The sequence below is a fragment of the Cygnus atratus genome, chromosome 1 (assembly GCF_013377495.2).
Source record: "Cygnus atratus isolate AKBS03 ecotype Queensland, Australia chromosome 1, CAtr_DNAZoo_HiC_assembly, whole genome shotgun sequence".
NCBI classification, from domain to species: Eukaryota; Metazoa; Chordata; class Aves; order Anseriformes; family Anatidae; genus Cygnus; species Cygnus atratus.
This window is the reverse complement of record NC_066362.1, coordinates 79,714,619-79,786,707: the sequence shown is the minus strand read 5'-3', so window position 1 is coordinate 79,786,707 and position 72,089 is coordinate 79,714,619. Positions and strand designations below refer to the sequence as shown.

General features: G+C 39.0%; 1 protein-coding gene across 1 annotated transcript; it reads right to left on the bottom strand.

Moving 5' to 3' along the window:
* Window positions 1-23,807: 23,807 nt before the first annotated feature.
* SAMSN1 (SAM domain, SH3 domain and nuclear localization signals 1) lies at window positions 23,808-58,562 on the bottom strand. The gene is made up of 9 exons (XM_035540636.1): window positions 58,506-58,562; window positions 40,625-40,696; window positions 39,878-40,033; window positions 37,698-37,818; window positions 36,063-36,214; window positions 33,536-33,742; window positions 32,363-32,517; window positions 28,530-28,536; window positions 23,808-24,092 (listed from the first exon to the last, which is right to left on the bottom strand). Exons 1-9 carry the CDS (start codon window positions 58,560-58,562, stop codon window positions 23,898-23,900), a joined length of 1,122 nt encoding a protein of 373 aa, XP_035396529.1. The 3' UTR covers window positions 23,808-23,897.
* Between the last annotated feature and the right edge of the window lie 13,527 nt (window positions 58,563-72,089).

The window sequence follows — 72,089 nt, the reverse complement described above, 5'->3', positions numbered from 1 at the left end:
ATTTTTATTTTTGCTCTTTTAGCACAGCACAAAAGGGACTGTGGCTGTCAGTATGCCTAGGTGCTCCCACAGTACCAACAATAAGAATTAAACAGTAGAGTGAGGGAAGGGAGGCATTTTGCAGTCTCAGAAGTATATAATAGAAGTATATTAATTTCCACTGAACTGTTGGGCCAGAGAATGTATCTCTTCATATGTTTTGGACAAGCCCCAGATATATCTGGTCTCGGTATAACAGCTCTTTTCTTGCTGTCAGTCAGTCCCAAAGTGAACAGAGCTGACAGATGTCGATTCTTTCAGATTTTCCCTTTCCTAAGGACCTTGACAGTTTCGGATGCAGGAACAACAAACTTAGTTCATTTTTTACCTTACCTGTTTACTTCCACTACAGCTCTCTCCTCTCTCTCACAAGGAGATGTAGATTCAGTTTGTATCAAGCAACACCAATGCTTTATCCTCACTTCACTGAGAAAGATCCAAGAAACAATACAACGTGCTACCTGTCCTTATGTCTCTGCTGTTTGCTACAGCAACCAACATCATGCTTTCATTTCAGAAATACATTGGTATGACAGGAAAACTGTAGGGTAGATATAGATATAAAACAATACACTGCTCAAAAAGAATGTAGTTAGGTGGCAGATATGTATCTATAATACCTGCAACATGTATATCAGCAAAATAAAACAAAAGCAAATGGTGAAGAAAGGTTTTGCAATTTCAGTGGTAATAAATAATCTGAACTGAAAGATCTCTGCCTGAATCCTTATTGCTATTAAATTCATTGAAAGCAAAACGGGAGTTTTATATCATGCAGGGTATGCACACAGAACTTTTTGAAGCTGTATTACAAATTCTTGCTGAATCTAGGGGAAATATGGCATGTCCAGATAGTTCCAAAGGGAATGTGACTGGGAGCCAAATGGTAAAACCTCTTTGGTAATTTGATTTCCTACAGTAGATCTTCCATAAAATAACATTGAAGTGACTGTTACCTGCAGTCACTGAAGGCTGGTAATTCACTGCCATTCCATTTCTTCCTTCTGACTTCTGTTTGTGAGTAGGGATATTATGGATTAGCCTGCTTCTGTGTGACTGGTGTATATATTTTAGTTTTGAATTGTGGAGCCCTAAAACCTAATCAAGACAAGCAAAGCACAATTATTATTATTTATTTTATTTTATTTATTTATTTATTTTCTTCTGGAAAGTTAATTAGGCAAAAGCTTCACTAGCTTAAACTTTTCCCGGTTCTCAGAACTCTTTTTTATTTATTTATTTTTTGTGTGTGTGTGTGTTTGTGTGTGTAGATTGATAGATTTTAGCTCAAATGTATGATAAACTGTTAGGAGCAGAGCTCTTCCTGTAGAAGGCTGTCCTGAGAAAAATGCAGTTTAGTTTACGGCCTATGATAATCTTAATGAGATAATTCATGGAGGGTGTGTCAGGAAAATCAGCTTACCATCTCTAATGCCATTTTTAAACAACATATATTATATATCATATACTATATATCTTCTTTTTATTCTCTTTTGACAGAATTATGATGCTTTCTTTGTCCTATACTGAAGGATAGCAGACGCAACAGAGAAAAAAAAAAGTTTTATTTTTATGCACAAACATTTTAAACAACTTTGGGGAAGTGATTGCTGCTGGGAAACTGATCCACATCTCTGCTTCTCCAGTCCACCTTCTCCATCCACCTTGGCCCTCTACAGTCCCCCTTGCACCCAAGCTCTGTGCCGCAGACAGCTTTGCAGATGAAATGCACTGACTCACCCGCCTGCCCCTCTGAAGGAGCACACAGTCCAGTAACAGCGTCTTCCCGTCCCATTTGGGAGTCCATTATTACTCAGCAGTTAACCAGTCCTTTGCAAACCCATCTATGCAATGATATTTAGAGCTAGATGAAATTCAAAAAAACAGTTTTAGGAAAAAAGCTGTTCACGGTGAAGGAAAAAGACTGTATTTGTTGGATAGTGCTTTAACCACTGGCTGTTCAGCCTGCTCTAACCACCGCCGTGCCTTTCCACATCTATTTTCCAACTCTTATTTTTTTAAATATAGAATAAATGGTCCCAGTCTGCCATTACATTTAAGTTACTCTACATGACTAAAATATTCTGCTTTTCTATCTGAGCAGGCACTCTTCCATACGAAGAGCAAAATGGATAGAGGATCACGGTCATTAGAGAAGGAGAAGCCATATTTGACTGGAGTCCATCATCCTGTAAGGGTATGCTATAATACCATGACAGAGGCTGTATCAGGTATTAAATCGATATCAATACAGAATTACCTGAAACTGTAACAAGAGACAGCAGCCCAGGTGTGGATTTCCCACTGGCGTGATAGCTGGGGACTGCCAGGAGCAAGAGGCCCTGCACAGGCACCGGCGCCACTCAGGCCTCGCTGGTGTCAGCCCCTGAGCCTAGCCCCACCGGACCCAGTGCCATGCCCTGCTCCGACTAGGAATGGGCAGATTCCATCCTTAGGGCTTGATCCAAAGTCCATCGGAGGCGAGGGGAGTGTTACCTTTGATTTCTGAGGAAATGGCAGCCTGTCACCCTGCCCCTCGGCAGCTCAGCCGCTGGCCCTGCAGCCTTGTGGAAGGCACTGGGTGCCTGGAGGTGGCAGATCCTGCGCAGGCTCTAAAGGTGACTCTGATGTCTTGCTGGGAGAATGAAAAATCCCATGGCATGTTTGCAGAGAAAGGGATATAAACCTTTTGGCACCCTGACTGGATCCAAAATGACATGGATGTTTACTACTTAATTCAAATTTCTCCTGCATTTTAATCGATGCAGCTTTAACTGATGTCATGCTTCCCCCAGACTGAAGAAGGCTTTGACACAGCACTTAAACTGTCTGTTCCCTTACTTCCTCCTCCCCCCAAGTGTCAGGTAAAACATAGCATTTAACAGTGTGTGTTAAATTTGTACTGCACATTATACATTAGTGGAAACTGGCACTGTAGAAATATCCTCTTTCATAACTATTTTCTGTAGATGTTTTTCATCAGAATATGAAACCATGGAAAAAAAATGCTTTTACACTCTACTGATGGAGATATAATTATGAGACAAGGAATATCTTTAGTGAAGTGCTTCAAACTCTCACAACATTTTTTTCTGTCAAAACGCTTGCAACAAAAATACATTATGCCAGGTGCCCTGGTTTCATTTCTGCATGCACTCTTCTCAGAGGTTTCACGTAGCTCAGAAATGGAAAGTCAAGCTACAAAGCATACATTTGCTGCTGATGGGCACAAATTCAGGGGTAGACTAATAAAAATACCACATTTCTTCTCAATACAGTATACATTTCCAGTGCTGAGTAAATACTAAACACAATGGCTGAGATACCCTGTTACTAAGGCAACCAGCTCCCATGTTATCTTTAAATATATATATATATATGCTCCCTATGCTATTCAATAAAAATAAATGAATAAATAAATAAATAAAAGTTCCTGTCAAGATCTAGTGAACTGAATTCTTGATGAGATCTGTCTTATAAAAGACTAAATGTTGTGGATGCCTCAGACTGGACTTTCAGGTTTACAATAAGAGTAAGCACAGAAGCAAATACAAGGACTAAGGTCTTCTGATTTGCAGAGTATTGCCCCAGTTGTACAGAATAGGTGTCAGGACTAAACTTTTCTAGGGTTTATGCATGCCGTTACTGCTTTCACAGAATTTGTGTTATAATGTTCCATAGCATCTCCTTCTGAGACAGCTCTTTTTGCTCACTATATTTGAGAGACCAACGTATGTCTCAACTATGGTAATTCTTGTTACTAATAAGCCAAAGCAAGGAAATTTCCAGCTGCATGGAGTATAATATGTAGTCTCTTAAATCTTGCTGTTATTTTCTGTTTCCATATACATATTTTCAATAGTAGAATACAACATATAATAAGCAAGTGTGTACTCTGAGAGTAATTAAGGCACTACTTATATAGTAGTTCTTGTGCTCACTCTTGCTCCCTCTCTTTAACCCCAAGAGAAAAGTCTGTCTCTTCTCTCACATCATGCAGTAATGCCAGAAGGTCCTTATCAGTGTCCCTCAGTAGCTTGGTCTCTCTCCATGGCTTGAGTCCAAGTAGTTTCATCTTTTTTCTAACATCTTAGAGGTGACACCATTCTGTCCCCATTTTTAAAAAACACCAGTGATACATCAAGACTGAGAAGAATCCTTGCTCCTAAAGAAGCTGTTCCAGAAGAATCTCTTCTTGAAACCTCATTTCTTTCCCAGCCTTTTGAGATGTTTCCTGTGTGGTTGTAATGTCAGTGCTTTGAATTAGGGAAACCCTAAATTCCAAGCACAATTGATGGATTTCTTTGGCCAGTTACCCCCCAACAGGGATAATAGTATTTTATCACCCTTAAATCCAAAAGTTAAATGTGATGCCATCCTGCACAACATGCTCTAGGTGATCCTGCTTGGCAGGGGGGTTGGACTAGATGATCTTCAGAGGTCCCTTCCAACCTCAGCCATTCTGTGATTTAACCAAAGTGCTCAAACCCAATACATAACAGCAATGTAAATGAGGTCTGTCCCATACAGTCCTTTCCTTGCTCACCAGCAGATGCTGGAGGAGTGTGCCCTCCCCTTTGAGGCCTCTGTCCATCCAGAGTTTCTAAACAGCCCTTAGGCTGCACTTCTTCCTTTTCAACAACAATAATCTTCTTGCTCTCAAAACCTTCAGGGAATGTGGATTACACTTGCATGGAAATGGGATTTTTAGTAACAAGTGGCCAAATCCTGAGACGTCTCCTCTAAAGACATTTGTGCTTCTCGTGAGGAGGAAAAAAAAAAAAAAAAAAAGCCTGATCCCAGTAAGGAATCTATTTCTAAATTAATAATAATTTTAAAAGCCCCTCAAGTCTGACATACTTTAAAATACAAGGTGACATTTGAATGCATACTTTGGGTCAGACTCTGGTGCTCTAAGGCACGTTGAGTACTGTTTTACTTGCAAGCAGTTCCATTAATTTCAGTGACCCAGTTATGGAGTAAGACACCACTCAGCAAGAGAAAAGAAGTTAAAAATCGGCCTGCAGTATTTGATGGTAATTTGATTTCTGTACTGTCTCCCAGACCCTGTCACCCCATTCCGCTTTCACCACAGCGCAGCGTCTCTTTCATAGATGCTGACATCTCTAGACGGCTGTCAGCCGGTGTGATGAAGAATATTAGAGTAACACTGTATCTATGTCAATAAAGCCCATATGCATCCATTCATGAGGAGGGTATTCTTCCAGCTATTCTCCTAAAATTCCTTGGCTTTTTTAAGTTTGATATTCGGGTTTCTGTGACTATGGTAACTTCTGTACATTTGCATATTGTAGGCTGTGCAGCCACAAAACTGCATTGGAGATAATTGATTTTCTCCACAAAGTAATTCGGTGCTCTTCACTTCAGAGATCATCCTTTGGATTATCGACTCCTTATTATCAGTCATTTGCAAAATTATTGCCATGGCTGTGAGGTTCATAGCCCTATCAGACTTTTGGCTTCTATTCCTCAGGGTTTGCTTCTTGACCTGGAAGGTTTTAATCCTCTTATACTTGTTAAAAAAAAAAAAAAAAAAAAAAAAAACACTAGTTCTGCTGGCACCATCTCCTGTAAGGCTGATATTTCAAATCAGTTCTTTACCAACACATGCTTCTTGCTTGCCGTTATGATAGCTTCAAAAAATGTTACAAAGAGCTTGGTCAGTGATGACAGTGTTGATAACCTCTGTACTCTGCGGAGTACTGACCCACTGCAAGGAGAGGAGTGTTTCCAAATGAGAACAGCATATTAGTGAATAAGTTTGTGCTTGCACTTGACTACACTATCACTATTTTTGGTGTTTCACAGTTGGACTAACACTTTGTTTATAATAGCTCCACCCATTTTTTGTTGTTTCAAATTAATTTATAACATCAGCATAAAACCTCACTCTAGGCTAAATAGTACATACACTGCCTGCCTGCAATTAATTGAATTATTTAGTCCAAAATTTTCAAATGATCAGATTAACCTTCAAAGATCCAGTGGGATTTTTTTATTTTTTATTTTTTGGTGGGGGGAGGATTGGATGATCTTTTAATGACAAAAGGTGAAATTCTTTTTTTTTTTTTTTTTAATATTTTACCCATCGTCTTGATAGCTGTTTACCTCTTAAAGCACATTGTTTCTTTACGTTGATTTTCAAAGCATTTAGGACTTCACAGAAGTGGTAGTGGTAATGCAAACGTAAGAGAACATTTGAGTTTAAGGTACTGCTATTCCTCTGTGTTTTCATGCTATTTTCATAGCAAGAAAGTACTGTTTATCAGTGCAGACGCTACAGTGTTCAAACACTGCAGGTAGCAGTAGTAGTGACTCAGTGCTTCCATTAGCATCTGTGGTTTCCCCTTTGGGGCCTTTGATGGTTTCTGGCTTACAGTTAAGGTAATCATTGAGTGGGAAGGATCTGGTTTAGTTGTACTGTGGTATCTGACCTAGGCAGAGGGGTGAAAATGATGAAGCTACTGCGATAGCTCCCATGGCAGTAGTCTGTTAGCTTCCATGTTGCATGTTATTTTGTTTCCAAATCCAGCTCCAGCAGCTCCCTGCTGAGCTCATCATCCTGTGGGAAAATGACAGCAGAACTGGGACCTAAAAATGTATGTACAATTTTAATAATGTCCCTGTCATGGTTTCCATAGCACTGGGGAAAAAAAGACTGATATGGAAGCACGGTGTTTTGGGACAAAACAATAAGGGATGTGACTACCAAGAACTTTTCTTTCCCCATATAGTGTTAATTGCAGCAATATTCATGCACATACTCACACATATGTTTATACACAAGTCTCTCATTTTTCTCTGAATGGTTTTCTGTTTATGGTGCCTCTGCCCCATCTGTATATGAGGGACTCCAGAAGATCCCTATGTGCTGGAGAAGGATTCTGAACTTCATTGGTTTAAGCTAGCCCTGACAGATGAGTGTCTATTCTCAGCCACATATTTCTCAGGTAGTGGCAATTCTGCAGTCTTCTCAGTAAACTTGTTCCGTTGCCTAACTTTTCAAATAGTTATAATGTTTTTCTAATATTAAATCTAAATTCCCCCTTGCTGCATCTTAAACCTATTACTTCTTGTTCTGTCCTTGTTCTCTAATGAGAATAATTGGTCTACGTCCTTTCTATAACAACCCTTTACATATTTGTAGACAGTAATACTTCCCCTCAGTCCTCTTTCCTCTAGACTGAACAGGCCCTGTTCTCTCAACCTTTTCTCAGAGGTCTTATTTACTAACTCTTTAATCATTTTTGTTGCTCTCACATGAACTCTCTCCAATTTCTCTGTCTGTTTTAAAATGTGGTGCCCCAAAATGAATGCCGTTTTCCAAATGAGGCCTAGCAAATGCTAAGTAGAGCAGAATAATTATCTTGCTTGTTAAACATGAAGTATTCCTGAACATGGCTCTCACCTCTTCCCTGAGACCTTGGTGATCTTGACTCGCATCCCATCTATTATCCTTTATAATCCCACAGAAAACAGGAGCTCTTTAATACAACATTTAGAGCAAAGAAAAACAAATTAACTTCCAGCTTCTGAATTATCCCCCTTTCCAAAGGAGAGGCTTTACCCTGCCCACCAGCTTACGCTGCCGACAAGCATGAAGAGGTCTCAGAGGCTTTGAGGTCCCTCACCCCGCGGCGCAGGTGCTCCTCACCACAAGACATCATGTTGCTGTCTTGCGCCCCTCCTTCCCACACTTGAGCGGGGCTATGGCCTCCCACTCCTTCCCCTCATGGTCCCCCGAGGCCTCTCTTTGCCACCACTGTGTGCTGCTGGCGGCAAGCCCCGTGGTGGGGACATGTTCCCCACGTGCTGCTGATGGAGACCAACGTTCCCCTGAAGTGCCGCAGCAGCCTGGGACAGTAACAGCTGCCAGCCCTCGGCAAGTTTTGCTTAGCATGGAGGTTTCAGCTTGGATTTCATTCTAATGCAGGTGCGCAGCTGGCGATTTCACCACTGTTTCCCCATATCACAGCACTGCTCACCATTACTGTTCAAGTGCAACCACATGTTGAGGCCAGGATGGCTGCTAAAAGCCCAGGTCACAGGGTGGTGCCTAGGCAGTGCTGCCAAGGGCTCACCTGCAGCTTCAGCCACCCACCCAACAATTTTAGTGAGGATTCACCATTGCTGTTGGGCTGCTTTGTACCCCACTGGGCATGCACAGCTATCATAAATCCAGGAAATACCAATGAATCGGGACCATTGTGTTTGAAAGAAAAAACAAACAAACAAACAACAGCAACAAAAATCCCCAAACAGAACAAAAACAAAACCCAACACATTCATTAAAAAGTGAAAGAATGTAGCCACAATAATGCACAGTTGCTTGCCTCTTTTTCAGATTGAAAAATGAGTTTGCACATTGGTGTATATTAAAATACACCTCCTCATGCTCCTAATTCTGTCGTGTTGTGATTACTACCGTGCTGCATATAGAGTGCAGGCTTTTAGCTGGGAAGCACAAGGCTTGTGTCTCATGCCACTGCTGGTTTTATTTTTGTTTGTTTGTTTATTTGTTTGTTTGCTTTCTTCTGGATCATCTTGAGGTTTGATTTTTAAGAGTTCCCATTTAGCTGCTTGGGGCTGTGCAAGCCCTCCCTTTTGGCCTGCCAGAAGTCAAGCCTTGTGTCTTGCCCATCTGTCTTCCTAAGTCCACTGCAGCTCTGGAAACCTGCAATAAGCAGATGAGAAGAAGAGGCCTGGGGAGGGCTGGAGAGCTGCAACCAGCACGCTAGTGACAGAAATAGTAATTGGAGGATTGGAGGAGGAAGAAAATGCTAGTTTTTTGAGTCACACCCAGGGAGTGGAGGATGCATTTATCTTAATTCAGAAACGGTTACCAAGGGCAAGATTTCTATTTTTTTTTTTTCTATTTTTTTTTTTTGTCTGTGCCCTGTGTGCTTGAGCATCACTCCTGAAGCTTGTTTGGGCACTTAGTAGAAAAGGTTTTTCAGGAACTGCTCTGGACATTGTGGCACCGCAGTGGGTGGATGCCTTGCAATGGTAGGCACCTTTTCCAGGCTCTCTTGCAGGCAGGAGCTAAAAAATCCAGATCCTGCCCCAGCTTTTCCCTGGTGAGGGCTGGCATGCTGATGCCATCAGAAGGAAGCCTGGAGTCTCACTTTAATGCCAGCTGCCACCATTTAGCTTTGGAGCCTTTACCAAAACATTATCTCTTTCTGTTACAACGTACACATGATGCAGGGACAGCAATGCTTTCCAGGAGAGCTGTGTTACATGCATACTGAAATGTCTAACAGATTTGGGGCTGGACCCAGCCCCCACACCCCACCCTTCAGACATCCCCTTTGCTTTTGCTGAGCTTGGACTCAGCCCTTGAGATCCCCCGACTGAAGGCACTGCTGAAGATCACTTCTTTCAGAGACCAAGACCCTATCTGCTGACACACCAATTTGCCCGCAAAGAATTAAAAATGAGTGAATTCTGCAGAAATGTTCCACTTTCAGGCTTCGAAGGAGAGTGCAAGCAGCACAAATCCACCCACCTCCCCGGCCCAGCAGTCAGCAGGGGCACTGGGCCAGAGCCTCTGCTTTGCTGAGTCTGTGTTTGCCAAAGCAGGATGAGGCACTGGCTATGGCTTCCCCTCTCTTTGCCTGGCTCCCAGCCCAAATTGCAGACTCCAGGGACCTGCTCCAGCATGTAGCATTTAGCAACAACTCCCAGGCCATGGCCGCAACGAACACAGGCCGACAGTGGTGTGAGCCACGTGTTTACGCATGCCCTTCTTTCTCCTCCTTATCTCTGCCTCCCCTGCCCTTTAGAGCAAAAGGGGCAAAGGAGCAGTGGAGCACCTGGAGGCACGCATCGGTGCTGGCGATCAATCATGCGTGCATGCAGGTAACACAGCTCTCTGTTACCTCAGCACCTCTTAAGTGATGCAGAGAATGTGCCCATGATTTATGAGGCTCATGCTGAGTGTAGCCGGCATCATAGACTGCTACATTTTTCCAGATCGGTGCACCAGTATGCTGTTTAATAGACCTCTAGCGTAATGTGCAGCAGTAGAGCTCCGTACCTTGGAGCTAAAGCTGAGGAGACAGGAAGAGATGAACAACACAGTTGTTTTTCATCCTGCACAGTGAAATTACACAGGAAGTAAGTCACCTCCTGAAGAGACCAGATACCAGAGTTATCTTTCTCAGTTAAGTTCAAACGAGTGATTAAATGCCAGATAGTTAGATCACGTACAGTAGATACTCCGCAAGTGCTTTTCTTGCTAGGGAACTGACCACATAAGTTATCTTTTGATTTGAAATATCTGAGAAAGTGGAGTTATAAAAATCGCTACTGCCAATTTATTTTCTGACAGGAGTAGAAGAAACCAGCTTTGGTTACTACATAATGTATTAAAATACCGTGGCTTGTAAATAGCGCCTGAACATATGAGGACATGGTGTCTGCATTGCTCCACGCTTGACTGATGAACTTGCATGGCCCTAACAAAAACCTCATGCACTGAGCAAGGAACTGCGACACACAAACCCAGCCGACCACAGTCTGCTCTCTCTTTTGGCTTTGCAATGAACTGCCATGGTGTGGGACGCTGGATGCACATAACCCAACTGAAGGCAGGAGCAAGGCGTCCTCAAAATTCTGCTCAAATCCAGCATTTCTGTGGCATTTTTTGTTAGTGAGGGTCAATATAGCTGTCAGAGGAAATCCTTCTCCTGGGGCATTCTCTTGCCATCCAGACACTGACCCTGTTCTGTATCAATTTCAACAGCTAAGCTAGACAAGAGTGGTCCCTTATTGCTACATAACAAATATCTCTAAATCAGATCTTGTACACAATGATTTATTTATTTTTTTTGCCTTTCTGATTTTGTCCCCCTCATTTGTCACCAGATAGGAAATAGCATATTACTCATATTTAAAGGATAAATTCAATTAATTTTAAAGGCCATCCCACTCTGTATCAAAACCTTTCCATTAATCTGAGCAGCTGTTGGCAACTTGCAATCCTAACTACTAAGGGCAGCCATATGGAGAGAAGGACTTATGCTATACATATTTGTCCCATTTCTAAACTCCGATTATGGAGTTCAGCAATTTCCTCTTTGCAAAGATTTGCCTCCTCCAAAAAGTACATGCCTGAATATTGTAATGGTATGGGGCTTAACTGGAACTGATCACCTGCACAAAGCCTTTCTCCACAACTCTAGTTTCTTCATAAACAGGAAAAAATGAGTGTATCATAGCAGAGTAAAGTTGTCTGCACGGAGACCTGGTGCAGTATTACTGCCCCACATGGACTACTTCATGAAGTCAAGCCTTACATAAGGCCCTGACACCTACAGGCTCCCCACTCAGTGGGAAGTTTGGGGGAATTTCTTCATGGGCTCCTGCTCTTTCAGACTCCCAGTATTAGCACAGTTCAAATTCTCTGACTCAGTGGAATAGAAGTTAAAAATAGAGGGGGCTGTGATTGCCTCTGCCTAGTGTTCTGGGCCAGGGAGAGAAGCAGAAAAGCTGTGTTCAAATCAGCAGCATACTAATGTGGTTCTTCACTTTTCGTCCTTGGTTGCTTCTCTGGTTGCTGTCTGAATGCAATAAAGGAACGAGAAACACCACTGCCTACTGTTTTGAGTTCACATCAAAAGTAAACCAAGCCAACTTGGCCTGTTTCTCTCCAACCTTATAAATGATAGAGATAACTTTTGTAGGATAGGAAGGGATCAAATAATTGTTTTGATACCATGCTCCTTTGAAATTCAGTTGGCCATGTCTACTTTGATACTCAGTTCTTAACAACTTGATAGGCTATCCATAACCTTTTCTAAAAAATCTTTGAAGTATGAGTGGGACAGGAAGCCCCTTAATCATTTAGAGACCAACCCCAAAAGCAAATTCCATCTAAATCCACCTACTCCTGTTAGCAGGACTTGGCACAGCCACTGTGTCTACTCTCCCAGACCTTAAAAGATAATTTATAACAGAACTTTGAATGTTTCCTGGCTCAATGCATTTTTTAATATACTGGATCATTTGCATCAGTGTCTCTGTTCACCTTATATTTCATGAGCAAGTAAATTGTGGAAGGTTAACCTTTTCTGTTAAAAAAAATAGGACTTTATGTGGAAGTCAATATTGGCACAGTCTGTGAAAGAACTGTGTCTCAGCTGTCTGGGTGAATGTTTTGTCTGGCCTTCCTTGCAATTCATTGGGTTGTATTCAGTATCTTTTTTCCTTTCTTTTTATTCTTCAAAAAAAAAAAGAAAAAAAAAGAAGTTTCACAAACTAAGATTAGTATCAAATTTTCTAAATTGTCAAGTCATGCTCTGGCTAGTTTTTTCCCCTCAATAGTGCTTCGTGCCATGGTGAACATTTATGCTTACAGCACCTCCCTCCTGGGTAATTTATAGTATTTAAAAGCTCAGATGATCTTGTGGACTTCTTGGTTCCTCAGTGCTTAAGTGGACTCTTGGCTCCATAACAGTGATTCCTGATCTAGCAGGCATTTGTGTGCTGCTGCTGTGCTTGATTGCTCCCATACTCATCCAAGAACATAACTAGCAGTATGAAAGATTTCTCCAAAGACTGATGCTCGCAATTAACTGAATTACCTCAACAGGGTGTAGATAGGATAGATTTAAAGTGGAACCTGTTACTGTGCCAGTGGCTGGATGACGATCCTGCTGTGCCAGTCGAAGGAGAAAGAAATCCTTCTCTGCCAGTTCTCAATGAAGGAATTCTTGCTGTGACAGCAGATCTAGCTCACATGCTTGATTTAATGCCCTCAATTACCATATCTTTGTAATTATCATCCATGTCTGATAAGTCTTGTGGAAACTATCAGGTCTTGAGTAGAGGATCGAGGAGTATTGTAAGAATATAATGTCTTGAATTGATCCTTCTGTTTAATGTTTCATCACTCTGCTACCAATTGATCATTCTTTGAATAAAATGATAGCATAGCTGTATGCCAACACTTGTGATTCATTTTCACTTAGCTAATCAAAATGTTGTTTCACAAAACTCTGATGATGTTCAGGATGCCTTTTAGGAGGTATTACCTTACTCCAAGCTGGCTGATTCAGATTGTCTGTTTCTTATAAGTCTACCAGGCTAAACACCATGATTTACAAGGCAGATTTTCCTCTTGCAAAGAGTTCTGATGGAGGTACAAAACCGTTTAATTGCAAAGTTTTTCAGCCAGTGAGAAATTGTAGTAAATATATATATTTTTTTTCCTGTTGAAGGAACTGCAGCATCTCAGCATATCCTGGATCAATAACTGTACATTTTCTCTTTTTACAATAAATTTAAGGATGAGGAACAGATTTCTAGCCTGGTCCATACAGATCAACCATTCATCTTTAGCTAACCCTTACAAGCATCTGTTTCTCTCTGTCATGCTGAAACCATAATGCTAAGATTCAAACACTGACTTTCATTGAGGAAGGCTTCTTTTAGCACTGTCAACAAAGTAAAAGTAAGTTTTTGACTCCTTTAGCAGTCATGAACAATGTTCATATTTGTAGCTGAACTTTGAAAACACATACCCATCAGCCAAGGATGTGACTCTTTCTTGTGAAGATTAGTTGCTCTTTTGACTGATTTAGTGCTAGTAAGTCTGAGTAGTGTAATGGAGTTTGATGCTTGCTATAACAACAAAATGGCAACTAAAGATCACCTTTAGGAAGGTTTGAGCTCTGAAGCAGGAAGGGGCAGTGAGTCCGGATACTGTAATGTAGTTAAGAGACATTGTAGTTCTGAGTTTGCAATAATAAGCACGTGTTTCATAGGCCTTAGGGACACACTTGAATTTTACCCAGAAGAAAAAGCATTTTCCTACAGTTTTATGTCTGGTATAATTATGTTCTCAAGTTTTAGCATAGTTTTTGATATTGCATGAGCCTCAGTAGCAGTAGCATCAGGAAAATTGCACTGTAGCACTGAATGCTGTCTGCCTACAGCAAAGACAGAGTTTATAAAGGACACAGAAGGCACAGAGCCCCTGCTAACCTTTTGTGAATATATATATATATATATTATTTTTTATTTTTTTAGTACACTCCAAGAAAGTAATCTTTTTCCCCCTAGGTCATTTTACAATCTTGGATGTTTTCTTTTCTAAAGAGAGGAGACACCACTGTAATTTTGTAAGTACCATCAGCATCAAAAAGACTCTAAAAGCATCTGTTAGGGCCAGAATTGTGATTCATGATGTCAGACACCTCCTTTCACATTAACAGCCTCTCAAACCCAGGCAGGTTGGATATCAGCCTGACTCAGTGGCTGGTGTGGACAGGCTGATTGTTGTGACTCAGTGGTTGTGGCTAGAATGGCCACCAGATCGGGTCATGTAAAATGATCAATAATCGATGCTGGGTTTTGTTTTTGTTTTTGTTTTTGATGATCAATGTAATTATTAATATCTGATAAAACAAGCATTCCTCTAAGTCTAATGTATTTTGGGCTGTATTTCCATGAGTGGAATTACAAATTGCACTCACTGGAAGTTGCATGTGTCTGCCTCTTTCAGAAACTGGTATGTTGGACTTCTCACCAATTGCCTTTGCTTTCTACAACATTAATGGTTCTTTGAGTTAGTGATGCTTGAATAATTCCAGATGAGAGCTTCCAGTACCCACGTGGTAACATTTCTTCCTGATTAAGCAGAACAAGTGAGCACCTGATTGACTTTTACCATAAATGCTGACATTCTGCAGCCAAAGGGGAGAGGGAAAAAAAGAAAAACACTTTGATAGTGTTTAAAGCATACAGGCCATTTTCAGCAAGGATTTCCATTTCAAGGGATTTGTTAGTGTAGTCTTGGATTAGCGTATACATTGAAAGCTTTACTTAGGAAGATTTTCATCCTCTGAGGCACAGACGTACCACAGCTCTTTGTTGTTCTGAATCCATGATTATATGCTGAATAATGAATATTTTTAAAAGCTTTATGCAGCCACTCTGTGACACCTTACCAATTTCATCCATTCTGACATTCTCGCTCTAATTTATGTTGTCATTTCCTAAAATAAAACTTTCAGCAAAGACTTGTAACTATTTAGAAATTCTTCCATCCCAGGCAACTGAAGTGCTGAGATGCTGATTAAAAAAAAAAAAAAAAAAAAAAAGCAAACGGTATCATATGCTGATTTTGTTTTAGAACAAGCTGACTAGCTGCAATTGAGGTTAATTGACCTTTATAATGGATACACAGGACAGTACTAAAGCTATATACATAAACTGCAAGTTTATTTGAAAGCAAATTGTGTTAATTGACATTCATTGTGCTTTCTGTTGTTTATTGCTAGTTACTTATGTGAATAGTTTGTTGATATTATAGATAGGGCAAACATTTGTTTCAGATAAATAGGATTTTCAGTTGAATAGGTTTTAATTAAATGATCTCCTGTACTCAATTTTGAAACTGTGAATTACTGTACAGTATGTAGTTAATCCTGTTATCTAGGATCTTAAATTGTTGAATCATGTCTCACACAAATTTGTTTATTTTTGGCAAACAATGTCTAACATCTCTGACAGTTGTGCAAGACTTAGGTCCTTCTCCAGAGTAAAACACGAAATTATGGTGCTGTAGGAACTGAGTTTATGCAAGAATTATAGGTGGCTTGTCCATCTCACAGGACAAACCAGAGCTGTAGTAAACACGTACTCACTGTTATATTAAAAGCATAAGTCAGAGTATAAACATCTGCTCTCATACATGGGTCCTATTCTGTAGACGCTCAGCTGTTGTCCTTCCTCTCACAGACCTCACTAACCACTTGTAGGGCCTCATCAATATAATTGTAGACTTAATGCTTTTCATAACATAGAGTATTTTACGATTCCTTAACTAAGTCCCACGTATGTCCACAAATTCTATACAAACCAGTTGATTTTCCCATTTTATTTCCTAATGAAAGGAAACCATAGCTGACAAACCACACAACCACTTCCATTAGCGATAGCTTTCCCTTCATTTTGAAAACAAAATGGAAAAGTACCCTCTCCGAAGCCCCAGATAGAAACCTTTTCTAGGGTAAAAAGTATGTTTTGCTTAACAAAGTTGAAGTGAGCAAAGATTGTTAATACATTTTATCTAAAAATAAAACCAAACTAAGAAGGAAGGTAGATATCCTGCGGGAATGCTCATAGTATTCATTCACTGGTACTGAGCTATCAGTTACGCTAAAAATCTTCTAGATCCTTCTGATCCTACTTCACTGTCTTTAAATAGTCACATAGCTAGGCATAGTGAAGAAAGTAAAATAAGTATTTGCTGTATATTTTTTCCCCACAAAAGTATTTAAAGGGAGATAACTACTCTTCTGGTAAATTACATTTTATTTTAATATGCCAGTCTAAAAAGTGATGCTAGTCATTCACCTCGAATTAGAGATGAGACCAAACTTAGGAGGAGATAAAATATTTAGGTAATATATAGAGAGATTTCTCTAAAAGCATGCAAGTTCCTCAGTTTTGTTGTATTCATTTTTCTCTAAAGCATATTTTCCCCACACGAGTGGCTTTCTCTTACTGTTTCTTTTACATTTGTACTCTGTAAAGTGTAAGGTTATTGCTGATAGTATTTTAAGAGGTGCTTTCCCTGGAGGATTTTTTTTTTTTTGATAGCCGGCAAGGGACTGCTCTCAAATATGATGGTGAACATTTCAGAGAGATTTGTGATATAATGTATATCACAGACACAACTTACAAGTACCTTGTTTCTTTTCATAGTGAAGTGGTAAAAGGCTGGGGCATCCAAGCAAAACAGGCCAGCAGCATCGAGCTGAAGGTGCCTAGAAAACTGAGACAGCAGAAGCAGCACAGGCTGGCTGTCATGACGACTGAATATATTTTGCTGTATTACTTGGGTCTCCAGTCCAAACGTGATCCTACCTCATCAACTAACTCTTAATGCTTGTATGTTAGTTTGCATTTAGGGTAACTGTGGTTTGTACAGTTTGGCTCCTTCTGCAGGAAAGCTAAGAGCTGGGAATGATTCATGTCGAAGTCCTTCTGCTTTCTCCCTCAGCGATGTGGACATGACTGGTAGCCAAATAGTGCCAAACAGCTTGCCCACAGTCTGGCAAAACTGCCTCATGGCCTTGCATGTTCTTGACCTTGCACAGTGGTTCTACACCCTTGACGTTCCACCCAAAAGACATGCATGGCACACGACAAGAGAGCCATGTGTGAGAGCCATATGTGGAGATCTCCAGAAACCATTGACTGAGGAATGGGGACAGTTATTCTGGAAAATCTGGGTTCTCCAGCTTCTCCAAAGGGAAACTAATGGGATAGTGGTAAGGATTCAACTAATCCTAACTCACTGCAAACACAGAGGACCCATGGAGAATCAAACTTTGAAATCTGAGATCTCTGAATGTGGATCATTTGAGGAAAAACAAGGTATCCCACAGCCCTGGGTCAGAGCACCAGTGAGTGGGAGCATTAATGTAGTTGGTTGGCATGGGGCATGGGCCTGAGGAAGTGAGGACACATGGCTCTGCCCAGTGAACAGATGAACTGTGGGACACCAGCCAAGTTCAAATTGAGCAGCCAAGGTATATGGACTGGTAAGGCACACCACTTCCTCTCCAGCCCTTTAGCCCCTCATTTATGCATGACTTCTGTCACAGGCAGATTTTCTGTGCTCTTGCTCTCACCAGACAGATCTCATGCCTACCATGAAATCAAACCAACATCAGACCAAACTCTGCCCAACCAAAGAAAATGAAATGACCTTCTAGCCTATCATGGACCTCCTCCCACCTACTTCCTTCTTCTAGAGAATATGTATTTCCCAAGAGATTCAGGTTCATTATAATGACTGCTGTTTAGTATGTGTAACTGATGTAACTGCATATTTACCAGTTGTATTTCCTTCAGTATATTACTGTCTCGCATTCCCTTTAGCTATGTGCTTGGAGAGGCACTTCTTGGCCTTTCCCAGACAGGAAGAAATAAAAGATTTTACACCGCTTTCGTTGGTGTTCCAATGAATAGACAAGCCCTTTCTCTAGGGCCAGGTAAAATAGAGGTTGACAGAATCACTGGCTGATTGTCAATCTGCAGCAAGGATGCTAGCTAGGGAATGATCTGCTCATTACCAACAAGGCACCAAAGATCAGGGATGCAAGTGAACATGTCATGCAGCAGAAACTCTTAGAACAAAAGAAGACGCTAATACCCATCATAAGTAACATTCCCGGAACTGACCGAAAACCATCATTGCACAAAGCAGTTATACAACAACTACGTAGCCAGCAGGCATCAGAGAGTGATGCAAATAACCTCTTCAGTGGCTAATGTAACTCAAAACCTCAACTTTGAGCTGTGAAAAGGAGGCAGAGATTTTGTCATGCTGTCACTAGACATGGTGGAACCACTTCCCTCTAATAGTAGAGAAGGTGCAGCCATTCATCATGATGTATGAATCAGTTGGGAAACTGCCATCAAGACTGTATTAGGTTTGCTTACAAGGCACCAAAAAGGTCTGTTTCTTCCATTGTATGTTTATATCACAGATTTGGGAGGAGGAAGGGGCAGGGAGGAAAGGAGTGTGTGTGTGTCTGTGGACTGAAAGAGCTATACTGACCTTGACCTGATGGAACAACCAGTTCCCAGGGAAAGGGTCAGGTTGTACTCATCCCATTAACCTAGTGACATCCAGAAACTAGCCTGCCTGGTCCACAGCAGCTGAGGTATCCTTTTTTTTTTTTTTCTTTCTTTCTTTCAATATTGTCTTGGGCTCTCAGCAAAAACAAACAAACAAAAAAAAAATCTGGCATGTGTTGCCTAGAAAGGCTGTGTGATTTCCAGTCCTTTAATAATTTGCGACTGCTGGACATAATTCTGAGCAAACAGATCCAGCTAGACTTGCTTTGAGCAGGGGGTTGGACTAGAAATTTCTAGAGGTAACTTCCTGCCCTCATTGTGCAATGAGTCTGTGACCTGAGAAAAAGTATAGGCAACCTTTGCATAGAGAATCATTTGTGGCAATCTTTGATACCAGAGGTACATTGGAGACCAAAAGGTGACGTCAACCTCCCATGCAAATTATTTTTTGTTGCTGTGGACCTTGTATAGCTCCATAATAGCAGGAACAAGCAACGTGCTCTTGGATAGTGAGAAACTGTATGAAGGGCCACTTGTACAGATAGCCCTGAAGGACCACAGGACAAGTGAAGTGTGGAGTTGAGTGCAAGTAAGTACACAATCCAGTTTGTTTGTAGCTTATTTGGTTTTGTGTGTTGCTAGTAGTACTTGAAAAAGTGTAAAGGAAAATAGTCTCCTTCAGAATTTCCACTAGTATACCCACATCCATATATTCATTTACAACTTTGCAAAATTAATGCAAAACCCTCCTTGTTTCTAATGTCACACAGGTGCATTTATGGCTGCTCACCTTCAGAAGTTTGGTGGCAAAGCCTGTAGAATCATAGAATGGCTTGAGTTGGAAGGGACCTTAAAGATCATCTAATTCCAACACTCCTGCCATAGTCAGGGATGCCACCCACTACATCAGGTTGGCCAAGGCCCTATCCAGCCTAGCTTTGACCACCTCCAGGGAGGGGGCATCCACAACTTCTCTTGGCAACCTGTTCCAGTGCCTCACTACCCTTACAGTGAAGAATTTCCCCCTAATGTCTAATTCTAAATCTATCCTCTTTCAGTTTAAGACCATTCCCCCTTGTCCTATCATTATTTACCTGAGTAAAAAGTCCTTCTCCATCTTTTTTATAAGACCCTTTTAAGTACTGAATGCCTGCAATGAGGTGTCCCCAGAGCTTTCTCTTATTCAGGGTGAACGGCCCCAGTTCTCAGCCTTTCTTCACAGGAATGGTGCTCCAGCCCTCTGATCATCTTTGTGGCCCTCTTCTGGACCCACTCTAACAGCCCCACATCTTTCTTGCGCTGGGAGCCTCAGACCTGGATGCAGGATTCCAGGTGGGGCCTCACGAGGGCAGAGTAGAGGGGGACAGTCACCTCCCTCAACCTGCCGGTCACACCTCTTGATGCAGCCCAGGATGCAGTTGGCCTTCTGGGCTGCAAGTTCACACTGCTGGCTCGTGTTGAGCCTTTCATCCACCAAAACCCCCAAGTCTCTCTGCAGAGCTGCTCTCAATGAGTTCTTCTCCCAGCCTGTTCTGTCTGGGATTGTCCCAACCCAGGTGCAGCACCTTGCACTTGGACTTGTGAAACCTCATGCAGTTCACATGGGCCCACTTCTCCAGCCTGTCCATGTCCCTTTGGATAGCATCTCTTCCTTCTGTTGTATCAACCGCAACACTCAGCTTGGTGTCATCTGCAAAGTTGCTGAGGGTACACTCAATCCCATTGTCTATGTCACTGATGAAGATATTGAAAAGCACCAGTCCCAAGACAGACCCTTGAGGGACACTGCTCATCACTGGTCTCCACTGGGACATAGAACCATTGACCACTACTCTCTGGGTCTGGCCATCAAGCCAATTCCTTATCCACTGGATGACCCACCCTTCAAAACCATATCTTTCTAATTTAGAGATTAGGATGTCATGTGGGACCGTGTCAAAAGTTTTAGATAGAATAGGATGTTGATTCCCAGGATCTTCAGGCTAGTCTGCCTGGGTTGCAGGACCATGGTCCACTGTGCTGCTACCAATTCTGGCAACAGAGCAGGCCTCCTTTAACGTTCTGCCAGCTGGGAACAGCAGTCAAACGGAGCTGAACATGAAGCAATGATGCAAAAAGCAACGCTAACCTTGACCAGAGGTGGTTCTTCCCTTGGGGCAAGGGGGCTTGTCACCACCTCAACTTTTCTGCAGCTCCCTTTGGCCTTTCTGAGTCACTGGCTGACTGAGGGTGAGTGGCAGCACACGTGCCAGCAGCAAGCCTGGCACAGCAACCCTATGGGGAAGTCCTCTGCACCTGCACCATGTCCCTCTGCAGCAGGGGAAATCCCCACCAGCTGAAGACTAGCAGGGCCACTTCTGGCTTCAGTAAGATTCGCCTTGTTGGCTTGGTTTCTTCTGTTACTGGATGTTTTTGCATCTTTTTTGTATGCTTTATAATCACTGGGAAGAGTGGACTCTCAGTTATTTCCAAATAAGAGGCTTAAAGACCTTATAGTCCTCCTTAATCACAGAGAAAAGTTAAAAAATGAACAGGGACTTGACAGCTGTGAGCAAGTGACAGAGAGGAACAAAACCCCTGCTTGCTTCTCGTCCCTGTCTCTGGTACATTTTAAAGACTCCTCAAAATCATCTCAGTTCTCCATCAGACTAAAAGATCCTAGAATAGGTACAGCTTTAAAAAGAAACATATATTATATATAATTATTATTAAGGTTAGCCAGCATAAAAGACAGCAAGAGGACTGTTTATGCTTAGATAGTTTAATCCACGATCACTGTGATTAACAAGACCACTGAGAGATGAAAGAAGGTTGGGTATGCTTCTTATAGGAAATACGCATTTTTTTCCTTTGTGGTATGATATTTCCTCATTCTTTTTCTCGGAATAGCTTGAGAGAACGGAAGTTTCTCAGCTTGCGATCTAATCTTCTCTGCCTTCACAGGAAGTTACAAATATGTTGAACAAGCTTTCAGTTGACACATTTTTTCTCAACAAGAAGCCCTTTGGACAGTCTTGCTGATTAGAGGCAGAAGTGGTTCAACCACAGCTCATGCTCATAGTTACCGACTAGTTAACCTTAGATGTTAGTTAACCTCTTGCCATCAGTCTAAATTTATGCAGGGTTTGATTATTGTAAAATAATAAGAGTAGTTGGGTATTTTGCTCTGTTGATGAGTTGCTTGTCTCGCTGTAACTAATTAAGGAGACCTATTTTCATTTGCAAACTAACACAAATAAACATTCCTCAGAGTATATCATGGCACATCTCTGGTCTCTCAGGTTGTTAGTCCTTGACCCAGCTAGCTTAGCTGTTTCTTGACAGTCATAATCCCTGTCATAATCCATAAAGCTCCTGTTAGAGGAAGTCAAGCAGACTTCAGTCCTTCCCTAGAATGAGGAGATGGTAGAAGCTAATTCAACAACATTTTTTCAGAAAAAGTTATCAAAATCATATTAAGTACCACCTGTGATGACACACTAATGGTTAGAAAAGCATTAAGAAAAAAATATAGCTATTTGATACAAGCTGACGTACTTCATCCCTTCATAGGCTTGTGCATCCCCAAGCACACCTGGAAATATGAGGTCATTGCTGCTAAATGATAACTATCGTTGCCAGCCAAAGCATAAAAGGTAAGTTAAAACCAGAAACAAGTCGAGCATCTTCCATGCTTCTTTACTTTACTGAACCAAGTTTATTTACTTCAAGTCTTTTGAAATGTAATATATGTAGTTTTCTAACATTGCTGTTTTGATACTATAACCTTCAAAGCAGATCTGTGTATTAGGAATCTGACAGCAGGAGCCATATGAGGGAACTACAACCACAGGAAGCATTTTCATTAGGGAAGAAAAAAAAAAGTGGGGGGGGGAGGGCGGGGGGGGGCAGGGGGGAAGAGTTTTCCATTTGTTTACAAATTCTTCAGAAATACTATTTTGAGGGTGGAACTTTCCGTGTTTCATCTCTTCTGAAAATGATTTAAGTTGTCATCAATCTGTGGAAACTATTTAACATGAATGCAAAATGCCTTAAATTATGAAAATTGTGTGACTAATTGGTGAGCATGAAGTTTCTGTATTGATTTGATACCCAGGTGATTATGCATGATAAAAATATTAAGTGGATTTGCCATTTACTGTGTTAGTGTTAGAACAGAGCCATCTTTGCAATGTAATGACCGCATTGAAAATCAAGTAGTTTATAAAGGGCTCAAACATATGATTTTTTTTATTTTTTAAGGAAGTACTCTAAAAGAAGACAGGCAGATATAATGTGTATTCCAGTGCAAAATATACTGGGAAATGACAATTAAATCCCATATAAAAGACAATAATGCACAATAAGCATATTAGCTTCTGAGTTCTGTACGAACAAATACTCATTTAACAAACTTTACACCATACACAAAAGGCAAGAGTTTCACAGAAGACGTTCATAAACGCATAGTATTGATACAATTTTTTTTTGTTTGTTTCAAGCTTTCATTGTCTTTATAATGCTTGGAAAGAATGAGAACAGTTGTGAAATAACAGTATACAAATTGCCAGTACATAAAGAATTCAGATGGCTAAAAGATGATGAACACAAAAAGCTTGATTCAGATTCATACTACAGTTCTTCTGTACCTCCAGGATAAAGTGTAAGAAATAGTCTACTTTAGAGACCATTTTGGAGAAGAATGGTCTGAAATAGCTTTAATATTAATGAGAATTAGGTTGGTACTTTTTGAAGTAGAATGTGAATGTATCAATTTTTTATTGTGATATTATGTCAATGCAAACATTTTCTGTACAAATCTCAGCAAAACAATCTGAAAAAAGAGACAGTGTGATTAATCCATATCTTTTAAAAATAAATATATACAATATTCACATTTGGGACAGTTCCAGAAATTAACATCCAGGTTATGTAGCACTACATGAAACAATTATCTATTATCATAAAAAATGCATTTGCTGTACAAATATATATATAAATATGTATGTATAAACTTTTTCAGTGAAATGTCTGTGGATTCATTGAAAAGAAAAGCATGAGATATTCATATTATCAGCTAAGATTTAGCTCTCAGGTGTCCACACATGTAGCAGTCTAGAGCATCATACATCAGACAGAAGTAGATTTTCAGTGTTGAGAGCATTTTGTGTTCTGCTTCTGTGCCACCATACCAGCAAATCAACTTCACTTATCTGTTTGCCTTTTCTGAGCATCTGCAGAAATACAGCTTAACAGAATCAGTTTGACTCAGTGACTGTTATTGACTGCACCATGTCAGACAGGGTTTCTGCGTCTACTTCTTCTTTACCATTATCTGAATTTTCTGATGAGATGTAACAGCCAGAATCTCTTGGGCAGTCATTTAACTGTGATTTGTCAAAACTGGGCTGAGGGCTTAAGCTCCGCATCTCCTGACCACCCTCACTTGTCTGCTGTTCAACTAGAGAGAACAAAATAAGAAAAAAAATGTCAAAATAAGTACCCTGTGAAAGAGTTTGAGACAGCAATGTGGCTGATCTTGAGAAACTGTAGAAAAAGAGTAGGTAATATAAACATGGCTTGATCAATATCTTCTGTCTATCAGAATCAGAAACCTCAGCATCAAAGAACTAAAAATATGATGACATGAGCATCTAAGTTGCTGTTGAGGTTGGCATTGATCCCGTACTATGTTGCTCAGAGATGAATGCCTGAGACTTTGGCCTCATCCTTCAGACTGTACACAGGTGCACCAGTCACCATGCATGGTCACCATGCCCACAATAGAGTAAGTAGCCTTTCCCCTCCCACACACATACATTCCCTATCCTGCTCATGCAACATCCTAGTTAACCATGCAGCATACTGTGCCTTGTTTATAATACATGAATGACAGGTGCTGTGTCTTTTGAATGTAATTCCCACCATTTCACCTACTCTGTGTATTGCATGGCAAGATATAATTGGCTTGTCTTTAGAAGTGCTCAGCCTAAAGATATGGCAATCAGATTTCCTAAAGCACTTGATTTTTCAGTGGGAGTGGCTGGCTGATGGAAACTTCCTAAACTTAGCTTGGTAGCCAAAAGGATATTTTCCAAAACACAAAGGCCTCAGAGAAAGCTTAGATGCTTAATTCTTGCTATGTTTTTTGAACACCGTTTCAAAACTAAGTAGAAGCAGAAAATCTTGCAAATAAAGTGTCCTTGTTTAGCTTGCTGCATAACTAATCTGTTCAAACTCAAAAATCTGCAGGCCAGGAAGAGTATTGGCAGACCTCTCAACAGAGCTCAACAAGCTGGTATGTTGCAGACAGGATATACCTGTATATCATGAATCTAATGTATCCTGTGGTTAAAGTTCATGTTTGTATTTTCTGGCTGTAAAATACATGATGTTTACTCACAGTAAATTTCTTCAGAAAACAAGGTTTAAATTTAAAATCTCTTTCTGTCATTCTCTTTCTTTTCCTATTGCTCTCCAGTAACTGTGTTTTTACTTCAAACTGTGGCTTACTTTCCAAAGTATGAGGAACAGATCTTACAGGAATAAAAGGTTTTACCTCAGATTTTAATCCTCTGAAAAATGGTACCTTTTTGCTTTTGCAAAGAAAGTTCCCTTATTTCACCTGACTTGTTGCTCCATGGCTAAATAGTTCGCTTTGACTCTTTGGTCAGATATAAGTTGTCTCAGTCCAAATACAGGCAGTATGGAAGTCCTAGTTCATGAAGGATTTCATCCTTCTTGGAAATCTAGATCTAGTTTAGTTCCAGGGTAGCAGCATGGAATTATAAAATTTCCAGAAGGAAAATTTCTACAGACTTGTTTCTACAGATTTGTTTCAGCTATTAGACATTATAAACTTTTGCAACATGAGAAAGATTTTCACTTTTTTTGTTTTGTTTTGCATGACAGAGGGCACCTTTCAGAGGATTTAATTGATATCTGTAACTGTTTGATCTCCTCTCACCTTACAGAATGTAGTTTGCTATGTCAAATGTTATCTCTGTAGGGAAAATATTTGATTGGGTAGGGTCCAATTGATTTCTGATATAAGTCAGTAACGAATTACAAAAGGAATTACAGCAGAGAAGGTATTACTGCTGCTATTAGTAGCAACAGAAGTAGTTTAGCCCAAACAACGGCAGATGCCCCAGTAAAGCCCTGTCTAAACTGTGTCATTAGCTTCTCGCACCCATCCCACCAGTGCCAAGAGGACCCAGGTGACCCTTGGTCGCTGTGGGCTGACAGAGCCCAGCTGGCGGCTGCATGCAGACCTCCTCAGCGGCAGCAGGCAGGGCTCCCCTTACCTCTGCTGTAATCCCCGACCAGCCCTAATGCCACTCGCTGGGACTTTTATCAGCTTCTGGGGCATCAACTGCTGCCCGGGCAAGCAGTGACCTGAAAAGTGTTAATCCTGTTTACATTTTCAAGGTCAAAGAGGAATCTCTATCCACTTTGCCTGTTTTACAGCGGGAAAGAAGACCAAGTAACTAGTGGATTAAAAAAAAAAAGAAAAAAAACTGCTTCAGTTAGTATTACAGTAGTGCTCTGTTAATGGTTGTGGTAGCTTAAGCAAGTTCCTATGTGAAAAACATCTTATACTATTTTGTAACAGTGTCTTTCCCTTGTGTGTTCCAGGGACAGAGACACAAGCAAGCATGGAACTGAGATTATTTTTTTTTTAATCTGAATTTAGATCAGTTTTAGGAGAATAACAAATTTCTATTTAGGAAACAGAAATGTAAAACTTCTGTCTCCTCACTAGAAGATTTTTTTGTTGTTACATTGAAAACTGAAAAACAATAATGCTCAGGTGTTTGGGAAAGTGAACATATATTTTCTATTTTTTGTTCAAAACAGAAAAAGTTGAAGAAAAAAATCATATTTAAGAAGAAAATACTGAAATCAATCAAGTTATTTTTCTCTTTTTTATGAGCAACTTAAATATTATGCAGTATCTACTAAACCACTTAAACAGGATATTGAGTATTATAAATAAGCATAGCATACAGCTTTAGATGTTCTAAAAAAAACAACTACTTTTTTTGTTTGTTTGTTTTTTAAAATTTCTTTTAGCTTTTGGTTTTCGCTTTCAGTTCTACTTAGTTCCTTCTTCTAACAAATACATGTTCAATTTCCCCATTAGTAAAGGTAAGTTTACTGTCTTAATCTTTTGGACATCAGAAGAAAGATACAATGCACAGGAAACATGAATTGATAAAAATTAAACTGCCATTAAATGTTGCAGAATCATCGGAAACTACTATCTTATCAACAAATGGAAGTTCTATTATTTTTCTACAGCAAAGCAGTTTCATATAAGATATATAGATCATTTTGACAGATATTCTAATACTACTTTAGACTGTAGTATTATATGCAGACGACTGAATAAAATGTTAGGCTTTTAGACTTGATAATGGATGTGTGATGCATATGTATCTTCCTCATGATTTAGATCTTGGAAGTGAACATTTTTTATTCAATGACATAAATGTTCATAACACAGGCAGAGATAGATCTTTTTTTTCTTTCACTAGCGTTCCCCCTCTTTTTAATCAGTTTAAAGTCCTGATTAGGAAAGCACTTTAAGCTTAGGTTTAAGGCAATTCTACTCAAGAATGTATTGAGGTCACACTGACTCCAGTGTCATTATGTTCAGATGAGTGGTTGAAGCTTAGATTTTGTCTTATGAAAGAAAAAAAAAAAAGGTCGACCCAACAGCAAGCCGTACTTCATGAGCATGCCCTCAAGTCTGCCTTCATGAGATTTTCCCAGGAGGTGAAATGGGCTAGGAGCATGATGCTTTAGGCTGAGTCACTTGTGTGCTTTCCTGGAAGGTGATGCAGTGCAGCACAACTGAACAAGTAACTAGAATGATGTGCATCTTCAAAACTGATGTTAGACCTAGCCAGGTGTGAAGGAGGTCAACCTATCAACCCGGAGTGCCTGTACCCATTAGACCACTTAACTGTTAAGATGAAACAAAAACTCATAGTGCAACAAACCAGAAAGGATCATTGTAAAGCAGTAAATAGTGATACTTCTTGAAAAAGAAAGACCCAAAGTGGGTCTGTATACCTGCAATACTTCAGAGAATCAAAGGAGTAAATCTTTAGTGGATATTTACAGACACATAAGGTGAAAAATAGCACTTGATGAGTCAATGACATAGCTTCTGCTTTCAATAGCAGAGGTTGCATTGACATCGGTTGGGCCTTCTCTTCCCACTGGCAAAGATTCTCCAGCACTCAGAGTAAAATACAAGTGGGAGAGATACTGAACAGGTATGAGAGAAGAGTTTATGCTGAAAACAGAAGTAAGCTTATTTTTCTCTAAAATCAGGAAGCAAACAGATGTGTCTGAAAAAAGTGAAAAATACTAATATTCATGCAAGGGAGAGCTTCCTGGAATATGGGAATATTACATACAGGTCAAAGGGTTGCAGCTACCACAGTGAAGGAGGGGAGATCATCTTTCTGCACCATTTGACCTTTAATGATATTGTGTAATTCCACGGATTTAAAGGGACAGCCCTGTGTAAGTAGAACTCTTGATGCTAGGTCTTCATGTAAGGAATACAACTAAGAACTGAAAACTGTATCATCAGCTATTTTGCTGTCCAAATGAAATAAATAAGAAACAAACCTTATGTGATGCTGGCAGTGGGATTTAGAGTATGATCTGGCACTTAGATACAAAGAACATGCTAAGGAAGTGGATTTGGGGAGATAAGGGTAAGATAATTATCCCCAAGATTGCACATGTGTACCTTTTTTTTTTTTTTTTTTCCCCTATACATGAACTTTATGCACATATTCAAAGTCTAATTCTTCTTTCACTCTAAATAGTTTCAGACTAATATAACCTACTGGACTTCAGGAATGAACCTCTTGACTTCCATCATCTAAATGAGAAGACAATCAAGCCTATTTCACACACCCACAAATGTGTGTCCTGGGAAGCAGTCATGAAAGAAGTTGCAAACTTCTTTTATTACTTTATTCATTAACCATTCAGCAACTGCTTCACTTTAAAAATAGCATCCTACAAAAGCACAGACATCCATCTCCTGTCTAGAAGCCATCTGGGAGAAGAATGGAAAGCTATTAAGAAATACTTTATGAAAATGGCCTTTTTTTTCCTTTTTTTTTTTTTTTTTCCCTCCGTAGACATGAATTCATGGAAACCAATCATTTTTTTCCCCAAATATATAGGTCTGATCAACTTACAGTAAATCTAAAAAGATATTTGTGGAGGGTGGAGAAGGTCATGAAGTGCTTCAAAGACCTTGCAGTTTTAGAATAGTATTGCTACATGAAGCACTTGAAGATGGTGAATTTGAGCCTTGACTCACAGGAAAGGTAGAAAGAATATAGCACAGTACCGTGAAGGAAAAAATTTTAAAAAACAAATAAAACAAAACAAAACACTATTCGGTAGCATTTCCTAAATAAAACTCAGTTTTTAATTCCTGATGTGAGATACGTAAAATCTTTGCTCTTAAATTCATGGAGGTCTAAATCAAATGTAAGATGAAAATATTCTTACTGCCAAAAATCATACATTTTGGGTGGCTTTGAGAAGTATATAATGTGGAAACTATTGCTGTGAGTCCTTTTGTTACAAAATTCAATAGCTGTTTGCTTATTCTGCAACATGAATTATATAGTCTCAGGTATGTGGCATGAAGAAACCACCTAGTGTAATGTAAAATAGATGTCAGGGAAAAAAAAAAAAAAGAAGAAATGAAAAGCCCTCTAAAAACGTCTGGACATTTAGCAATATCAGGTATTGCATTAAAGAAATATAAAATCATGTTTTATCATTACATTTATAGTAGAATCAAGTAAAATGAGGCTACATTCCAGGATACTTGGCTTTTATGAATAGTATTAGAGTCACAAACACTCAGAAACCCTTGCATTTCAGCTCTGGAGCATATCTTCATGGATGAGACTCCATTCATTAATCAAACACATGCTTTGTGGAAACATGGATCTAATGCAAAGACACGGAACTATTCCAATCTGTGTGAGAAAGATGGGATTAGAATAGTAAATGTGATCTATGGTTTTATTATTATTATTTTCTCTCACGAAGCTTATAAAGAGAATGAACTTTTACCTGGTAGAATGCTGAACTTCTATCTAGAACACTTTTGGCCAGTAAACAGATTACATTGTAACTGTGGGTAATTATGCTGCTCACTTCTAAACAATGCAGAAAATCAATTTTAATTAAGAAATCATTTATTCTGGACTCAGTCATGCTCATTTAGGAAAAAAAAAATATTGACCTAGGAAAGTTCACTTCAGATGCAGAATTCACTTTCACAATAGCACTCAGCTCTTTCAACCCAATTTTCCAATTGGGTTGACAGAATCACAAAGAGGTCAAATGATTTGGACAAGGTCAGACACATGCTGAGCTTATGCCCAAACTTGACTCCCCATCTTTCATTATAGCTACTTAACAGATGACTTCTATCAATTTTAGTCTTTAATATCTTCCTTTTCAGAGCAGGTTGTTAAATTTTGTTCTGTCACTACTGGTCATGTGATAAGCACCATCAAACTTTGACAACCAGATGAGGGAAGGATTTGATTCAGTCCTTATTCAAGAGAGCATGCTTATTTATATAACCAAGACCTTATTTATTTGTGTTTTATCTTAAAATATACAGGAGTCTTATGACACCCAGACTGAAATGAATGCTTATAACTGGGATGGCATTTAAAGATGTCTTAGTTTTGGTCCCTGTGAGTATTCGTAATTTCTGGTAAAACTATTTTATTGAATTTGAATACTCTAAAGATTGTTTATACCTATCTCAAGTGAATGTGAAACAAATATTCATTTCATCTCTTGATCAAAAATCGTCACTGATTTTGAAGCATGTGCCACTCTATAAGATCTAATGTTATTTTCTCCAGAACCATTATAACAATTTAAAGTGTTAAACTGCCATACAGACATAATCAGGGTTACCATTTTACCTGGAGAGAAGTGACTTAATCCCATGCTGCTAACCGGGAAGAACCCTATTTAGGTAGTTAAGGTGAATTTTCCAATATTCAGTGTATGGGACATGTCCTTCACAGATTTGCTTCTTGCAAAGGTTCATATAGAAGATAAAGTTATTAACACATCTTCAGAAAATGAAAACCTTGTTGTTATCTTCTAAAAATATTACGTGTCTTCTTGCTATGCTTTTTGCTATGTAAGAAGCATAAATAGTAAACCATATCCTCAATGTCCCAGAATAGTTTGACACTTGCATAGCCTGATGAAAACCATTATGTTTTGGTTTTGTTTTTCACCCTGATGCAGAACTCTGTAAAACTACAATCTATCATTTTTCATTAATATTTTTTTCTTGTTAAATATCGATATAGAAAAAACATATGCAATAAAAAGTGCAGAACGTGTGGCAAGGCTAATTACCTGGAAATATACACAAAGATACATGTACACAATTCATGGGAAAACTAAGGAAATGAATGCATTTTCATATGATTTCTAGCTGGATACCTGCAACACAATTCTTGGAAAATGTAACCTTTTCTTTCCCAGATTCATTCTTTCAATCACTACCTCTATATAGACAGCACTTCAAGAGTCCTTTTCTAGCCCCTCATCTCAAAAAGTACTGATAAGAAAGAAGTACTGGTCCTGCTGGGCAAATAAAACCTTTTAAATGTTTCTCCAATGTGTTTGCAAGAAACTTACATTTCGGTGATGCTGACTAAGAGAACAGGAAACACTGTGCATTGAAATGGGTTTCAGAAAAAAACAAATGTAGAGTGAAACACAAGGAAACAAAAGGGTGGATTAGAGAACATCTGCAGGGAAAGTTGAATGAATGAGACATTCTTAGAAACTAATGTACAGAATTCATGTAAAGAAAGATTAGGATATATGTGTGCCTGCAGGTATGTGCATATGTATGTACATGTGCTGGAGTGACAAATGGAGAGCCACCTATGCTGAGGAGAGAAAAACTGGACAGCTAACAAGACCTGATATTAAAATAAAACAGGAAGGCAGAGATACCTGTTCTTCCAGGTATCCTTTTTTTTTCTCTTTTAGATGCTTCTCAATTGAGAATACACATCTGATGAAGTAACTGGTCAGGATAGGGGTGAATTTGCACAAATATTAGTGGAGAAGAAAACATCTTTTTTTTTTTTCTATTTTTTTTCCTTTTTTTTTTTTCTGAGTATCTAATTAAGTAGATGCTTAGCTGAAGTTTCTCAGAACTTGACCTAAATTCTTGTTGTAGCTCTCATTGTAGCTCTATTTTTTTTTTAGTCCTTGACTACTTTTTTAGCTTTATTTTTTTAAGTACTAGCCCAGAGTTTGGGAAGTTTAATTTTCTGCTCTTGCACAGACCTTGTGACTTTTGGCAAGTCATTTAACCTCTCTTGGGGTTGGTTTTACAATCATAAAAAGGGTTGCTCTCAAGCAATAGTTGCTATCAATGTCTAGTTTAGGACCTATCAACAGGAAATCTTAAATCATTCATGTGTTACAAGTATAGTGATCATGTACATGTCTAGAATAGATGTACAGTTAGCCGTCTGGACAAATTAAGAAACCACCAAACTCAATGTTTCATGTTTAAAAGAAAAATCATTAAACAGATCAATGTGGGGATCATTATTTCTTTAAATGTCTTTCTTCAGTTAAAATGTTCGCATGACTGTCAGAACTTAAACACTTACTGTCATAGTCCTGTAGATTTTCAATTGCTGATAACAATCTCGTCCTGTCTTCTGGGTTTGAAATATTCAATTCAATCAGGTGGCTCTCCTGTAGATCCTTTAAGTCCTCTAGAGTTTCATAGCCATTTAGCAAGAGCGTTGAGGCGTATTCCTATGAAAAGAAATTTGCAAATCTCTCATGTAAACAAGCACTATTTTTTAGTAGAGGAATACGAACAATTTCTCCTTTACTTTTTCATCAGGTTGAATGGACTCCACTTTTCAGTCTGATGATCCTGCCTTTTGTACAAAACTAGAGACTGAGAATGAGAGAGGTAGAGATATCTTGAGGTCATCTTGGCCAGCCCAGCACCTGTGGCTGAGTTGCCTGCCAGAGCTTGGCAACAAATTGGGTCAGGATAGAGGTCTGTCAAAAATGATTTAATCTACTGACCTTCTGGACTTTCACGGGTCACCCAATAGAGTGCCTTCCATACTGGGTCCAGGAAAGCCTCTGATGTAGGGTGTGCTCTGCCTTGGCACAGAAAGAGCCCTCAGATAAAAATGTGAGTGTGAGAAGCTGAGGGAGCCCTCAGCCATGCTGTGTCACACATGGTCCCCCTTCAGCTGTATGTCAACACAATATGAAACTCTACATCTACTCCAGGATGAGGAGTGCTTGCATCAGCACAAAAAGCAATAACAGCTAATAAAAATATTACATGTAAATCACGACCTAAGTATGCTTTTAAACTCAGTCGGGAACTAGGGATCCAGAGAGGGAGAAGCACAACATGAGCACAGGGCAAAAAGAATACTGCTCCCAAAGATCATGCAAAATTAGAAACCTAAATTCTGAATGTTGGCACTTGAGTCACATTGCAGTCCTGTCCCTGAGATTTCCACATACTCACACACCTCCTGCCCAAAGGCACACAGTTACAGGCAAGTTACTTGACAAGTCATCACTGTGCCTCTCTGCATGGAGCCTTTTGGCCTAACCAAATCTTGTGGTAAAATGCAGTTGTATAAACCACTGACATCAGATAAGAAACAGACATTAAACTTATTTGTGTTGCTGACTTCAAAACTGCTGAAACCTGCCATTCTACAACTGCCTGTAAATTACATCAAAACCCAAGTGCACTGAAATTAGAGATTTCAAACACAACAGGGAAATGTTTGCTGACCTGCAGATGGACACATTCCAAGAGTTCTTGCAACGTTTTAGGCTTGGTCCTTTTGCTTCCTCTGTGAGCCTTTATCTTTTTGGGTGCAGCTTCTTCTTCCAAAATAATATCCACATAAATGAACTTGAAGTTTCCTACTTTGTTGTTCAGCATGCCTGTCCATATGCCCATGGGGGTTTTACAGATGATATCTATAATATCTCCTTTCTATAAAATAAATAATAAAAAAAAAGCACATCTGGTTTGTGATATGTGGATTTTCCTCTATGCACCAAAACCAGCACAGAATCTTAACCAGTCAGTGTGAAGTAACTTTTTAAAATGACCTAGATTTAGCTCCTTCGCTTTTATAAAATCCCAGAAAAATGCAGTCACAGAAAATGGAGCTAGACCTTATCTCCAAAGCTCTGTGAAGGAGAGGTGAGCATAAGCAGCACCTTTCAACTTCTAGTGCTCCACTTGGACCCTGAAAGGGCATAGGGTTTCACCCTGCTAGCAACTTTTGCAATGGATACTGGGCATAGCTTCGGCAAAAAGCAAGAGAGCACTGTGAGGTTATTTTCCATATACACGCTTTACACAGCTTCTCACCTGGCTCCTTCACTTTAAGCCACTTACACAATAATCTTATTACCCATCATCCCAGAGGTCTTCAAAAACTAATAGCTGGGCTAGATGAAAGGTGAACTCTTACCCATTTTACAGTAAGAAACACTGGCTACATTTCTCAAAGGCAATAAAGAACATTTAACTCCCTTAATATCTTCCTGTCAGTCCTTCCCAAAGGACTGTCAAATTCTCCCATTATTATTAACCCAATTGACTGGGAAAATAGTAGAAACACCTTAGCAGACAGAACTAAAAGCTTCAGTTCTCCACACTTGTGTGTGTACTCACAAAGGCAAGTGCAAAAAAAAAAACCAACAAGAGTGACAACACAGCAACTTCAAGGAGGCTTGTTGATAACGGTGCTCTCACCAAGCTGTGGGAACTGATGTCTCAGCTCAGTACAACAGTCATTCTGAGTAATTCTGGTAGCAAAAAAGTCATACCTTCTATGCAGCTTGCACCCATGACATTAAAATTGAGTCCTCTCTTCTGGTGAGATACTATAGAACTTACAAAACCACTGGAAGTCTTTAAAGAGTTCTACAACAAATCCCTACATACACAATTTGTCATTCTGTTACAAAACAGAAAAATTAAACTCAGTTTGTTAAAATATCTTATAACAACTCTGAGATTTTTAAATGTTTTCTGATCTGGTCAAGAAAATGCAAGTAAAGCTGTCACCCTAGTTTGGTTAAAACCCAAGTATGAAATTCACTGTGTTTAAATAACCTGATTTCATTAGAATATGAAGCTTAGAGCTATGAGCATGTTTGAAATGGGAACTAAACAAACATTTGTTTAAAGCTCTATAAGCATATATATTATTCTACACACTTATGGAGGGCTCAGGAACTTTAGATATGGATGCACATCAGGATTAGGTAGCTCTAAGGCAAGCTGCAGTTTTAATTCAGATTCAGGGCACTGAAATTTATTGTGGTATTCTTAGGGGTTTTCAAACCTAAGTATTAGTTTTTAATTGTAAAATACACCACCTTAGCGACTTTAAAAGTAACCTTGGTGCGCCAGCAGAAATTTGCCATTTCATTACCTGATAAACTGTTTTGAAAGAAATACCCTAGGTGTGTGTAGAAGTGGAGGGCAAGTGTTGAAAACTGCAAATACTTGTGAGCAATTGCTGTAATACAGGCCTGAGAGGAAAGAAAGGACACTGCAGTGAGATACATATGAGGATTTTGACAAGAAGAGGCTGTGAAAAAAATAAAAAGATGAGGCATGGATACAATCTGGATAGGAAGGTGTTTACAGAGAGGGAAAAGGAAGATTTTCTTTTAGAGAAGAGATAACAGATGCAAGTAGTCTGGAGAATGATGATATTGATTGTATCTGTGCATGGATGGAGAAGAAAAGGGCTGGACCTTTTAGTAATGTTGAACTGGTGCCATGTCTGGAGCTTCTTTTTCTCACTCCTACAGCATGGACACCCCTGCCATGATGCCAGAGCCAGAGGAAATTCATAGTTCAAAAGTGTGAGTAAATAAAGGCTTAATGGAAAAGTGAGCTGTTTCCATTAAAGACAATGAGTGCCACCAAGATTTTGACACAACCTAGCTGGGGAGGGAACTTCATGCCCCATGAGACTCTAGATTTTCTTACTTCAGATCTCCTAGGGAAGCAACACGCGTTTTACTGTGAGGAAATATTGTACTGTACTCCACACTGATGAGGTACCTCCCTGGAGGCCTATGCCTTAAAAAGCCTTTAGCAGCAGCTGACTTAGCAGCATTGTCTGAACTAAGTCATTACAGAAGCACTGCAAAAACAGATCTGTATTGCTTTTAGAGTGATGCATGTGCTTAACAGTTAAAAATATTGTAGCAAGTACATTCTTCACATCTAAAACATGCCTGCAGTGGCCTTACTGGAAAAGAAGAAATCCTGATGGTTTTCTTACCTTAATTTTCAGAGAGTCAGTGTCATAAGGACTTGGTGTGAAGTCGGTGTGCACTTTGGCTCGACCACAGAATGGCCCACTGTAAGGGACTTCATCATCAAACCGGAGGCTATCCCTGTTGCTCGTTCCATCAGAGCAGCTGGTCACCCCACCTTAAAGAGATTCAAGTGGAAGCTGAGATCTCCTGCACCTAGGGCCCAGACATTCAGTTCTGCACAGCAGCAGAGAGGAAGGCGTTCAAAAGCACAGAATTAAGAAAGAGCATACCCCACATGGTTTTGACACATTCCAGGAAAAATACATTCAAGAAAAAGCATGCTACAACAGACTGAAGAAAATAGGTTGGAGATCTTTCATTAACATCTTCCCTACAATAATCTTTTTCTGGTGATGATACTAATAGACTACACATTTTACTTACAGACTTTTTTGAAATATTACCTCTGCAGATTAATAACATGTACTCTGAAAGTGCAATTTAGAGAATTAATTTTGCTGAACTTCTCCTGTTTAGTCAGAGAAATGAAAACAAGTACTGTAGAAGTTATTTTATTTCATTACAGAGCTAGCTAAAACATCAAAAGAACCTGCATTGCAGAGCAAAATTTTAATCTTATCAACATTTCTGCCTGTCATTTTATCCAAGTTGAGCAATAAAATATCAGCAGAGCAATTCAAGCAAATTTGAGCAAGCTCTGCAATATAGCATCCAAATATGTTTTTAGATAAGAGCAGCAGTGTGTTGGAAGTAAACTCCCATATATAATTTTCACAAATCACATCACAGAAAATGACCATAAAAATGTTTTTTTGTTTGTTTGTTTGTTTGTTTTTGGTTTTTTTTTTTTTTTTTTGAGGTGATTGCTTAAGTGCACGGCTCCATCTCAGGGCCAGATAAACAACTAAGTGGAAACAGCCAGGACCCCAGTTCAAGACCCCACTTATGGCTCACGTAACGTCTGCAGTGATGGCACAGCAATATCGTCATGGACGGCTGTGACCTGCTGCCCAGGGGCTGTCCACAGCAGAGCAATTGAAGATATGTGGAGGTGAACTCCACCTCTCATCAGAGATTCGTTCATCCTCCAGTTGAGAATACTCCGTTGGGTGCGGGGGTTCAGTGGGATTTCAGAGAAGTAGACTGCGTCTCTGCATCATGATCTGAAGCTGCCAGGTCAGGCTCCCATCACCTGTCATCTCAGACAGACATCTCACATTGTCTGTCTCACATCCACAGAGTGAAAAATGAGCTCACAGCCACTATCCGCAGAGAGGATGCTTGTGTGGTTGCACCCAGGAACTGCAACTCTGTGGGTGCCAGCACCCCAGCAGTGCTACCCCCCCAGAAACATTCATGGTGTATGTACCAACATCATTCACTGTAATCCATGTTGTTGTTGTTGTTGTTAGTGTTATTATATTTTTACTTCTTTTAATATCTCCACTCTTAAAAACACTCAGCTTATTTCAGGCATACCTTAGCTGCCACCCATTTGATCAGATTATATTTTTGTCTGCCAGACTGAAGAGCAGTCTACTACCACATTTTTGATCACCAGCTCTGATACCTCAGACTTAAGCAATAACAACATTGAACCAGGGACTGAATAAGAAGTATGGATATCTTGTACTTACTAGATGAGCTCTGACCACTGTTCAGACTGTAGAGACTTTCCATAGAGTCACTGGCTTTTATGGAGCCCTTCTCAGTGTGTATTCCACCACCAGGATCACTGTCATCTTTTTCTTCTTCATTCTTTAAAAGAAAAATCAGATGTTAACCACCCTAAGATTTATTTTAGTCAAACTTTTTTTTTTTTCTTTTTCATTTTCAGTCATCATTGCACTTGGAGATTTATTCATAACTACATTTTATTAAGAACCACTCCAAGAGAGAAGGCATTTTAGGAGCTGATGACTAGTACTAAGGATACCCAATCCCAACACTATGATCTTGGAGAAATCACTTATCTCCTCTCTGCCCCACTCACTTAATTTCACTTCTTCTCAAGTGATTCTCCATCTCAGAAGACTGCAATATATTACAACAGAACAAAGGCTTATAATGAGAAATTTGTAGGTAGCCAAATAAGATGTTTTTTTTCTGATTGTCTGAGGAAGAAATATAAACTTTAATTCTGAAAGCTCATGGTGAAGGCCTTGCTGACACATCTATGTTTTGTACTGAGCCTCTGAAAATCATGGGCACTTAGAGGTATGTTGGCACACAAGCAAGGGCATTCCAGAGATGGCTTGCACATGTACAGCGTCAATATGTTTTAGCACCATACTCACTACCTTGCTTAACCTACACATTGGCCTCAGAATCCTATGCATTGCAGAATTAACAGATGCATTTTTATCTCACAAAATCTAATGGTGTATGAAATCTGTTCCTGGAATTTATGACATTAAATCACGCCTCAGAAATCACAGCTTACACACTTAACAAATTCAACAAATTAAAGAAGGCCTGTATTTCAGTCACCGATAAGTTAGGGATGATGTAACAACTAAGTGAAATAATGTTGAGCTCTCAAAAGAAGGAATTTCTTCAGCAGATTGCATCACATTTTCAACGTGCGTACTACCCTCTTGTATTTAGGATGTTACATCACATTTGCGGAAATGTTAATCATCCATCAGGTTACTGATGAAGTCAAGTGAATATGACACTGCATGTACGGAGACCAATACAGGTACATACAAGGCATAACACTGAAATGAAAGACTATATTGGTTTTCAGCAAGGACAGAGCTTGTTACACCAATCATCAGTATAAGCCATAGATTAATCAGTGGACCAATATCATTGGTCATCATCTACTGCAGGTATGAAGATCACACTATATGTGAGTCCAGCCAGGTAATTCATTGAATTTCTGTCATGTGAATAGTTTCTGTAAATGTGCAGAAGGTAAATGTTGAAATGAGTTTTCTTTCTCATAGTATAAAATTCATGGATTGCAACTTGCTGAATTTTAGCAAAAAATAGAAATTAAGGTAACAAATTAGGAATTCTTGTCTTTGACCTCCAAAACTGTTAAACTTTTTATTTATTTTAATTTAATTTAATTTAATTTAATTTTATTTTATTTTATTTTTTCTAGTTGGGAAGTTTCATGTTTATTTTTCCTAGTTATTTGATGTTGATACATGTATGAGATAAGACGCAGACCAGCTAGATTTTTTAGGGATCCTTTTTCCTTATGTGTTTTAAAATTTGGAACTCAGTGACACAGGATACTGAGGAAACAGGGTTTACAGTGTGTAAAACAGATTATATGTTTTTTATATTTAATAAAGATAGCTTCACATAGTAGATAAGAGAAAAGCAGATAAAGCATATGAGTTGTCATGCTGTAGGACGCTGGCTGACCTCTACAAAATGGACTTTGGAAAAAAATCTTGTATTCAAAAACAAATTCTCCAAATGAAGTGTTTCGTACAGGCTGAGTATCAGACTGATGACTGGGTTCATCCAATACTCCCCTATGTTCACATCAAGAGATGTTTTGTGATACTTATACAAATTCTCCTTGATGACAAAGCAAAATTCGATGACGTAAAACTTCTAGGTCTAACTTGAGCCCTTACTGTGTGATGCTGTACTTGTTTATGTGCATGTGTGTGTACATTAGCATGCACAGGAAAGAAAGCATACATAGTAGAAGTTGTTTTAATTCAGTACATTTAACCATGTTTTCATAGAATCTCGTAACTGATAGATGCTTGAAACAAGAACAGGAAAAAATGTACATAACATCACTTCATATGCATTATCACCAAATACAAGATTCTTAAGCCGTGTTTACCATCTCCTCAGAGAGTGCCTTGATGTACTTTTTGCCCATCTTTTTCTTCATGGTAAGGGAAATGGCTCTCATCTTCTTACCCAGGCTTCTTCCATTACTTGCTGCTTTGGTTTGTACTGCATCTCCAACATCACTTACAGTCTCCAGTTCAGACACCTGATTTGAAATAAAAATGTAAGAAAGAACTCACCAAGAATATATAATTTGGTACAGAGGAATGAGAATTACAGAATAATATCAAGGACACCAATGCAGTTAGGATGACAAAAGTTAGTCACAGCCATTTTCCTGGTGAATAGTATACCTAAAAAGGTTTGCAGCACACCCCTGCACTGCAAATGACAGAAAAAAAATATATATAAAATATATATCTTTCTGGAATTGTTGTTTCCCTCTGTTAATTGTCTTTAATCCAAACAAGAATTGAGGGGATTTATACAGGTTGCTTGAAAACAAAAATGACACATCTGCAGTCTGCATACATGTGTTGGTTACTTCGGGAACACACCAAAATGAAGTGCACTTTTGTCTTTTTTGAAAACTTGCTTCTAATCTTCACACCACAGTAAGAAAGTTTCAGCATGATTCTGTTGTTCATTTTGGCAAGAACTCAATCATCCAGACAGATCCAGGTACATAAGACAGGTTCTCACCAGTGTAGAATTTATGCAAGAGTTACCCAATGGTTTTTGCACAACTGTTATGGGAAAGAGATTTGAAGAAAGTAAAAATTTGTGTGATACAAACCTCAGCTGAATCATCTGTCTTTGATACTGAGTGATGTCTGAAACGGTCAAAGCTTCCAAAACTACTTGTGCGCTGTAAAGAAAGAGAAGACAAACCTGGAATCACTGATGGTGGTTTTATTTATTTATTTATTTATTTATTTATTTATTTTCTGTTTTGAAGACTTAAATACAGCTGTCAAGTCACTGATTTATGTTAAAAATTCCTTCCAAGTCATTGGACTGAGAACTGCTATACCCAGTGGAAACAAACGAGGAGGTGACTATATTGAAAACAAGTATTACTGTACTGCTGGAAACAGAAAAATCAATAAGAGAAACAATACTGCTTCAAATAGAAATTAGATAAAGGGTATGATTCAAGTTCTTTACATCAGTTTCACATAAATATACACAGATATCTGTGAGTTACTTCTGGGTTAGATTGCTGTCTGTGAGCTTAGAAATAAAAAGCTATTTCCATGAGTATTATGTGAGCCATAGAGCTGGTTATGGTCATGGAAGCTTTTCAACTTTTATAGTTTACTTTCATGGCTGTGGAAACTGTTCAGGCTTCTTTACCAACAGGAATAGTCAAGAGCCACTGTGTAGTGTGAATGCATTTTGTCCAAAATGTGTATGTTGTGGAGGAGTAACAGAATAATCAGGCAGGCCCCACAGTTTTGTTGATGACAAGTCAGAGACGCCTTTAAATTTGCTCCTAGTATCAGCCAGAATTTGGACATTTATCAACTATACAGAGTCCTTAAGGGCTTGTTTTTACATCTGCACCAGTACTCAATGCTAAGTCTGGAATGAATCCTTTTTTTTTAAAACTCTTTACTCTTACATACAAAACGAATGTATTTTAATGCAGTGTCAGATTTCTTGAGTGGGCTTACTATTATACACAATGCAATATCATCTCAGTTTATTTCTAAGTGCTCAAAATTCCTCCTGGAGGAAAAGAAAAATCAACATTGAACTAAATAGCAAACCACGAACTGTTTGCACATCTTGAATGATTTAACAAGTGATTTCAGACTACCTGGTTACAGACTGTTCTGGATTTATTCATCCATTTACTTTGCCTACATGATTTCAACCAAACTGATTCCTTGCTCCATTGCCTACATTCCCCCCAGCCACACGAGCCCTCTTTTCCTCTTCCCCTGGTTTCTAACATGCCTGTCGTGCCCCCTTCCCCTGGCATCTCCAGCTACCTCTTTTCACTGTTATCCAGGAAACCTGCAAGCCTGAAAAGGACCTGCTAGCCCCTTGCATTGCTCTACCATTTCAACTTTCACATCTTCTCTACCAGGTAAGGTAGCTTGAGAGGATACTGAGGTGGATCATCCATTGGGCAAGAAAAGAGGAGGAGAAAAGGACTTGTTTAATAGCTGATCCAATTGCCTGCGTTTGTGTTGCAGACATGCTTAATGCTGGTATAAACCTGTTTCCAGTGAAGCTAAGGGGAAATCTCTCCACAAATGTAAAAGGAGCAGAAAGACACAAACACTGAGTGCTTTAGGAAATGCTGCCCTTACTTTGCCTGTCCTCCAGGTCCCTATCCAGATGACTGGGTTAGTAATGCTGTTGAAGTGACGTGCTCTGAAATGCTGGAAGACCACAGACCTTTTTGAGCTGACACCTAAGTAAAAATTTCAGCTTCTGGGGACTTGCTGAGTGCTGATACAGTACTGTGCCTGCTCTGCCCCTCTGCCCACAGTCACCAAGATGCTGTTCACTGCTCTGTCTCCTTACACTCTCCTTTCCTGGCAGTAGTTAGTCCTGTGAGAGACTCAGCAGTAATGCTGCCATACTCCTGACGCAGTACACGGTGACAAGTTGATATTCAGTCTTCACAGCTGTGGTCTGGTCTTAAGGAAGGAGTTCATCAAAATGATACCAGCTATGATGAGCACACACACACCTCCCCTGAGTATTTCCATCTGGGAAGGACCCCATGTTATTCTGTCCCTGCTCATAAATCAAAAGGTTACTACACGTATTAGCTTCTTTATCTCTTACACACAGTCACTTTTAAACTAAAAATAGTTTGCAGAGGGGAAAAAAATAACACAAAGAAAAGCAACGAGAAGCCACGTGAAAATACTTTGTCTTAAGTCTCTATTTCTGAAGAAGAAAATTTGCCTCTCCTGGAACAGAACTGAAAACAAAAACTCCCCACTGTTTCATTTCCCTGTTTTTCCACCCACACTTATTTATTAACAACCCCCCGCATCCCCAGATAAATAAATAAATAATTTGGACATAGCAGTGGGAGAGGCCTGAGTACAACCAGATAGAAGAAAGTGTGCCCACATTTTGGGTCAGTGTTTTAACCATTGCAGCTTGAGAGGAAAAGAAATAACACCTTTTTTTTTTTTTTTTCACTAACATTTCTAGGCCTATGTAACCTGAAATATATTTCCAGCCAAAGGTTATTTGAAGAAGCTGACCCAGATTTGTGAATATTTTTGGACAAGTAAAATGACATTTACTATTCACTGAGGTGAAAAAAAAAAAAAGGAAAAAAAAAAGAAAAACTGCACCTCTGCTCTTAATTGATTGTAATCTCACAGAAAATCTCTGTTGGGTAAACATTGTGGTTTATTTGTTTGTTTTTACCCTGTGAAGTTGAAAAGGACCATTTAGACTGTACATTTTAATTTTATCTAAAATTCCCGTATATAAATTTGCTATTAACTAGATGGACAATATCCTGTGACAAGAGGTTAGCTCAATAGTATGATATAAAAACACAGCCCTAAGGATTATGGTTCTATTAGACAGGATTAACAACTTTCACTGGCTTGTCGACCCAGCCAAATATGCCCTGAAGCATGGAGCGAGAGGCTGGGAATCACAGCAGTATTGGGAAGGTATAAAATAGTCTCACACAGTGATCTCTAAACATACACTGACCTTTCTGTTGCATTCAATCACTTGAAGATGTCTAGTAGGAATAACTGTATATTAAAGTGCAGATGTGCTGCAAATACTTTAAAAGGAACAAGAGCAAAACATTGTTTATTGTTGGTCTTACCTATAAACAGCTTGAGCACAGGGAAATCAGTTATTCTTTTTTGACCCTTGAAACAACCCTATATCCTACGTGGGCAGAAGCCTTGGGCTATTTTGTAGTATACTTCAGTGTTGTTTCATCCCTATTAAATATTAATAAGGGTTAGAGGATGATTTCCACTCTTCTAGATAATGGTCTTGTTGCACTGGAGAGTACTAAATAGGGCTGCTTCAGCACTTCTCTATACTAACTTTTTCCATTAAGTAATCAATAGCTACCACCTTTTAAAAATGTATTCAACCCCATTATACTGATAACAAAAGGCAGATTTAGGAGCTATGGGCTGCAGGGGAGCAGGACGATGACTTTCAGTAGTTTTAGTCACTGCATTAGTGTCAGGGAACACCTACCCTGTGAAGATAAGGCCAGGCCTTTTTTTTTTTTTCCAGCTGAGGGGAAGCTTTTAAAGTAAATGCAAAGCTGCTAGGAGAAAATACGCTATTGACTTTTGATACCAGTGTTCAGCATCCTATAAGATTAAGTGATTTTGCTGGCTGGATTCATGGAAGAGCTACCAATGGATACGTTAAGCAAATATTAATTTGCTCAATAAAATCTAATGGAGGCATGGGCAGGGACCTGGGGAGAACACTTATTTTTCCACATAATGACCTATCAAATAATTTCTACAAGTCAATGCACTAATTTTCATCCGTTCCCCTCTGGTATACCTAATTAGCATAATGGAAAATGTCACAGACATTTCGATATTTTAAATCCTTCTTCAATCTTTTTCTTATCTTCAGTTCCCTGAAATTTGGGAACTTTATTTAATCATTTTTGAGGGGTAAACAGCATCTAATCACTGTTTATTTTAATTTGCACAGTCTGCAGTTTGTGATCTGGTTTGTCTGCAAATAGACTATCATTTTCCCCTGAAAAGGGTATGGTATACAAATAGAAAAACAACAGCAAAAAGAGGTGTTGCAAAACATGTCTTTCTGTTATAAAACACCCTTCCATTGTAGAGGATATCATCAGAAAAGTCAGGCAGCTCTTATGATAAACTAGTCAGAGCTTCTCCGTGTCTAAGGACAAACTTTGAGCCAAAACTAACAGCAGTCATCCTGCTAAACAATCATTCTGGGTGCTATTCATCTCATGTCTTCCTTTGGACAATTTAGACTGCTCAGAGATCTCTATCCCTGCTGTGAGAAATTCTGGCTCATTACATTTTACTTCAAGTCCTATTCAAAATAGAATTTCAGTCCAGCATGATGCAATGGCTTTGTACTGACCCTTTTGCTCAAGTAAATCTCTTCAAATTCCTCCATGCATTTTCATTTTTAGCTTCCATTCAACCTTAGACTACCCAGACCATGTAAGCTGTGCAAGGGCAAATGGAGTCACTGAGTAACAAAAAGGGAGCTCAGTATGTTGCCCAGTTTACTCTCCTGCCTTATACACCTGTATTCTTCCCTCTCTGCTCAGAAGAAGCCACAGCAGCTCCCAAGAGGACAGTCTGTGCTTACTGCTTTGCTCAATGGTGATAAGTGGAGCCCAGGATCTGATTCATTTCACCTGTTCTCAGCTGGTCCCAGTCCCTTCAGAATCAGGATACTCTACTGGGAATGAAATAAACTACCAAAGTGGGGATGAATATAACCACTCTGCTAGCTTATCTTACTTCTTGCACAGATAGTCAAAGAAAATTCTCTCCTACTTTCCCAGAAGGCAAGATAGTAAATTTTAGCTTTTGGGATTTTCTGTGTAAAACAACAACAACAAAACCCCCTCTCACTTCTGTATAAAGAATGAGTATTTGCATACATGATTCAGTAACTCTTAAAAGTGTAACAAAGAAGTAAAAAAAAAAGAAAGGACATCACAACCTCCCTACCTCAGGGATTTTTCCTATTTACACATTATTTACACATATAGAACATCTGACCACTAACCAAGCTATTAATATAACTTTATTGCCCACTGAAACATGGCCTAAACCTTGTACTTCGCCAGTCAAAAGCAATAAAAAAGATACAGCTTGTTCTTCCTAACTCAAATAGGGCAATCTACTGAAATGGCATTTTTAACTGGCTTAAAAATGACTCTGTAAAAGACTCTGGTAGTTAGCATGGCCTGCTATTCGTGGTCTGCATGGAGGTGGGGAGTGAGGAGAGCAGGGTGGGCTTTGAGCAAGGTTCCTGCCTTGAAGCTTCAGAGCAAGCACACTAATTTTAACAGCAAAAAATAACTAGAAACTTAAAGCTGTGTGAAATAACGAGTCAGTCGTACTTAACACTCCCCCAGGTCAACAAACTTCACTCGTGGAAGTAAACGCCAAGCAGCCCTGTTATAAATGCCCCTGGCTGGCACCAGCCTCGGCCTCCGCAGCCCAAGCCGACGGTGACACACAGCAGGCAGTGCGGCCAGGGACCTGACCCAAGGACACCCAGTGCAGGGCAGAGAGCCAGGGGCCACTGCCATTACAGCAGGGTGCAGGGCTCCACAAGGTGGGGGCCCATTTCTGCAAGCCATCCTTGGGAAGAGGCAGGTCACATAGGAAGTCTGAGCAAAAAAAAAGGTGATTTCACCTGGCAAAAATAAAAATGCATCGTGCTGGTGAAGAAAGTTTGTGAGGAAAGAAGTAAGAAGGCAATTTAAGAAAGGTTGTTAGTAGCACTAACAATATCTTTTCTGCAGCCGAGTTTTGCAAAATGTACAAGGGGGGATGGGAGGGGATACAACTCCTCTTTCTTTGAATTCTCGTTTACCACTGCAGAACTTGGATCCTTGCAATCAGTGTTTGGAGCCTGTGACTGGGGATATAGATTTTTTTCTAGCCCTTTTTCTTAACTTGGAAAGGAGATAAAACAACCGACTGCTCAAGTGTTCCTGCTCAGGTCAGTGAGTGACAGCATCCAGCACCCTGTGCGGTGGGAACTTTTACTGGAGATACTGAAAATGTACATTTTAAACAGCACCATTGCTGCCCAGTTGCTGCACAGCACTCTCACCCCCAGTGAGAAAAGGCTCCAAGTGCTCTTCTGGCAACCTGGCCAAGTCTGGGAGCATGCATACAGGTATTGGCAATAATTATGTAATTAAGACTTTATTATTTATATGACATTTAATTAAAAGTGACTTTCAGTGGCACACAAAACCATGAAAAGAAAATGACTTTAAAAGAAGGTTAAGGATGTGTGACAAACTCAGAGGAGCTATGAAAATGACAGCTAAGGACTTGGCGTGATGTGCACCTCTACTGCACTGTTATCCTTTTTTATCCTTCACTTACACACAGGCAGAAACTCTGAGGGACAAGCTTGGAAATCCACCCTCCACAAAACAGTGACCACAATGAAGGGGAGTGTTATGTGAGCAAAGACTGGTTAAACACTGCGTAAGCACTGCAGGCTTTGGTCTTTAATCCCTTAAATAATAACATCTTTTCTCTCCTGAACCATCCTCCTCCTTGCATACAAATTCTGGTGTTTTAAACATGAATTGCCTTGTTTCAATTAAAGTCCTTTCTGTACTTCCTTATACACCATGCTATTATTAATGCTGGGTGTTATCCTGGCCCTGACCTTGCAGGGCTCAGTTGGATTTCTCTTGTGAGAGAAATCACTCACATGTGTTGGTCTGCAGGAGGGGCTTTAAGAGAAGATGAAAATTCGTGTGCCAAAAGGTGAGCCAAGAAGAATGAAGTGCCTGAGGAGTCAGTTTTGCAGGGAGACCTGAGCCCATCCTGCACACATGGAGTGGAACAGGCTGCTTGGCCAGCGTCCCCTCCCAGAAGAGGCAGGGGTCTCCTCTGTGTGGCTATCAGGGGTATTCCCCCATTAGCAGAGAAGCAGCAGCAAGGACCCCCACTGCCTCATCATACTGTACAAAGACCACAGGTGGAACAGCGCAGGGAGCCACAGCATGTCCGACGGCCTTGCTGTCCTCTTCTGCACGGCTGAGAAGCAGCTGCAGCTGCCGATGGCCAGCCCTGCAGTGCAATGGGAAGGATGACACTTTCATCAGAGCCTCTGTGACTCGGCTGTCGTACCACAGCCATACGAGATCCCTTGCAAGTGTCATTACGGTGGCATCAAGAGACTCCTTGCCTGTCTTGCACTTCATTCAGGCACAATGTGGGAGCTGGTCCTGCTCCCATGGGAGTCACCGTGAATGAAATGCAGCTGCTGCATTCCTTGCTAAGGAGAGGCACATTTTGAGCGGAAGATATTCCCTCAGATGACCTTCCAAAGGGAAACAGGATTAAAAAGTAACCTCTAAGTCACGGTTAAATCTGACCGTCTCGAAAGCTCGTTTGGTTTTTTGAAGAGTAAGCAAACTTTAGAAAACCCTTGTACAAGTTTTACTGCAGTCCTGCAGCCTTATCCTTGACAACAGGTAATGACCAACAATAAGCTAATTTTAAGAAACTTGGAGGGGAGGGAGGGAGGAGAGGGAGTTAGTTTTTATTACTTTTAAATGAGTGTTTGATACATCATGTTGGTTCCTCTGATTAATGTTCACAGCAAACTCAGCCATTGGAGTTGTAATGTTTCTGCAAGCTTCCCTACAGCAAAGCTTAGCCATTAATTCAGTGGCATATGTCAGCTCGGCAGAGCAAGGTCACTCTTCTCTTTCAAGGGGAACCTTTTTAGAAATAATAAAACTGACAGAAAGTTCTTTTTTGCATGCTTTATGTCACCTGAGGTTGAGTGCTGCAGTTAATATCACAGAGCTTATAAACATTCCCATCTTCAGCAGTCTCCAACCCCACTGGGCTCTTGGAACCTAAACTTTTTTTTTTTTTTAAAGTAATATAGTGACAGCTTTATGTGGGGCAGATATACTGTATGTAATCCTAAATGAGTAAAAAATGAGTAAAAAATGAACAAATCTTTTCTTAGGCTCTTTAGAGGAGAAATTTTGGAAGTCACTAAGAGACTGCTGATACTGCAGTATGGATTTAGGATGTTAGTGCTTAGAGGAAAAAAAATAAAGACTTTGATAATTTGTCTCCATGGATTCTTGTACCTTTGGCTAAAGGGTGGTGGGGGGGATGATTTTAAATGTTACCGGTCCACCTTATTCCCATTTCACTGTTAACTAATACTGCAGGCTGGAAATCTGTGTAGACATGTAATGTAAAGGAGAACACAAAGTTAATTGATGTATTTATGGAATCATTTTGAACTTGCAAGTAAATAGAAATGTGTTAGTCATCTGTTATGACAACTAATTGCAACTGGAACTTACTTATCGGGATACAAATATTACAAAGCATGATAAACAAACTAACTACTGGAGAATAAGATCCAAACAATAGGTCAATTTCCCCCCTTCATTATCTTCCTTCAGACATCCTGACTGCACTTGATTAATGAATCCATAGTGAGATTAGCTGAAATTGCCTTAATGGAGATGCACTGCAGTGGAGAAGCAAAATTCAGTGTGGTATCTATCATCAGTCATTGTGAATTTTAGTGTTTCATCAAATCTATATGTCCATTTATTTACATTATTTTTATCTTGGAGAACAATAAAAATCAAACAAAAGACTATACTCATTACAGTGGGTTAACTTTTGACTCCTTTAAAATGATGACCAGTGTCACCATGCTTTTTTCCTTCATATATCCTCCCTTGTCAGAAAGCTGAGCTCCAATGTTGGCTTATTGCCATCAACTGGCCAAAGTTATCTTCATCGTCCAGTTGAAGAAAACATACTTTGCATTTCATTGCAGCCTTGCAAACTTCAAAACCCAGACATGCTTGCTTGCAAAAAATATGCATGGGAATCCTAAATGTTTGTCAGAAATTTGAGTATAAATAAATAAATAAAATGAGCTTCTTGTTTTGGACGAGTACATAAGCTGAAATAAGGTTTCCAATTCAGAGTTTCCTATTGATTTAGAACTGTCTAAGAATACCTCTTAGTGTACACAATATGGTATGTGAGATTCTGGGCTTTCTTTGTAGCATAAGTCCTATCACTGCAATCCTGGGGTGAAGGGGCGGGGAGAGAATAAATATAGTTCTCTGAAGGCAAGATAGCATCCTGATTCTGTTCAGGTCATTTTTATATCAGAAAGGAACAAATAACAATCAACAGCTCAGTGCGGGTACTGAATATGGCAAATGGTACCCATCTAGTATCATCAATTCCCCTTTCTCTGTTTGATTATCTCTGTGGCAGTGGGGTTACTGTGACCACAACTCAGTGGAAGACTGAGATTTCATTTCATGAAAAACAAATTCACTAGACATTTGGATTGTGTTTTCTTTCAGATGCCTGACAAAATTGAGGCTAAGCCCTTGCAACCTCCACGAAAATTGTGCATAACTGAGAGACACCAATGAGATGATGCTATCAAGGAACAGGTAGCAATGAAAGCTTTGAGGAGTTATATGAAGCCTCAAAACAAGACCATACTCCAAATCCTTCTCAAATCTGGCCTATGGCTGCAAAGGAGGTTGCATTATCTACAAGATTCTAAACTTTCATGAATAGCAGGAACATGTCTACTTCTCCCATTCCTTCAGATACTATCCAAAATCCCAAACACATAGTTTTCAAGCATTTTTTTCCAGGTAGACACAATGACCCAGAGACTCTCACTAATCAAACAAATATAAGCTCTATCAGAGAGACAGGAAGAAAATCATGGAAGTACCCCAACAGGCTATATCAGAAGAGCTTTGCCATGTACTTGTGGTTAGAGCTGGATGACTGCTGTACCATCATCATCTATTACATGCACTCACTACACAAGCTTTGAGCTTTTCATCCATCAGTGAACCAAGTCCCCTTTTCAGTTCTGTGAAGCACTTTTTAGACTTAACATATGATCTTTAAAAGGAGGCAGACAGAAAGAGGAATGAGAGAAATACAGTTCATCTGTGGAGAATGAAAGCAATTCATGAGTGGTAATGCTCAACATCAACTTTGCTCAGGTGAAGGCAGCAGAAAGTCAAGCTTTGTAAACTCATTCAGCTGCCTCGGTTACTTTGTCATCTGTTCTTTATACATCTGCATTTGGCTGTGCTGTTGCTAAGTGAAGCTGATTTCTTTATCTTGTTACTGCAGGCTGACTGACAAAGCTCCATCTTGATCTTAAACGTAATGGCAGAGGGAAAACATGAAATTACACCATAGCTTTTCCATGCTTTCTAGTTGAATGGCAGTCCTACAGAGCTTCTATTTTTCCTGAAGAAGCCACCAGAAACCCTACAGAAAATCTTAAACCCAAGTACTCAAGTATTTCACTAGCCCCAAGTATCACTTACCTTTCAACATGCCTGAAAGAACAGCAAACTTACCACACATTCTGAATGAGGTCAACATGACCAAGAAGAGGAACTCACTACTTCCTACAATTCTCAGTAAAAAACAAGGACAGACATGTCAGGTTACCTGGTTGTTCTTGTGAAGATGATAAAAGAGATGAAGGTATAAAAGGTATAAGAAAAGAACTAAAACTCCATCCATAAGACATAATGGCACAAAACATTAGATGGATCACAAAATCTATGTCCCAGAGAAGGGCTTTCTTTTTGGCCTAAATGCTGGATGATGGCTAGGAATGACAGACCTTTTGCAGCTGATGTTCAGCATACCAGAAAGATGCCAGTAGATGTTAAGACTGGCAACTAAGAAGCCTAAAGTCTGTGTACAAGTGAAATCACCATCCAGCTTTCTGTGTATCCTTAGAATAAACATGCAAAGATATATTGGAAAAAAAGTGGCAGTATGATGCATAATACATCCAGTCAAAGAAGCAGCTTTATGGAAGTAGTTCAACATCTCCAAATTTCTCTTAGGGCTGGAATTTCAGCCTCAAGTTTGGAAAGAAGAAAAAAAGTAAGATGATGCTCTTCCGCTGTGTAAACGAAATAAGATATAAACACCTAGAAAGGTAAGAGCATGCAAATACAGGAAAGATTTCCCTTGGGAAAAAGATAGGTGGTCATTCATCATCCTCTGGAATATTAACACACATGCACACAGACTCCTTCATCTGATGTATGAAACAAAGTTTTCCACTACAATGGATTAAAGGACTTGCTAAATATTCAGAGCATATATAATCTGTAGCCTGTTGCCAAGCAGAAAAATGTCTAGAGCAAAACCACAGACATTGCTAATTTGTAGAAATGAGTGAAACTGCTTCTAACAACTGAAGTAATTCTGCTGTCTCTGTTACAAGCTTTCAGAAGATAAAGCTTACAGGATATTGTGAGTACAGAGGCCCAGAAGACTTCTCTTCGTTTCCTGGTGTGGGTTTTGCCAGGGATTTCAGCCCAACAAAGCAAGAGGTTCATTCTTCTGGCTAAAGTGCTTGTAGCCACCCATAAATTGCTTATACCTGCCAGCGACAGCTTTATAAATTCAGTCTGGATTTATATATAATACAGGTTACTAGAAGGATATTGAAACCTCCAAAGAACTTTAGGCCACATCCTCTGTCCTGCCCCTACACAGTTACTGTTTTTTACAAACAACGACCTGGCCAGTGTTTGATTTAAGAGTATTTTGGGTTTTCTTGAAACACAGTATTGAAGTAAGTTGAATGCTTTATAAAGCTAGTTAAAGAATTAGAAGGCAACTAATGCTGATTTATATCACCTTGGTATTTGTGCTCCAGTACTTATCAGAGAGTACAGTTATAACTGTTGTGGTTGATAATCAGATTTCCAGAAATGGCTGGAGAATGTAGTTCAGACATGTTTCTTGAAATGTCCTTCCTTGCTTAGAAAAACAAAGAAATAATTGCACTGGTTTTGTTTGTTTGTCTGTTTGTTTAACTTTAAGCAAAATTCACATTAATGTGAAAATATTTCCTTCAGGAAATTTGCTCTCATGTGTTTTAGAATATCTTGTTATCTAAGGGCTTAAGCCTGGGTAGCGAAAGTAAATCAAGTAAGGGAATAAATAAGAAATGGCCTGAATTTTGAACATTTTATTTTATTTTATCCTTTTTTTTTTTTTTAAATGCAAGCTAGTCAAGAGTTGTGTGAGTCCTTAATGATCCTTTGTATTGATCTGAGAATCAAAATGTGGAGTCTGGATATCCTACTCAGCCTCATGGCAAAGGGGAGGAGAAAGATAGTTGTTCCTTCAAAACAAAGACCCTGGACCTTTACTTACTCTCTGGTGAGAAAACAAAATTCCAGAAATTTCAAAATCTTATTTTGAAAGAGGTATGCTATCATGTAAGTCAGGAAACAGTCTGAAAAAACAAACAAACAAACAAACAAAAATCTTTATGGGCCTGCTGTAAACCAGAGGAAAAAGAAAATTTTGGCTGATAATCAATATTTAGAAACAAGATGTTGGTATGAAAAAGGAAGAAAAATAACAGAGGTAAGGGGAGCAGTAATATGATCGCAGAACTTTCCACTCACACAAGAAAAATACCCCAGGGTTAACTCTAACCTTGTTCCAGCTTTTTACGAAGTCTGAGGGAGACAGGAAACACCTTCTGACGTGTAACCTGCAATCCCTTTTTTCCCCGTCTGAACATACATGGTTATTACTAGTATAATTTTTTCTTTCTCTGAACCCTTCGTTGATAAAGGCCCACAGGTATTTCCACTACGAACCAGATTCTCAAAACTACTTCCCAGATGTCATCTGTTTCTGCTTATTTAACAGAGTTCAAATGGATTTTGACAAACAGTGTTTCTTCAAGAGGCAATGGAGTAGAGACCTTTAATGACAGAACTATGTGTCATCTTTGCCTACAAGCATAAATTTGCACAGCGGGCAGTATGGTGAAAACAGCTTATCATCAACTCATCACCTCTCATCATTGTTAGAATTAAATGCAAATGGAAATGAACATCACTTCAGTCATGGCTGTGAAAATTAGCATCTGTGACATTAGCAGTGGCTCATTTATTATACACTCAAAATTTCAGGGAGAAAGAAAGAATTTAAAACTTGCTATTTTCAGAACTCTACCAGTCTTTACCTTTGAAATAAAATTAAACCCCTCAGCTTTCCCCACTCAAGGATAAATCTTAGTTAATATTCATTAGCATTGCACAATCTCTTCACTGCAGATCTTGTCCCACAGATGATCTAATTGTCTTGAATTATTTTTGGTATTTAGGTTTCCTGTACTTATTTTCTATTTTATTTTCTTCAGTAAATATTCTGCATTAGCGAATACTGCACAAGCCACTGTCTAAGAAAATTGCAGCACCAAAAAACTTGTTTGTAATATCTGTCTGCACTACAGGCTTCAAACACAGGCAAGTGATAAACTTTACACAGATGACAAATCCCATAGAAATCAATAGGATCACAGCTAATTTGCTCATTTATATGTTTTTCAGGATAAGTATCAGCCCTTCTGTGAAGAATATATACAGAAGAGAAATCCCGGACTCATTAAATCTATGATAAAAATGTGCATTGATTTCTGTGCAGGCAGGGTTTCAAATAATGCTTATAAAAAGGAAAATTAATGATATAAAATACTACTAGGAGACAAAGTTGTGCAGTAAAATATTTCCCTCCATTGGATTTGCCACTATTTTATTATAGCCCTGAAAATAAATAATAGTTTATCCCCTTAGTAAGTGAATATTGATTTAATTAGAAGCTTGGACATATTTTTGCCTAAACAAAATACACAGACATTGACCCTGAATTGTCTTACACCAGAAGTAAGCCAAGTTCCACACATAGAGTATGTTTGGAAGCAGAAAAAGGAAACAAAAATGTCTCAAACCTTTAGCATAAACATAGATCATCTGTCATGTAAAATAATGACACAAGACTTTCCAGAAAGTAAAGCCAGGAAAAAAATGGCACAAAGTCATGTTTGCTTCAGCTTGAAGTAAAGCCAAGAATCATCAGGCAGTTCTCAAGTTTGCTATGTCTGTAGGAATTTGAGAGAAACATAAGAATAGCTTCTGCACAGCACATTACATTGTGTGAAGTGAGCAGCACAGTGCAGGGACATTTTACTGATTAGTTTGCAACTTCCATTGTCATTTACACCTGGTCAAAACTATAAAACGCCAAAAAGTGGAAAGGGGAGTAGCTGAAAAAATGCTGTAATAGTGTGTTTTTTTTTTTTTTAATTTAATTTTATTTTATTTCTTGTATGGTACTGCATGAAGCACATAAAAAAGAAGACTAGAGCCTGTATAATTTCTTCAAATGATTTTCTTACCATTTTTTAAAATCTACTTTGTGCCACTCCCCAGATACACAGAGATCTGTAATGCCTCCATAAGGGCCAAAGAGGATAAAACCCAGGCGATTTCAGGGGTCTTTGGTTTATCCTCTAAGTCAACTGCCCTCCTCCTCCCAGCTCTCCAAGCGGTGGTGGGACAGAGTACACCACCTCATGGCTGAAGCACATCTGGTAAAAGCATTCACTCCTGCTCCTTGCTACAACACTCTGCTGCTCTGCACCTGCCCCTCCAGCAATGCAGGGGACCAGCTCTGGCTGCAGTGAGCTGCCGGGGCCAAGGCAGACTCTGGCGATCAGTGCCACAAACACGATCATGCTATGTGCAAGTCCTAGTTTGTTTGACCTCACCTGCCCACAAATAATACTGAGCTGTGGATCAGAACAGCTGCACCACGTAAACCGAGTCATGTCCAGGCTGACAGAAAAGTGAAGGGGACAGGCGAGTTCTGAAAGGATGCGCTGAGAGTGCTCTTCATGGGAAGTGCTCATGCTGTACTGTGATAGAAAGTCATTTAAGGACCTGGACAGATGGACAGGTTGGATTAGAAAGAGGACAGGCTTGAAACAGAGAGCTTAACCCCTCAATAAGTTTGAATTTCTTCAATATTAGGCAGTGTATTTTTATTCCTTAGGACTGTTCCTTTACAATTCAACTGCCTAGGTTCTCAGCTGCTGTACAAGGTGTAAACGTATAAATCCACAGCAGTATGTGCAGCTACAATGATAAACATTAGCAAATGATCAGAATCCTTTCATTATCTGTTTTGAAAATATTTATCTCCCCATGTTCTCTGGGATAACACCAGGTTTAGATTTTTTTTTTTTTTGCTCAAAAATGAATGTTTATTACATTCATTATTTACTTTACGTACAAATCATATAGTAGTTACATACATATCCACGCATATACAAAAGCTGCCAGATATGCAAAAAAGTTATTAAGCATGTCTGCAGTGCTATAGTAATCCTTGCTGTATAAGGAAAAGCTGCAACACTAGTATTTCATGGCAATGGACAAATATCAACCTTTGGATAGAAGACACTGAGAGCTGCAAGATGATATTTCTTATCTTTGTAGCACCTAGCACATTTGCAGAATTCTCTAAAATGCCACAACAATAAATTAAATGTATTACAAACAGAGAATTGGCAGTTAGATAAGTGAAAATCTGTATTAGTCCTCCACTGGCCACTGACCTGCCCACTGCTACTAGTGGCTCTATAGAGGGACAGTGAATTGCCAAGGGAAAGGTTTTAACACCAACTGTGCACGGTATTTCTTCATCTTTATCAAAATGCATAACCACATACTCTTCATGGACATTGGGTAATTTCACATTAGAGTGTAATAAAAACAAAAGGATTAAAAAGAAAATCAAGGTGAAACACTTGAATTGACGCACAAAAGTTCATACAAATAAGATAAAGACATATAAAGGTCACAATGGGTAAGACTGAGTTGCCTAAACAGATGTTTTGGTTGTCCTGTTTGTGGGTCTAAGGTGGCAAACCACATTTTCACTTAACACTCCTATGGCTTTCCCATAAGTCTTGTGTCATATGTGTCAGCCCCATGTGTCTGCTCTGGAGACACTAGGACATCTGAGACAGCCACCTAAAGTTGAGGAAAGGTAGCCCAAGACCTCCACAGTGACAATGACATCCTTCCCTGTGAGTATAACGTGATGTCAAATATTGCCTATGCAGAGCGGTGGTAGCCAGGAAGACATCTAGAGTAGTCACTTATGAAATTCTGTAACTTCTGTCGGGAGGTGAACACCTGCATCCCATGTTACCCAATTCTGTATTGAGCAAGTTAGGTATTTGCATTGCTTACACAGTGCATGTTTCGAAACATGCTACATCAAATGAAAATTTCTATTCTGTGTGAAGGAGGTGGCGGAAGCTGTCTTCTCCCACAACCTTTTTGTGAATAGCATATTCAGCAAAAGATTCTCATAGTGGAAGGTTTACACAGTTCTTTGCAAAAGTGGGACTATAGTAGGTGAACTGTTTCAAAGTATGCTATTAAGGCAGAAAGAGATCCTGAGTTACTTCGCAAAGACTTTCCAATTTTTGGTAAACATTTAAAATAAGACTAAGTCAGCCCAGCAATGTCAGGAGGTTTGACAATCAGTCAAGTGTTTAGACTCTCTTTATCTCTGCTTTACACACGCAGTGAATCCATATATATATATATAATGTTCACAGACTTTCATGTGTATATATACATATATATATATATTTTTGGACTCACATAGATTCAGAGATTTGAGAAGCCACAGTGACAGGATTTTAATAGCATGGAGTACATTCATGAATGAATAACCAACTGTGTGGAAAAAAAAATCAGACCATTTGTTAAGAAAAGTATTATTCTGGAAGTAGAGAGTGACCAAAAGTGAATTTTGCAAATAATGAATGGACAGGGTCTCATGATCCTCTCTTACTTATAGTGTAATTCAATATTAACTATACTCCTTCCCTGCCTTTAAAAAACAGTATGATGATGGAACAGAAGCAAATAGACACCATATAAACAAATGAAATGCTTAAAAAATATACAAATCCATGGAAAAATGACTTCAAAATTGTTTAAAATCCATGGAACATAACATTAATTGTTAATGAATCAGAGACTAAAGCTGCAAATGTGATATATGAAAGCCAATGCCATGTAAAACCAGAAGACGTTCCTTCTGAAAAACTGTCTTCAATAAGCTTTTGGGATACAGAAGTCACAACATGAGGTGTGTTTCCAAACAATGAGAAGATGGGTCTGTAAACTAAGAGACACTGAATTACTGAAATCAGAGGTATACTAAAAGGGTTTTCTAGTCTCTTATTTAAATTTTAAGCACTGAAAAATTGATATGGAAGTGCTCACATCTAGCAGCATCCATTTCTCTTAAGGCACAACACAATTTGAAAGGTTATTCTACACACAGTCCAGGGACTTAAAGTAAATTTGTAGGGCAGGACATACCCTTATGCATCTTCCAAAACTCACACTTTCTTTCTTGCAATTCCAGATTGCAGAAAGTGTCCAGTGTAGCAACTTAGCAATTTATTCAGAGTATTTCTTTCAAGCTGAAAGTATAATCATTCCCAGAAAAGTGAAGACGACAAACACTGATTGCCAAGTACCATCTCCTCCTCTAGTTATGATAATGCAAAAGCAAATTTATTAAAACAAGGAACAAATATAGTTCTTCTAATCCCTCACTACTTCTCACACTCTTTCTTGGGACATCATCTATTTATTACAAGTGCAAGGGAGAAAGGAAGCTTTTGTGAGAGTCTCTGATAAAAGCCTAGTGCAGAACATACACAGATAGACAACATCCAGTACCAGGACCCTTCAACACAGCTACAGCAGCTTCAGAATTATGATTTCTTGGATCAGATCATTACATTTATAATGAGAGTACATAAAAATAAATTCTTGAAATTATACTACAGAGGGACTTGCTGAGGAAATCCTGAATTACTTGAGGTTTTGGTTTTCAGCTCCACATTTTCTGTAGAGGCTGCAAAATCTTAAGGGCTACTCCACAGAATTACAACCAGTCCTAGGCCTTTCAAGTACCTAAATACTCCTTTTAAAACTTGTTAAGAATTCCTGTCATAATTCATTGACAATAACAGTTAAACATTCTTACCTTTGGTTTTTGGCTTTTCTCCTTATCAGACACATTGGATGGCTTTCTCTTCAACATTTTAAATTCAGGTTTATCCAACTGAGTTGCAACTGCTACTGGCTTGCAACTAAACTAAGCACAAAAAAGTGTATACCACACAAGGGCACATCAGTTAATGCAGTTCCTTATTCTGTCAGGATGTGACCACGCAGCTGCTTTGCAGAATGGGTGAGCAAGCTGAGATGGTAGTTTGGGGAGGGAGTGAGGAAGGAGGGGAGGAAGTGACAGGGGAGAGAGAAGTGCACTAACGGGATGAGTTGAAAATGAGGACAGGGTGCAGAGTAAGAAATTCTTTAAAACTTCTATGTTAACATCAGGCCTCAATAAGACATTGTACAACCTCAAGAAATCATTCTCTTTTCCTCTCTCATTTTTCCCACTCAACCTTGTGGCACTAACTGCACCCTTCATTTCAGCTTGTGCTGAGACTTGAATGTGAAGAAGGTGTGCTGCTCTTCTGAGCACCAAGAGATATTTTTTCCCAGCAGATCTGCACTGCACTGTGGCACACGGTCAAGCTGCTCCCTAATGTCTCCCTTTCTCTCTTAGCTATACAGTCATGCAATAAATGCAAGAAGATTAACGGCTAGTGTTTGGGAGAGAAGGAAGAATTTCTAAAGCCATTTTCTTGTTTCGCACGGTAGAATATTTTTTTTGCCTTTCATCACAGAATTTGGACACCTGAAATAGCACTTTTCAGTCTTCCACTGTTGTTGATTCGGTGGCAAAATAGAAGGGAGCACAACCAAGTCTAACAGAAGGCTTACAACAAAGAGTCAGGGGAGAATGACAAATTAAAGTTCTTTTTACCCCCTTTAAAAACAACTCAGAGGCTAAATGAAAGTGGTGGTACCAAGATAGCTTAGAATTTCTGCTTATTTTTGTTTGATATAATTTGCCAAAGTCAAACACACACAAATCTGGACTATCCTAAAAAAAAAACTTATTTGTTGTGAATCATAAAACATAAAATCTGAAACCATGAAAAAAAAAATCAGCTTTTTGCTGAAAGATGGATGAAAATTCTCAATTACAAACTTAAAATCTTTGGGCTGCCCAGAGAACTTTAGTGAAATCCTACCATTAATACAAATTAATAAAGAAATCTATTTTTAAGTGAATTGCAGAACTGACAAAATGAAGAAAAAAACTTTGGTTAAAATATTTTTTCTTCAACATTTTGTTGACATTTTTCCAAAATGAAAAAAGAAAGCTTTCAAAAATATCCAATTTAAACAACTTTTTCTCATAAGATTTGCACCAGTAAAACCTCTTTACAAAAAAAACAAGTTTGTGAAAATCTCTTGCACCAAATAACAATTCACAAGTCATTGTGAATCCAAATGCTGAGTGCACACACCCTAGTAAAGCCCAGTCTTTTCTTTCTGAATGTCATCATTTTAATAGTAGATCTGGGTGAACACAAACTTCAAGAGAAGCTAAAACAAGAACCACCTGAACTGAACAACAGAAGAACTGATAGTCGAAAGCTGATAAGAGACACACAGGTCTGATTTTTTAGAATTTTCTTTCCCAGCCCCAAGCACACTTCTAATTTTTTGAAGCATAAATGAGGAGACAATGCTGGATAGGCAGGCAGTCTCTTTGTTTAATTGCTCTGTTCATCCTCTATCACATGAATACTGCAAGGAGGGAAAATACACTATTCATCAGATGAATTCCCATTTCAGTTTGCTATTTGGACTTCTAGTTGAATATATAAGAAAAGTTTTGAAGGCCTTAGATTCTGATGGATTTGCAACTGAATGGACTGAGACTGATGGGTAAGTTATTATATGCTAATGGTAAAATGAGGTTTTCCTTTTCAGAGCTTCTAAGAACTGGGTGGTTAAGAAAGAGAGGAGGAACTGGGCTTAAGATACAGAGATTATGCCAAATATAAAGCAAGATTTTTCTTCAGGTTATTGGGTTGCAGTGAAATACGTGTTGAACCTCAGCCTATTAACCAAGATGTTTCACTTCACATTTTAATCAGAACTACTCTCATTTAGAATAGAGCTGAATTTTATTATCAATAATAAGATATCTCTCAGAGTTCATCATCATTATTATTAATTAAATATGGATTAATATTAATAATAACAATGACAAACTCGGAGGGATATGTTATTCATAATTATTAATAATTAAAATCATTATTTGCTATTAATAATATTGATGAACTATAAGGTATATGTTTCTTCCATATATCTGTTACCAACATCCAAAAAGTCCATTTTAATTTTTAACCTTGAGGAGGTTTTACCATGGATATTTAATCAACCTTAGCAATTCAGTAGAGCCATATGTTGTTACAGTAGTTGTATGTATGTTTTACAGTGATTAAACCCGATTATTTATCTACATAGATATACATTGCAGTATATTGCTTTTCTTTTTAATCTGATCCAAACCGGAGGATTAAATAAGACTGTGCTGATAATTAGACTGTGATTTCCTGTCTCAGGCCACTGTTAAAATCTTCATGATTAATAAAATGAGAACTCATCCAAAGAATAATATATGAGCTTCCTTTCTGTAGAATATTTATTGTTAAACAGGAAGAAAGAGGCCATTTCAAGAGATATAGTACCCACCCATATCTATTTCCTTTCCTCATCCACATATCAGAAAAATTATAGCAGCTTGAAAGCTGACCTGATTAGGTTCTTGCCCTTGGAAGGTTGACCCACACTAGTTTTAAAAAGTAACAAAGTGAAGAAAATCAAACATATATAACAGTAAATTCACTTAATCCAGTTAACCAATACATTTAAAAGAGGGCTCTTCTGTATTAAAAATTAATAATAAGCCTGGTGCTTATATCCTCTGTATTTCAAGCTAATTTTTCAAGGGGGAATGAATACCTATGTAAAATTAAAATAAAAATTCTCATATTTAATTTTCTGTTGGACATGATTGCAGGTAACCTATTCCATTTCCTTGTTGGTTTTTGGAACTGATCCAAGCCACAGTGAAATCAATAGATTTTTTTCAGATTAATTTTATGAGGCTTAGATTGGACTCCATCCTGAAATATCTAGGCAATGCCACTCTTCTCTCTCTAAAGTCCAATGGGGAAAAAGGTTTTCCACTTAAAAATAATTAAGATGGCCCCATGAGAATGATTCCCAATGTCATTATATTTATAAAAAGCAATATACATTATAGCTTATTATCGTTATTCAGTTTTAATGAGTGGACTATGATGAAAGATCCTGGATACTCAAGTGCTTTATGTGTCACCCTCCCACACAGTATCAAGTGTCACAACAGTATCAAGCACCACACTCCTCAGTGACTCCGTCCAGTTACCTTGCCTGAAAAGAAGACACTACTTCAAGTCTAAACTGCAAGTATAAACTCATACTTTCTGTATCTGACTATTTTTTATAAATCTACAAAGTAGAGTTAAAATTAGAATTAAGGGTTTGGCATAGTGGTCACGTGTCAAAAAGCAAATAAAATGAGATATTTTTCATATTAGCAACTCATTTTTTACTGCCTGTCAGACAAATCTGGCCCAAGTTTAACTGAAGACTCAGAGATACCTGGGGTCTGTACATTGCTTTCCCTTATGCTAAGTGATCCCAAAGTGTGTTAATCTATTTTAATTAAATTAAGACTTGTATATTTCACAAGAAAAGAAAGGTGCCTTCAGCCTCTGCTTTTATGTCCATGCCTCTCCCTGTATGATCTAGCTTGCTTAGGTATTGCACAAATCTCAGAACAGGAAGTGGAGCTGAGTAAATAATTTGCCATGAATAATTTACTTAACAATTTTAGTCTTTATTTCCTCAAGGAATGCTCATGACCTGAAAACAATTTCCTCAAATGTACTAATTACTGGTCAGAATATAGCTAGATACTTCCCTCTCCTGGTCTAATCTGTGCAAGGGCCAGCTACAGTGCTGTCACTGCTACTTGTCAGCATAAGTAATATGCTTATGCTATAAGCATAAACTATATATAAACTATGATGGCAAAGAGGCTACAGAAATTAAAGGAAGAAGAGTGAAAAAGTGAGATCTCTCTCCGACTGGAGTGAGGATCCCTCTCCCTTTAACAAAAGAAGCCAGATGTTGTTGGCTGGGCTGTCTTTATAAGTATTTAAACTAAACACTGACTTCTTATTTTAACTCTGAAGACTGAAGCTCTGCTTTTTCTTTGGAATTCTGAGGAATGGAGCTGGAGCTTAAGGTCCCATTTTCAGAACTCAAGCATTCACTGCAGATTCATCACTCTGAACACCCAAAACTTAGCACTCAAAATTGGTCCACAACACTTACGGGCTTTTCTTCACGCAATGAGTTGTGTAATTTCTCATTGAATTGGCTCCCATGTGCTTTTTATCAGGAGAAAAAAATAAAATAAAATGAGGCAACATAAACTCAGGTTCTGTGAAAGACAAACAGGATTAAGAATATTTTAAGTTTACGCCCTTGATTTGTCATAGGGTTGACACTATATCAAGAAAATTCCTATCCTGTATGAGGCAGAATTCTTATGAAGACTGCAGAAACTGGCTATTCCACAAAGCTAAGAACCAAACATCTGAAGGTTGCTTCAAAAACTTGATCTTTTCCAAATAATTTAAATTGGGAACAGGGGGATTTTTAATGCTACACATCCACTGAGACAGCATCAGGGAACAAAAGAGTGGAGTCCAAGCTTGTTAAAGCAACAGTAAGGGCACAGATAAGCAAGATTATCGCCATTATGTTGAGTCCCAGAAATTGTGAATTCAGCCTCCCTGAGTTTCTTGGGCTTCCTTCTCTTCCTGAAAAAATATTTTTGCAATTCTTTCTTTCTGTATGCTAATCCTTTGCCACTAAGGTCAATGGAGTCACAAAGAAATATGGCAGGGACAAGCTATAGAGCATCACTACCAAAGCTCCTACTGAGTTTAGAGACATGTCTGGTACAAAGAACAACTCCTAGTGGGTAAGAAAAAATGTCTTATTGCCAGGCCCCCAGACTACGTCTTTGGCATGCTCCCAACATCACATGGCCTAAAGGGAAAATGAAGTACCAAGAACTTATCTCAAACTTTGCTCCCAGCACATTCTCTTGTATTAGCGGTAGATGAACAGATCAGTCATACCTACACTATGTCAAGTTAGCACTAAACACTAATAAAAATCTATTCTATTGTGACAGAAGGATTCTCAAGGAGATTGGCTTTCACCTATTGAACAAATCCCTTTCTTATTACCTTGAAGAGTAAGAGCCAAAGTTGCATCTATATCTTCTAGGTATGACTGTTGGGAAAGCTCAAAGTCAGCAAGGTTGGTATCTTGTAAAACACAGCCACAGGCTTATCCAGTATCCGTGTAATAATTTCCAACAGAAATATGTGCGTCACTGGTGGTTTTCCTGTATAGTTTATTGTAAGCAGAGCTCATTTTACAGTCTGTGATGAATAACAGAAAGCAACTGACAAGATGCTGCTGCTGTGGGTTCAGGCATGTATGTGAATAGGATGCTGTTTCTCAGAGTGAATGTTAAGTGGTAGCTCAAAGCTGCATGGCAATGTTCGTGCCTCAGATATCTCAGTGGATTCTGTTAGTGAACACTGGGATTGCTAATCAGATACAAGGGCATTTTATCCCACATAATTTGCAGGTTTGTATAACTGTTGTTTTGTAATTATCCAGATGAAGCTCAGCCTCCCAGAAATGCATTTAAAGATAAAGAACGACAGCTGCCTTGCATATCTATTCAAAAAGCCCAAACATGAAATTTGTGATGAAGGGAACTGATGCAAAAATAAATTTAGGCTCTCTGTCTTAATCTTACAAAACGTGACATGCTTCATTCGGCATTTAGAAGACCAGCTTAATGCAGCGGCATTGGCACTGCAGCAGGGGATTTTCTCAAGGTATGTACATGATGTCTGCCTGCCTATCTCTGATTAGAATCAAGATCAACGAAAGTAAATTCTGATTAACTCTAATGCGCAACCTGCTGTCAGGAAACTCTTTGTAGTTTGAGCTGTCTTTTACCAGTACACATCTCCTGCTGAATTTCTTTGCTGATGTCAGAGTGTCAAGTTTCTATGCCATCACAGCATTAGGACTGCTCTTCAGATGATTACATGAAAAGGAATAAAGACTGGCATTCACTTGCAGGGTTTCAGTTTCATTTTGCTTCGAAAGGAAGAAGCTACTCTTTCTTTTTTCCTGGTTTGAAGTGGATGAAAATCAAAATTTGGAAGTGACAGAGAGGAACAAATTTGCTTTATTTGCAATTGTTTTATAAATTTTCCTTCAACTCATCTAACTGATGTGATAGTCAGCAGAAACACAAAATCACTTCATTGCCAAGAATAGGTGATTAGTTTCAATCCTGTATTTGATTTTCTTCTCCTTGAAACACTCTGCACTGGAGTTGTGGGCTTATCTGTTGCAACACTTGATTCAGGCGCTAACATCTATGGCAATACCTTCAAAATCAAGCAGTGTGTGGTCAGGTTAGCTCTGTCAGCAGACCTGCCAAACCACATATACTGGGAATGAGACTTGAGCAGACGATTTGCTCTTGCCCTTGCTTCCATCCAGGCCTGAATCTCCCTGCAGGAAGGTCTGCCTCCTGCTCTGGCAGGCACAGGTGGTTAGCCCAACCCGTCAGCCTCATGCTCCAGTAAAGGGGTGATCCAGGGCGGGCAAACTGCAGCCACACTGAGCTCCACCATACAGAAGATAAGGTGCTTTTTCTGATGGAGTTCAGCACTGAGTCCCTCTCAGGGGAGGACTGGCCAGGTGATCGCTTGCCTTGCTCGGGCCTTCAGGGGACACTTCAGACTGAATGATCATCATTGAGCAAGTTGCCCCAGGCCAGCTGAGCCTCACTAACAAGGTGGGAAGATGCTCTTAGCCCATCACCAAGATGAAGTGAAGCACATTCTCATAAATTTATTTCATTAAGGATTTAAGATAATGTGTATTATCTCAGGCTGTCTGTGGACTAAAAGCACTCACAGGGACAGTCATGGTACTCAGCAGTTGTAAGGTAATTACCTACATATCAGTAACTTGTCTTTGGGGATTGAAGGAATGGACAGAGGAGGCTGTCTGCAAAACTCTGCTCTGTGGAAAGAGAGATGGATGCTTTGCCTCTTTACAAACAACCCACTTTCCTTTAGGATTCCCTGTGCCAACCTTGATTTTTTTTTTCAATGTGTTATCAAACTCTTTCCCCTCTCACTTCCCCATGAAGTGTATGAGCTTTTTGACTCAATCTTTGTATATCACATTTCTAGAGAGTCTTTTACTACCTCTTGCTTTCTCTTATGTGATCCCTGTTACTTCTTTCACACACACTGTCTTGGGTGCTTCCTATTTCCTTTTTCTCGCTGCTGCAAAGGTAAGCAGATGTTGATGAAAAACTGACAAAACCTTTCCCTACAACAGCTCGATGATCTGCTACAAGCTCTACTGAGCTACAGATTAGGACAGAAAACTGGAGAGGTGTCTCACCTCAGGAGTAAAAAAACTCTGAAAGGTAGATACAGGCCTGTTATTTTACAGGAAGTAATTTTTTTATATATGTACAAATATAAATGGTCACCCAAATTAATTGATTTCATTCTTTTCCACTTGTACAAATCTCTCTGTAGGATGTGAGCTGTCATCTGTATGCATCTGAGAACTGTTTCATGAACTACCACAGTGGCTAACACACTAGTCATAGAATCATAGAGTGGTTTGGGTTGGAAGGGACCTTAAAGATCATCTAATTACAACCTCTCATGCCATGGGTAGGGACACCTTCTGCTAGTACCCTGTCAGTGGTTTTGATTTTTGATTTTTTTTATTTTTTGATTTTGATTTTTGATACGAAAAGGCCACATGTATTGCTGAGTTTTGGGCAAGGATGATCTGCGAGAAAGGAAATCTGTGTTTTAAAACACTACACAATCCAGAAGTAAACACAGAAACCCTCAAAAGATCTGCAATATCACCTGTTTTGTGATCATAAAGTATCTGAACTCTTGATTTTCCCATTTCCCATACACCATTTTTTGTCATTTCTTGTGGTATGCTGTCAAACGTAAGTCATCAGTAGAAGTGAACAAGAATTTTCATGTCATTTACCTAATTAATTTGGTCCTTTAACAAAAAATAGCCAGATTTCTTCAAATGGATTAGAGCATAAACACTTCCAGCAAGAATTATGTTTTGTTCAAGTTTCCAATTTGTTTTGCTCATGTATTAATGAAGGTGAACTTCTTCAATCAATTAAATATTGTCAGAAAATCAGTCTAGAAATTTCATACCATAGATGAATTCCTTTCAAAATAAAAAGGAATATTCTGATACAAGTCATTGACCACTTCTTTCTCAAACAAACGAACAAAAAACCTAGTCTCTGTCTTCTAAGGATCTGTTCATATACCTAAAAGTATTTAAATGGCAGAATTAGAGGTGTGTCCATTGTGTATCCACCGTTTCATTTCCAATTTTATTTTTCAGGCCCTATTCTTTATTTTACCCACAATTATTTTTTAAAAGCTGGGTGAAAACTCAATATTTAAACTGAGTATTCAGTTTCTAAAAAGAAGTTTGAAATTTTGCAAAATATGCCCTGCTTTTATACAGTGTCACAACAGACACTTTACTGGACTTTAAAATACATTCATTCTAATAATACAGCAGCTCTGGAAATCTTAATGTCATTCTGGCACTGAAAATCCTCACTCCTCCATTTATGCCACTGCAAAGCACTAATATCACGTGACTTTACCTGTACTTCTATGAGATGAAAACAGAACTAATTTCTCCTAATTTATGAACGGCTTATTTCGTAAATAGGCTTTACACGAACACTTTAAAGCATGCAAAATGTCTTACTGAAGATAATAACTAGCCCAATCAACACTCACATAACAAGCAAGCAAACATAATCATCTCCCGATACAACTTGGAAATTCCAGAAAATTAATTTTTCTTAAATGAAAAGTCATTTACATTAGCTGAGAAGAACACAAGGAATATAAAGCATTTTTGTATGCACTGCTACCTACCACCTACATAGTCTTATAAATTAAGGCAAACAAAGATCCTTGAGTCATCCTAGGTTGTGGTTTCCCTAGCCCTGCATTCAAATTCTTACCAAATTAGCCATATAAATGGTATACTGAGATAATGTAAGCAACATGAAGATTAAATATTTTGACTACAAAAGGGAAGTTTTTCACCAATTCAGCACGCACAAGATCAGACCAAAGTTCATGTTTCAAAAGTGAATCTATGCAGAAGTAAAACTGCATTACTCTGTGTAGGGAGATAAATTGCACTTAAAAAGTTGCAGTCTCAGGCAGATCCCAAGGCACCTAATGGCTTCATTGGTCAAAACATTCATGCCAGCACCAGGAGCTAATGCATTAACACAACACAGGACCAGAACACTGCCTGCAGCAGCTGACTCATTCAACAGGAACACTGCTCAAACAGAGTAATGCATACGTTGTTTTGCTTTGTAAGATGTATGGAAAGAGCGTAAGTATATAAGGCAACAGACAGACAATACATTTTCCCTTGGTATGCAAAAGTGTATCATTTTGGCAATTCTAAAGGATGCTAACAGGAAGTCATCCTTTCATCAGACAGTTGGTTATCAACAACTGCACTTAGTTTAATTATATTTTGACTCTTAATCATGTTTCGTGAAGCACGTAGCATTTCCTTTTCCTTTTGTGAATTCATATGCCATTTACAAAGAAGTATATGGTATGCACTATTTTTCCTGCACTTTTAACAATTACATTTCCCTTCATACTATATTCACAACAGCGATCCAAAATAATCTTTCATTTCTCTCTCCAGCTGTAGCTCTAACAGCTATGTCAGAAGCAGAACCATGAAATCAGCTGAGGTAAATTGCAATGTTCTTCTGCAGTTATCTGAAACTATATTAAAGGTGCTATGGTATTTTAAAAATATTTTACTGTAAATAAATTCACTCAGTTATCATTTGGTCTTATCCATACTATCAAGTACTAACTGCCCAAACTTACAGAACAGACCAGCAATGTTTGTAGGGAAAGTTTGAAACTGCTAAGCTTTTTAGTAGTTAGGTACATTCTCTTCTACGATTAACAGAAAGTGTGACATAATTCCCTACATAGCTATGAAAAATCCAGTAAGGTATTAAAAATATAAAGTAGGACAAGAGTTACCATAGTGAAGAGCAGCAGCATCAGATTTTTCGTATTTGTAAAACCTACTTTGAGATTGCATATTCAAAGTCACTGCAGACAAAGACACTAAATTTCTAAAATTTTCATGCTGCTATGCAGGAAGGTAGTTAGAAAAATTGTGTGAGGCAGAATGGCAGCAGCAGGTATACCGTATCAGCACAACTCAGTGGTGCACCTGTAGCAAGGCTGGAAGAATGGAGATTGAATCATGCCCTCCCAGGCTCCTCTCCTGCAAGCACAAAGCTTGAGGAATGAGTCCTTATACTTTAAGAGGTGATTTTCACTCACTTTGTGTATTCAGCTGAAGCAAGCTATATGACATTTAGCCACTTTCTGATCTAACAGTTTCTTAAATAAAGCTCCCCATGACGGAAGACAAAGTAAGGCTGTACAGACACTGCAAAAGAAACATCTACAGACATCAAGAAAGAATCCACAAACATTAGGAAAATGAGAGCTTAAGTCCACTAGTATTCATGTCTTTTCAGCTAATTTCATTTTTTTCTTGGTATTTCTATGAAAAGTAAACACTGAAAGTTCATTCATAGATCTTGACTCTTCTCCAATTTTAAAATCAAAGCCACTCCAAGTCCACAAGCATTTGCTTTCAACAGACACATATAAATATATCTCAGTTCCCATCGCCTTACAAGGCTTAAAATTCAAAATAAGCTTTCTCAAGGCTCTGGGACAGGGTTTGAACAAGGAAATAGTGAGTGCCTTTTAAATTTAATGATATGTTAGATTTAGCTGTAACACTGTTCCCTTTTGTCTGATGCTCCATGTATCTTCACACTCTGCAGTCTGGGGAGCATTGAGGGGTTTCTAGCTGTCTATTTGCCCTGCAAGAGAGGTGCTGAGTACCTGGGGAACGGCTGAGCTGGTGGACTGATAGGAAGATCAGGGTTACAGGTGAACATAGCTGGAATGCTATAAAAAGCAACAGGAAACCTGTTTTGTAAGTGAAGATAGCATGGAAAAGCAGCTGGGGATAGTTTCATTTCTTAGAAAACTGGTCCTGTTTTCATGTCTGAGAGACAGCTCATCACCTGAACAGCCATCATCATGGTCCTGCATGCTTTACTGCCACAATTTCAGCTGCTCTTTTCTTCTTTTCTGGGCAAAAAAATTGTGTCTCAGCTCGGGTACCTGTGAGTAGGACTTCTGTAACACCAACAGAACAATGGATTTATTCTAGGCAAGGATCTGGCTTCCCATCCTGTCACTGAAATAGGAACTAGAGCTGCAGCTTTGAAAAGTACCACTTATTACTGACACTGAAGTAGCTAGCAAGACTGAAGCAGTTGAAAACTGATGTCTCAGAAAAGCATTTTGGCGTATTCCAGGCATTCTGTTTAGCACTATATTTGTGCCAATGTGATTCCACATGTAATTGAGAAAGCTCTTCTAAGGCATGCGCAGGCCTCTTTCAACAGAAACACATAAATCAAAGAAAAAAAATCAGAAAAAAGTCAAACTGATTAAGAAAACTGAGCAGACAAAAAGACTGAAAAACCACAGTGCTCTAGTGCACAAGAGAAACTGCTGTATGAAATGAAGAAGAAATTCCTCAGCCATTCTCTTGGCTGTGCAAAAAGCAGAACAGGTCAAATGAAGCTTTCAGTTCTGAAGCACATTTTGCTGTAGAAAAGCACTCTCAGTCCTGTTTTTTTTTTTTTTTTTAACTGTCTGTTCATACCCTAACTCCACAGTCCACTAACCTAGACAATGATGCTCTCTAGGAATGATGATGGTCACTGGTATCACAAGAGATCCAATAACCCATGTAAACCTCTAGGCATTACACAGCACCTCTTTGAGAACCAAGATGATCAGGAACAGCAGTGGCAGCACAGAGTGCAGGATATGAGCAATCATGTCAAGCAAGCACGGCTTTTTGGGGGCAACCAGGAACCAGAGCTTATTAAGCAGACTATGCCTAGAAGAGTTAGGACAAGAAAATGTCAAAAAGTAGAGCTGAGGAGAAGAGCGTTTCTTCAACAAAGCAATATGTGTCAAAATATGCATGTCTACTACGGGTCAAAGGGAAGATGGCTTGTCTGGCAAGAAAGCAAGTCAGACCAGCAGAAGAGCAAAATGCCACATGGTCACTGAAATGACAGAAAACCAAGACCATGCCAGCAGGGCTAACATATTCATTGTAAAACCATAACACATTCCTGAGAGGAACGGGGAGTGAATGAACACAGGCATTGGCATAAGTAGTCACTTGCAGTTTCCCCAAACTAATTGTTAATTCCACCACTATAAAATTCATCCATATAGAATAGAAATCAATCTTTTGAGGCTTTCTACTTTCCTCCTACCTGCAAATGGAAGAAAAAAGATATCTTGATCTGCAGTAACCTTAGATTTTTCTGTCTCCTCACCAGAATCCCAGGTCTCCCCAAGTTCTGGGAAATGACCCTTGGCCTTTCATTCTCACTGAATACCAACCACAGGCTGCAGCACATGAATATTCTTACAGTATTAAGGACTAAAACCTTCTTCTGTTAAACCTAACCATGTTTCTAAGACACTGTGAGAAGAGAGAAACCCACTTCCAGTCACTCTCTGCTGTTTGGTCTCCAACATGAACATTTTAATCTCCCAAGTCCTCTCCTCTCCCTTTCCTGTAAAGGATGCCTGTGGCATTCTACAATCACAGCCTCCATATTGCACAGTTATAGGGAGAGTGGATGGGTCAGCCCATGAAGTAGCATGGTCCTAATATTTAAGGTATTGAGGGAGATGAGAAATATTCTTTTCTCTCTTTGTCTCAGGCTATCCAAAACAGTTTGGGAACACAGTTAGTGAAGAAGGCCCCTCAGCTGTGACCCCAGTAGGTCACAGAACCATGGTCTACCATATGCCCTGTCAGGGCCAGTCAAGCTCACCAAGCTCCCATACTTTAAAAGCTGCCAATTAGATTTCCATGCCTTACATAGGGATGCAAATCTTATTCATAGGACCATAGAATAGGACCTTAGTCTTGCATATACCAGTTTTGCCTATTTGCTTCAATTCAGGACATTCAGGCATTTCAGTAGCACATCTCAGGCTATCTCTTCCACATCATGCTGTAGCAAAAACAAGAGAGTAGCTGCCAAGCCAAGATCAGCCAAGAAAATAACATTTTACTTTACTTATAGAATCAGAAAGAGTATTATGCAAAATTCTGGGTTTACTCTAGTAAGTAAATCAACATCAGAAAGAACATCTGCAGCATTCTCTGAGTCTAATCCCCTCATAGCAAAATCACCAGTATTGGCTTTTTTGATTCTTTAAAAGCAAAACTGAAAATCCAGTCCTTGTAATCTTCAATTGAGCCAGTTGGTAGAATG

Bases quoted from the DNA above. Each gene is read 5' to 3' on its own strand.
- SAMSN1 (XM_035540636.1), bottom strand. From the start codon at position 58,562: ATGTTGAAGAGAAAGCCATCCAATGTGTCTGATAAGGAGAAAAGCCAA. The intron at 40,034-40,624 runs GTTTGTATCACA...ATTTCAAATCAG, and splicing joins AGACAGATGATTCAGCTGAG to GTGTCTGAACTGGAGACTGT. The intron at 32,518-33,535 runs GTCAGCAAACAT...TTCTTTTCATAG, and splicing joins TGGAATGTGTCCATCTGCAG to GAATACGCCTCAACGCTCTT.